General features: G+C 45.3%; 5 protein-coding genes and 1 long non-coding RNA gene across 8 annotated transcripts; 4 read left to right on the forward strand and 2 right to left on the reverse strand.

Annotated features, from left to right (window-relative positions):
• Positions 1 to 621: 621 nt before the first annotated feature.
• Positions 622 to 2,146, reverse strand: LOC120660837 (1-aminocyclopropane-1-carboxylate oxidase 1-like). Its single transcript, XM_039939482.1, has 2 exons — positions 1,910 to 2,146; positions 622 to 1,782 (listed from the first exon to the last, which is right to left on the reverse strand). Exons 1-2 carry the CDS (start codon positions 2,021 to 2,023, stop codon positions 919 to 921), a joined length of 978 nt encoding a protein of 325 aa, XP_039795416.1. The 5' UTR covers positions 2,024 to 2,146; the 3' UTR covers positions 622 to 918.
• Positions 2,147 to 20,991: 18,845 nt separating this feature from the next.
• On the forward strand, positions 20,992 to 22,635 carry LOC120660840 (1-aminocyclopropane-1-carboxylate oxidase 1-like). The gene is made up of 2 exons (XM_039939485.1): positions 20,992 to 21,297; positions 21,445 to 22,635. The coding sequence occupies exons 1-2, from the start codon at positions 21,184 to 21,186 to the stop codon at positions 22,300 to 22,302; spliced, it is 972 nt and encodes a 323-aa protein (XP_039795419.1). The 5' UTR covers positions 20,992 to 21,183; the 3' UTR covers positions 22,303 to 22,635.
• Positions 22,636 to 30,331: 7,696 nt separating this feature from the next.
• LOC120660839 (protein disulfide isomerase-like 2-3) lies at positions 30,332 to 34,783 on the forward strand. Its single transcript, XM_039939484.1, has 9 exons — positions 30,332 to 30,536; positions 30,635 to 30,793; positions 31,754 to 31,867; positions 32,470 to 32,651; positions 32,922 to 33,021; positions 33,371 to 33,547; positions 33,634 to 33,779; positions 34,161 to 34,307; positions 34,385 to 34,783. Exons 1-9 carry the CDS (start codon positions 30,417 to 30,419, stop codon positions 34,557 to 34,559), a joined length of 1,320 nt encoding a protein of 439 aa, XP_039795418.1. The 5' UTR covers positions 30,332 to 30,416; the 3' UTR covers positions 34,560 to 34,783.
• A 798-nt stretch (positions 34,784 to 35,581) lies between these two features.
• Positions 35,582 to 37,338, forward strand: LOC120660838 (STOREKEEPER protein-like). The gene has a single exon (XM_039939483.1). It carries the CDS (start codon positions 35,705 to 35,707, stop codon positions 37,049 to 37,051), a length of 1,347 nt encoding a protein of 448 aa, XP_039795417.1. The 5' UTR covers positions 35,582 to 35,704; the 3' UTR covers positions 37,052 to 37,338.
• Positions 37,339 to 38,334: 996 nt separating this feature from the next.
• Positions 38,335 to 42,159, reverse strand: LOC120660841. 3 transcript variants are annotated; one of them, XM_039939487.1, is made up of 2 exons: positions 41,943 to 42,159; positions 38,335 to 39,438 (listed from the first exon to the last, which is right to left on the reverse strand). In XM_039939487.1, the coding sequence occupies exon 2, from the start codon at positions 39,428 to 39,430 to the stop codon at positions 38,708 to 38,710; it is 723 nt and encodes a 240-aa protein (XP_039795421.1). In that variant the 5' UTR covers positions 39,431 to 39,438; positions 41,943 to 42,159; the 3' UTR covers positions 38,335 to 38,707. The 3 variants fall into 3 exon arrangements, with proteins under 3 accessions (XP_039795421.1, XP_039795422.1, XP_039795420.1); XM_039939488.1 differs by having other exon boundaries at positions 38,335 to 39,431; positions 41,943 to 42,147; XM_039939486.1 differs by having other exon boundaries at positions 38,335 to 40,057; positions 41,943 to 42,147.
• A 16,514-nt stretch (positions 42,160 to 58,673) lies between these two features.
• Positions 58,674 to 60,379, forward strand: LOC120660842. The gene is made up of 2 exons (XR_005669750.1): positions 58,674 to 59,465; positions 60,046 to 60,379. It is a non-coding gene; the product is annotated as an uncharacterized LOC120660842 (long non-coding RNA).
• Positions 60,380 to 71,408: the final 11,029 nt, after the last annotated feature.

Consider the following 71,408-nt stretch of genomic DNA (forward strand, 5'->3'; position numbering starts at 1 on the left):
ACAAATACAGAACTAATACGAGGTTCCCTGAAAGTAAACCTGCAAGAACGGGCTGGATGCACCCCATCCGTGCCGTCTTATTTCCATATTTTTCGCAAATCTAAAAGTATGCGAGATAAATGTTGAAATATAGGTGGGATGGACATATTTTTCATGTTGTATAATAAACTTAGTACAATAAGAAAACTTGGTCATTACACTATAACAATATAATATTTCCCAGCAGATACAAATGGCCAACGGTCCAATTTCTAGTGTATTTAGATAATTGTCTACCATAACAATAGGGAAAGATGGTATGAATTGCCGTGATATATGCCCATATGTTCATCATTCACCTCTAAATCCTAAATCGTAGGCATGGCACTAGTTTGCAATGGTGATTAGAAATTTAGAATCCACCAAATTAAACATCCAATGTTTTCTATGATTTTTTATTCACTTATTATTTTGTAACATGTTTCACCTTACAATTATTGTGGGACCTCTGAAAGTAGCCTCTGATTAATAATAAGATCACTGTAACATGACATGACTTTTGATGTTTCAAATTGGCGAGAGAATTCTAGGTACTGTTTTGTACAAGTAGGTTCATTTTGGCATGGGCTAGTAATTTCGGGAGGGAGAAGACAAACATGTAATGCTATACTCACTCGGTAATGATTCTTTTGGCTTAACAAGCATATTACAGCACGGACTGCACGACACATGACTAGCAGCTAGCAGGCTACTATCGAGAGAAGGGGGCAGTCGACGCCCGACACAGACGTAAATGATAGATCGTGCAGCAGTAGCAGCACGACACAAGTACAAACTAGCGACCCTACGTGAATTTATTCAGGTAAAGCTGCCCATGCATGCTTACATCTTGAACAGTGAACCGGAGCTAGGTGCAGAGCCGAGGCCGGGGCCCAACTTTTACGCGATGGCGATGCTGCGGTTGGAGCTCTCGGTCTCCACGGACCTGAAGGCCTCGAAGCGTGGCTCCTTGGCCTCGAACTTGTGCCGCATGTACAGCTTCATGTAGTCCTCGAACACGAACCTGGGGTACGCCTCCGCGGCCTCCTCGGCCTTCACCAGCGCCGGCGCCGGGAAGATGACGGCGTCGCCACCCGGGTTGTAGAAGGATGCGATGGACATCCGGTTCCCGTCGGGCTGCGCCACCACCCGGTGCATCACGCTCTTGTACCTGCCGTTGGTGATCACCTCCAGCTGGTCGCCCAGGTTCACCACGATGGAGTGGCGCATGGGCGGCACGTCCACCCACTCGCCGTCCTTGAGCAGCTGCAGCCCGGCGACGCGGTCGTCCTGGAACAGCAGGATGATGCCGCCGGCGTCCGTGTGCGCGCGCAGGCCGCTCACGAGGTCCGGGCGCGGGCACGGCGGGTAGCTGCTGACCTTGGTGCCGAAGGTGGGGACGCCGCTGGGCCCGCGGAAGGCCCGCGCGAGGTAGCCCTTCTCCAGGCCGAGGTTCTGGCACAGCAGGTCCAGCAGCCGCTCCGCCAGCGCCTCCAGCTCGCCGGCGAACCGCTTCATCACGCGGCGGTACCCGTCGTCGAGGTCGGGGAGCTCGGCGAGGTTGGACTCCGGGAGGTGGCGGACGAAGAAGGTGCTCTCCCAGTCAAGGTTCTCCGCCTTGACACCGCGCGCGTCGTCACCGCCGTCCTGGAGCGCCTTGCCGGCGAACTCGAGGAACCGCTGCTCGCGCACCCTCTTGTAGTGGTCCTTGGTCAGCTTCTCCACCTCGTCCATCAGCTCGGTCGAGATGCCGTGGTTCAAAATCTGCACCGCAAGAGAACAAAAAGGAAACAGAGAACCACATCAGCGAGAGGAAGATTTCTACCCTACAGCTTATTTACCATAAGCTTTTTTTTATGTTGAAATTACAGATGCATCATCATGTATCCACCTCGAAGAAGCCCCAGTTCTCGCATGCGTCACGCAGCAGCTCCATCGCCGCCGGCCTCTCCTCCCCACCGAGCAGACCCATGTCGATGACCGGGAACGACAATGCCGGCGCCATGTTAACCTCTCTTGCCAAGCCTCGCAGGACTACTTGACTAGCTACGAGCTCGCTCTCCGGCTACTGTTTCTTCCTTGTACGTGTCCAGTGCTCAGCTCCGGATTGCAGTGAGTGGAAGTGGCCAGGGCCGGTCGCAATTTATAGGCTCGGCGGCCAAGCCCAAAGCTTTCAAGAGGAGTGGAGGACCTTACCGGCCGCTCACTTGTAAGGCCCACGGTTAGCCGGCAGAGTTACACCGGTGGTTGTGCAGATAGACACCGGAGACTGGACGCATTGGCCGGTGGGCGCCCACTCCCCATGTGGCCGGCGCGTGCTGTCCCGTGTCATCCCAGGCCCCTCGAGCATGGATGCACGGAATGCTCTTTGCCCCCACCGTGCTTAGCACCGGCGCTCGCGGAAGCCGCGTCCGGCCGGCGCTCCAGCTCGGATGCTCCACGCGCGAGAGCGGCGGGGCAGGGCGGCCGTCGGCGGTGGCCGATGGGGACGCGACGTGCTTCCGTAGCCGAGTTGGGGATGGCAAGCCATATGGCACATGATGTCACAGTTTGTGTACGCGGCGAAGGCCCTGTTTAGTTTCCAAAAATTTTCAAGATTCTCCGTCACATCGAATTTTTGGACACATGCATGAAGTATTAAATGTAGTTTAAAAAATAACTAATTGTACAGTTTAGTTGGAAATGATGATATGAATCTTTTGAGCCTAATTAGTACATGATTGGACATTAATTATCAAACAAAAACGAAAATGCTACAGTAGCCAAACCCAAAAAAATTCACCAACTAAACACGCCCGAAGATTGGGCCGCGAGATTGCGTTGGCATTGGCACCTGGAACGCGCGGAGCACCTTCATCATTACGGAGGAGTTGAGACTAGGTAGAACCTGATCATGGGCCAAAGACCCGACGAACCTGCCAAAAAAAAACCAACCTGATCCGACCCGATTAATACATGGGTTGGGTTTGGGTCGATATTTTTGACCCGCCACAAAAGATGGTTCGGGTATAGGCCAAAATTTTTAACCCGAAATCCGAAAAATCCCTACTCTACTCAATTCGAAATTTGTACCTGAAAAATCGGGTATAACCTGACTCGAACCCGAACCCGAACCCGACCCGACCACGCGTTAGGCCAGGCTCGGACAAGAAATTCAACCTGATAGTCAGGTCGGACCAGATTCAGGATGGAGGAAAATGTACCAGGCTTTTTTTTTACCTAACCTGGCCCAATGGATGATCAGAGGCCACACAAACCAGATCGATGTCTCGGTTAGGGTCAGGTTTGGGATAGGATTATTACAGATGCATTCATGATGCACACTAATATAAACAAGCTGTTAGTGAATGACTCATATGCAAATGTTTTGATGTATATATGCCGCCATTATAAAACCTAGGCCAGAATTTTAAATACTTCAGGAAATAAAAGCACGCTTTGTCACAACTGAGTTCAGGAATATGACCTTCCTAGAGACCGAGACTAGTGTTCACTTGCTGTCCAACTTTTGGCGCTCCATACCTTCTTAATCTGCGTATATATGCACGCTCCATTTGTCATAGGCACAACTTTTGTGCTGAGCGTCACACTTGCAACAAACCATTTACCTCATATAAACTATACCACACGGAACTTTGGTAGCTAAAAAAGTTCAGTAAAATAATGTGGCTTGTAAGTTGTAACATACCAATAAACATACCATACTCACCCCGCATGCAACCATTTGTCAACCCTCCATAGAAGTCTAAATAAGTGGTTATGTTCTAGAGACCTTGCAGTGGTAAAATTAGAGTTGGAATTGGCCAACATTTTTACTCACACACGCTATATAGCTCTTGTCACTTTGTTAGGGTTAGTGATGGACAAATTAGCACAAGAGTTTGTGTTTTAGCTTAATTTCTTGGACCTTTTTATTAGGTTTCTATCGACATCCGACATTCGTCTTTTACAATAGTGGAAAAGGCTAGAAAAAAAAGGTGACAATAGAAAAGGAGAGTAGATCAGACTGAGCTTATGTGCGGTAAGCGGTGATGGAATGGTGCATTAAGGCGACAAAGGCAGCGGGATGTTGTGGAGATGTCGGCAACTTGTAACTTTTTGGTGACGATTTTGTTCGAATTTGAACAAGTAGCTCCTTGTCTTACTTGAGAAAATTGAAGATGATTGGTTTTTGCAATGTGAAAGAGAGGAATATTGGGGTAGCTATATTTAGCAAGCCAGCATCAACTTTTGTTGTACTTTGCCTTTCAAAGCTTACAGTTTTCTGTAATGGGGGTCTTTCATATTGAAAAAGGCAGCAGGACCCTTGAAACTATGGTTTACCCATTTAAGAGCAGTTAAGCTAGATACACTTTGTTCCCATATGGAATCGATTGAAATTAATCTACTTGTTTAGTAATAGCTAGGTTCAGATGTCACTTTTCCAAAAATCGATACTGTGCCATGCTTTTAACTTTTCAATCTTTTGCAGGAAAAGCAGCTGTATTCATAATCTGATATAGAAAATGTTTTTGAAATATACTTTCAAGAATCAAATTGTGTTTAGATAAGTCATGTTACTAACACAAGCGTCTCGTATTGTATCGCATCAACATCTCCGCTTGCACCCTCGATTAAAAGAAAGGCAGTACTACTCAAGCTTGCAAACACTGCAGCTTTGGGAAGCAAAAACCTTGATACAGCGCCTCGACACCAAACGGGGCCTAAAGTAGGGAAAACTTGAGGCGTCCAAGGCAAAGTTGCGGCGAGGAAGAAGTTGCTTAAGCACCAACCATCTTATCTGGAATTAAAGCATGCCTTTGGTGCTTTAGTTAAAGGAGCAAGTTGGACCCGGCCTCTAGTAGGCCAGCTTGAGGTCTACAATCCTCCCCGTAGACACATCCAGCGCTGGGACTGAACTACTGAAGCCGTTGTATTACCATCAGATTGAGGAATTTGGAAGCTTCTGGAAACCAGCACAGCCTAACTCGGCTAGGGAGTAGCCCTTCAGGTGGCTGGTGCAGCATCAGTTCCAGGTCGGGTCTGGAACCTTGCATGTCGGCCGTGAAAACATAAGCAGGGTGCTGTCCCAAGCACAACACATGACTAAAGTATGACCAGGAGGTGAGGAAAAAGAAGCTGCAGCCAGCTTGGAAATGGCAGGTTCATTGTTTTTGACACGTAACGCGGCGCAAGCTTTGCAGTAGCTTTCTAGGAGTACCTGGGTAGCATAGCCACACTGAGATCAGATGGACCATGGCCACGGAACTGTTCAGATCATTCCACTACAGAAGTCATTGTATATGGTGTGTGGATATCATTTCAGTTAAAGAGAGTTCCGGAATTCGTTCTTGAAGAGGGCAAATGGAAGTTGGTCGACGGTGTCTGAAGTTTGAACGGGAACTCCGATCCGAGCTCAGAAAGCCTGAAACTGACGCTGTGTATAAGAGATACTAGTACAGTGCATGCTAGGATCGTGGCTTCAGAGTTCAGAGTAGTACCTCTGAATGCGAAGTCTGAACAAGAGAAATTAAAGCTTTCCTGAGAGTAGCCAGGCGGCAAACTGATGGGGAACCGAGTCATGCTCCGAGGTGGAAAACATCTCCCAAACTTTGGGAATCCAAGGCCTAGATCTCGTAGGAGTGCATTGCATCTGCGACCAGTTAGCTGGCAGCCGCTAGTTACCGATGGCGAGCCGCGAGCGCAAGCGCGGGGTGGGTGCATTGCATTGCATCCCCATCCCCCACCCCGGCGAAGAAGGTGGACCATGGCACGTGAACGCGGGAATGAATGTCTGTCGCGCTCGGGCCCGATCCGCGACCGACTACGCCTGTGCGACCGCCGGTCACGACCGGCTGGCCGCGGCCGGACGAGGCGTACCGTCAGTCCGTCACCAGGTTGAGCGAGTCAAAAAGCTGCGGCATCGCGGCCACCCGCCGAATAGCCCAGGAAGCGTCAACAGCGAGCGGCGGTTGGTCGGACTGGCAATCATCATGCGGCCGCTCGCGTCGTCGTCGTCCGGCCGCGCCGTAAACCCTCCACGTCGCCGGTCTACGGGCCGGGCTCCTCCGGGCCAGCACATGGGAGAGCGTGTGTGACGGAACCGTCAAATTAAACCGGCTAATTAAGCGTAATGGTTATTATTTAAACACACTAGACGTATTAGCTTAATTAGACGTAATTTGACAGTCTGTTTCCAACCCACAGGCCGATCGAAACACACCAGAAGTCAGCATGATACAATTTCACAAAAAATAGTAAATAATATTAATACATTTACAAAACAGCTTTCAATCTAGAATTAATATAGAAAATGATAGCAGTGGAAGAGAATATAACTTGAGAGAAGGAGATTTGGTTGAGAGCCAATAACAAAACGATAACTACGAAAATACAAGGACGTCACATCGAGTCCACCGATGCGAATTTTGATTAGCTTCTATACCTGAAAGGCTGAAACAGGGTAAACAACAAACCCTGAGTATACTAATACTCAGCAATACTTACCCGACTATGGGTATACATAGCCTATTATCTAGACATGCAAGACTTTCTGGCTGGTGGTTTGTTTTGTCAAAAAGCATCTAAGAGTGGATCCTTACCTTTAATATTTTAGCTCAAAATTCTATACAACTTAACCATCAGCTAATATTTGCATATCTAGAGCAAACATGTTAGAGTATTATATAACAATTCAGACTAATCACCACCATATATCATCCATGTTCCATCTCATTACTACGATGTGACAACGAGATTAAGGCTCTCATATCCGCGAGTCACGGCGAATCGATTCAATTTAACATTGCAAGGTGGACCTAACCAACACGGCACGCATAAGCTCCGTCGGACAACACGCACCAACCATTCCCCTCCCCGCCTCGAACTACAGGACCGCTCCACCATCATATGGTCAGCCGAGCTCAACGTGAGACCACCAAAAGTAAATACATGCATCCACGTTTCTCCACGACTACTCGACTACCCCAGGAGGTGAGATGGGATCATGTACTTTCAAAGTGAGGTAGTACAAGGCTTACCGGTTTCAACTACCACCTATTCCCGGCATGCGGTTAGTACAATTCAATCCCCGATCAGCGCTGCCGACAACGACCGGTCCTTAATCGACACAGACGGGGCTAAGACAATCAGGAACCCTGTCCTGTTGCCATACCTACATATCATCACCATTTCCCCGCCCGGTCTCAAGTTTCCATCATTTCCACATTTGCATTCCATATCTCAATTACTGAAGTATATAAGGATAATTATACCTCTCGCGAGTAACCTGGCAATTACTCGACTTCTATAAAATTCTATATCTCGCGAGTGACAAGAAATCACCTGACTTCTACCGAGACCTATTAAGCATGGCATCGCTATCGTCCTATACATACTAGTATAACTCAAGGGAACCTAAGGATCATGCAACTAGGGTTCCAAATAATTCCTAAAACGTAATGCACAAATAATAAATAAACATATATATAGTGAATCATAATTTAAAATAATAGAACATGCACCGGGGCTTTGCCTGGGTAATATTAAACAAATGTTAGTGGTAACAAGGCTTTGGGCCCTTTCAACCTGGGGTCGGGTCTTCGGTTGCACTAGCTAGTCCTTCTCTCTTCAGGATAAGTCCGCCAAACACCGTCTTATGATTCAGCTCCAACATCTCGTGCTTCACGTTCATATGTTGTACATCTAGCGAATCTATATGAGATGCATATGAAATATTGATTAATGCAATGCAAATGTTAGGGCGGTGGCGCCATGATATGATGCATAAGTGCTCATGATGCAAGGCAAACTGAACAATTTAAGATCTACAAATACACACATTGCTTATGGACGTGGAATCTTTATAGTGAATTACACATACAAAGATTAGGCTACTGGATAAATTTCATGATTTATGGACTAATACAACAGGAGATATGAGAAAGATAAAAGCTACAAGCTTAAACAAGCATTCGTCATGATTTTACAACACATTATAAAAATATTAGCCAAACAGAATGTTTAATACCTTTCCTAAGTAATAAATGTCAAAACAAAGCTAACCCAACTGGTTTTACATTTACAGCACGGCCCTAACTCCAGTTATGCTTTTAACAAGCTATAAAAGTATTTTATCTAGCATAAATAAAACTGCGTAGAAAAAAGTTGCCAAACAACACATTCTATTGTTCTATCATATAGAGCATGAAGATACGAAGCTAACAAAATTAATTTTACATTTTTCTGATTTTTCTGCAAATTTCTATGTATTTTACAAGCTCTGCTGCTCAGTGCTGATCGGAAGTTCCGACCCCCATCGGAAGTAGTTTCTTCCGACAAGAGGCGCTCGGCCAAACCAAAATAAATGTGTAGGAAGTTCTGACCAAGTGTCGGAAGTTTCGATGATTGTCGGAGGTTTTGACTTTCTTCCATCAAGGGGTGCTCGGCCTACCCAAAATAAACGTGTAGGAAGTTCCGACAATGTGTCGAAAGTTCTGATAAACACGTTTTTAGCCAAAACAGAAATCCTTATTGTGGAAAAACTAATCAACAAAAATCAAAACCCCTTTAGATCCTAGTGAAGGGATGCATATAGAGACGATTGACCAAAGGAAATCACTTAAAACCTCCTAGAAAAATAGATCGGGCTGACACAAGTTTGAATACCTAGAACGAGCTTTTCTTACACGAAGAACTTGAAATACAAAGTACCCATGGAAGGAGCTCGTGGGGAGGAAGGTCCTCCACCAGATTTGAAGCTTCCTTGACCTTGTAATCAAGTTGAGATGGAGGATTTGCACTCTAGGGCATTAGAGAGAGGGAGAGCTCGTGAGGGAGAGGGAGAGCGTGAGAGAGAGAGTGAGGGAGGGAGTGAATGGGCAGAGAGGGAGAGTGAGCTGTGAGTGAGAGAGAGAGGGGGGTGGTTTTATTGGTTGTGGGGTCCAGGTGAAAATAAAACACCCGGATCAACCAGTCTGACCGCTCGCTCTGACCGGTCTAGCCCGAGGTAACAAAATTTGACAGAAAAATTTTCCTCTAGTGATTTATTCATGAAGATTTAAAGCTAATGGTTGAGGTTAGTCTTAATCACGGATGATTAACACATGGGGTGTTATAATCTTACCCCCTTAAAGAAATCTCGTCCCGAGGTTTAAAGGAAAAGAAAATGGCTGAGAATGGACTTCTTTGAACTATACATGACTAATGAGAGTTGGCCACAAAATCTTACACACTTACTCAAGCTCCATACTAAACATCCAAATGAGGTCAAGGGAACACTACGAAGAAGGAGAACTCAAGAAATTTCTGACTTGTGTTGGAAATGAAATTTAGTACTTATACATTGTGAATTTTCAAGGAGCTTCTGGAATCCCTAAAGAAAGGACACCTAGGCAAGTGTGTACTCAAGAACATTTTTGCTCAAGTTGTTTGTTAAGTAAATTGCATGATGCAAGATGCCTATGGTGTCATGCAGGTTAGTAAACTATGACCCCCCAGAAATTTAAATATAAAACAACGCATCCGCATTGTTACTCCCCGAGAGCCTACCCCCTTAAAGAGCAAAAGCAGTGAAAAATGATTCCACAGCCTGTATAAAAAGAATGGGTGATATTGTTTCATCCACACGCACTTAAGCACCCGCGCACACCCAGTGGCACAATCGCGTGGCGGCCGCACACACGAGGCCCTAGTTCCCGTCGCGGCACTATAGATCGTGGGACAAATCTCCACCACCTAATAATCAATAATAGCAGTTCAAATAACGCGAATGGATAAAAAAAAGGAGATTTAAGACATCGAAGCAACCAGAAAAACATACTCAAAAGCTCGCCTACCTATGGTCAGCCGACTGCCACCAATGTTTCCTTAACCTTGTCTGTCGGACAATGCAACGTGATGTGATGCAATAGGATGGTTGCCATGCAACAAACATGCGACCTTATTCATGCCTGATGACTATAATTATGCATGATGACTATAATGGATGTGATCAAGTTTTAATTATTTTATTTATTTGAGCAAAAATGCAAGCAGATTCATTTTAGGCATAGGAATCAAGATGACTAGAAATCAACGAATACCAACGGTGGAAGGAATAATAGGATACTTTTAGTCTTCAAGGATGGCCCGAATGAATTATCTTTGAGCATTTAAATGAATGGCCCAAAGATGTCAAACTACCATTGATCAATAGTGGAAAACATTATTGTCCGGATAAGATGAGATGGTCATGTGAGGAAACGGGTAGGCTACGCTAGCATCACTACCGCATAAACCCAAGATACTTGCGAGTAGAAGATCATAGATCGTTACCACTAGACGCGCAGCGCAGCGGAAGAAGTCGCGCGTCAATGTAGAGGAAGTAGTCGATCACGTCCCACGAACCGAGCTCCTTGTACTTGATCCCAGCAGCCGATCAGCGCAGCAGTCGCAGCAGCGCATCCACGGAGTCCACACGTACGGGGATGAAACGCCGGGCGTCGGTGTGCTAGCACCGCACGCACGGCAAGGGCGGCGGCCGAGAGAGAGGGAGGGGCGGCGGCTAGGGAGGTGGCGCGGCTCAGGTCATCGCCCCCCTAGCCCCTCCCTCATATATATAGGGCGTACTAATGGGCTTCTATTTCATAGGTCCATTAGTCACCCTAATCCCTCTTGGATTAATATCCACTTGGGCCTTTAAACCGTATTGTGATGATGGGCTCTTGGGCATATCACCAACAATCTCCCACTTGCACTAGAGACAATCATACATGCAAGCTTTTCAACATTCCAAACCCCTTAAGTGTGTGACCCATTAGGTTCATGTGTAGGTGGTCGTGATCGGAAATCATTTCCGAATCACAAGTCAATAGCGGCACCTAGCAGGGCATAGTGACTCACAAATACACATAAAGATCATATCGGCCGAACCATAGATATACTCATACACCGATCCCTTTGCCACACGATACCAGTCAATGCTCAAAGCAAGATGCGTGCCACCTTTGTGATAGCTCGACCATTCTCTCGATCTAATAGTGGATTCTATTCATAACTAACCTTTAGTCATCATGATTAACTCTTTAATCACTTTGGCATGGCCATGCACTTTCAAATCCAACTATCTCGAGGGGCCCAGAGATATCTCTCCCGTTATCTAGGAGGGGCAAATTCCATCTTGATCCGCTCACATCCCATTCCATGTTTCATGACATACCTGTAAGCTGCTTTTGTAACTACCCAGTCACGGAGTAGCGTTTAGCAGCCCCAAGATGCACCACTACACACAGTGAGAAACAATGGCGATCTCAGGTCTAAGGATTCAGTAGGTATAACACTCAAGAACAACTGATGGCACATACAAAATAACAATCCCAACATTGTCTTGGAGTGGGTCAATCCAACACCATGTTCACCAACATGTGTCCACATCATTAATCCGATATCTCCATATCCATGATCCGTGAAACATGATCATCAATTAATGCATGTGCTAGTCTCAACGTCGTTGTTGTCCCACACAACGACATAAACTAGGGATAATTTAGAATCATATCATTTTCAACAAAGAGTTTCACGAACAAGTCACATACTTGATAGTCAATGTAAAATAATCATCCATGGAACAAATAACAATTATTTATCATTACATAAACATACTCATGACACAAAATCTCCCACGCACACTAGAATCACTGATGTAAGTATCTAATACCCATAGATCTCATGTGCGCCTCATGCTTTGGTTGTGGGAGAGGCTTCGTCAACGGATCAGCAACGTTTGAATCCGTGTGCACCTTGCAAACCTTCACATCACCTCTCTCAACTAAAGTTACGGATGAGGTGATACTTCCGCAGTATATGTCTGGACTTCTTAGTTGTTCTAGGCTCCTTTGCTAGTGCAACGGCACCACTATTATCACAATAGAGGTCCACTGGACTGGACGCACTAGGAACAACACCCAAGTCAGAAACAAACTTTCTGATCCAAACAGCTTCTTTTGCAGCTTCGGAAGCTGCAATATACTCGGCCTCTGTCGTCGAATCAGCCACCGTATCTTGCTTGGAACTCTTCCATCTCACTGCCCCACCATTGAGGCAGAAAACAAAACCGGATTGCGATTTGGAGTCATCTTTGTCTGTTTGAAAACTAGCATCGGTGTAACCCTTTACAAGGAGCTCATCTTCGCCTCCAAATATTAGGAACATATCCTTAGTTCTTCTCAAGTACTTAAGGATACTCTTTACAATTGTCTAGTGAGGTTCACCGAAATCTGACTGATACCTGCTCGTAACACTTAGAGCAAAGGAAACATCTGGGCGCGTGCAAAGCATAGCATACATGATCGACCCTATGGCTGAAGCATAAGGAATCGTACTCATCCTCTTTTGCTCATCAGGTGTCGTAGCACACTGACTCTTGCTTAGAGTAATGCCATGTGACATTGGCAAGAAACCTTTCTTGGAATCTTGCATATTGAACCGATTCAATATCTTGTCAATGTACGTGTCTTGGCTCAATCCAATTAGCCTTTTTGATCTATCTCTATAGATCCTTATACCCAGAATATAAGCCGCCTCTCCTAAATCCTTCATCGAAAAACTCTTTTTCAATGAGGTTTTAACGGCTTCAAGCATTGGAATATCATTTCCGATCAGTAATATGTCATCCACATATAGGACCAGAAACACAAGTGCGCTCCCACTAGCCTTTTTGTAAACACAAGGCTTATCTTCATTCTTGATGAAGCCAAACCCTTTGACTACTTCATCAAAACGAATATTCCAACTCCGAGATGCTTGCTTCAATCCATAGATGGACCTCTGAAGCTTACATATTTTCCTAGCATTTTTAGGATCGACAAAACCTTCAGGCTGTGTCATATACACATCCTCACTTAGATGTCCATTAAGGAAAGCGGTTTTGACATCCATTTGCCATATCTCATAGTCATAATATGCGGCAATTGCTAGGAGAATCCGAACAGACTTTAGCATTGCGACGGGCGAAAAGGTTTCCTCATAGTCAACACCTTGAATTTGTCGGAAACCTTTCGCCACCAATCGTGCCTTATAGATGTGAACATTTCCATCCATGTCTAATTTTTTCTTAAAAATCCACTTACAGTCGACAGGTCTCACACTGTCAATTTGATCGACCAAGTTCCAAACTTGATTATCATGCATGGATTTTAACTCGGATTCCATGGCTTCAAGCCATTTGTCGGAGTCGGGTCCCATCATTGCTTCTTTGTAGGTCAAGGGCTCATCATTTTCCATCAATAATACATGGCGCTCCTCCGTAATAAGGAGGTTGAGCTTGTCAGTAGCGCGACGTGCCCTTATAGACCTTCGTGGGGCTGGTGCCTCAACTACGGGTTGTGCAACATCTTGCACATCCCGTGGATCTTCAGTGGGTGCTGAAACAGTTTCGGGTGTTTCCTGAATTTCTTCAAGTTGCACCTTGCTCCGACTAAATCCTTTTGAGAGAAACTCCTTTTCTAAGAAAACACCATTGCGAGCGACAAACACTTTGCCTTCCGCCTTATTGTAAAAATAATATCCTTTGGTTTCCCTAGGATACCCCACAAAGAAACATTTGTCTGACTTTGGAGTGAGCTTATCAGACATCAAACGTTTGACATAAGCCTCACATCCCCAAACTTTGAGAAAAGATAATCCGGGACGTTTCCCAGTCCATATCTCATATGGTGTCTTCTCAACAGACTTACTTGGAACCCTATTCAGTGTGAACGCAGCAGTTTCAAGAGCATAACCCCAAAATGACAATGGAAGATCAGCTTGGCTCATCATGGACCTAACCATGTCCAACAAGGTTTGGTTCCTCCGTTCGGATACCCCATTCCATTGAGGCGTTCCGGGCGGAGTTAGCTGCGGAATAATTCCACATTGCTTCAAATGATCACCAAATTCAAGGCTCAAATATTCTCCTCCACGATCAGATCGCAGAAATTTAATTGTCTTGCCTAATTGATTTTGTACTTCATTCTGAAATTCTTCGAACTTTTCAAACGATTCAGACTTGTGCCTCATTAAGTAGATATAGCCATATCTACTAAAGTCATCAGTGAAAGTAATGAAGTACTGAAAACCACCTCTGGCTATTGAGCTTATTGGTCCACATACATCGGTATGTACAAGTCCCAACAAGTCACTCGCCCTCTCACTCTGACCAGTGAAAGGCGCTTTGGTCATCTTTCCAAGCAAACAAGACTCACATGTGTCAAATGATTCAAAATCAAATGAGCTTAACAATCTATCTTTATGGAGTTGTTCAATGCGCTTCTCATTTATATGACCTAAGCGACAATGCCAAATAAAAGTGGGATTCAAATCATTTGGTCTAAGCCTCTTAGTATTAATGTTACAGACAGATTTATCCTCAAGATCAAGAACATATAATCCATTCACCAATGGACAATGAGCATAAAAAATACCATTGCAAAAGATAGAACAACGTTTGTTCTCAATTACAATCTTAAAATCACCAACTTCTTCCAAATATGAAGAAGAAATAATGTTCTTGCTCAAATCAGGAATGCAATAACAATTATTTAATTCCAAAACTAATCCGGAGGGTAGAGACAAGTGGTAAGTGCCGACCGCCAACACCGCAACCTTTGCGCCATTGCCGACCCGAACGTCCAACTCGCCTCTTGCAAATCTTCTAGTCTCACTTAGACCCTGCAACGATTTGCAAGTGTGAATCATCGATCCAGTATCAAATACCCATGATTCACTAGAAGATAATGCAATATTTATTTCTATAACATTTATACCTGAAGTGGAAGTCTCACTTCCCTTCTTCTTCTTCTTTTCTTCCAAGTACTTCTTGCAGTTCCTAGACCAATGTCCCTTTTCATGACAGTGGAAGCATTCATCTTCAGAAGTAGGGCCAGATTTGGCCTTAGGTGCTGGCTTTAGCTTAGAACCTGAGGACTCACCACCGGAACTCTTTTCCTTGCCTTTACCTTTGGGATTAGGAGCCGTCCAACGCTTCCTCTTTTTGTTCCCCTTCTGAATCATCATCACATGATTGGGATTCTTCTTAATGCTCTCCTCTACTGTTTTTAGCATCCCATGCAACTCATTCAATGTTTTATCCAAGCCATTCATCTGAAAGTTCATGATAAAAGGCTCATAGTTCGCCGGGAGCGACTGGAGAATAACATCAGTAGCCAAGTCTTGGTGAAGTTCAGAACCAAGTCTATCCAAAGTCTCAATGTAACCAATCATTTTGATCACATGAGGACTGACTGGGCTACCTTCTGCCAGCTTGCACGCAAACAAGGACTTTGAGATATTGAACCTCTCAGTCCTGGCTTGGTTCTGAAACATCCCACGCAGCCCCTCGATCATGGTATGAGCATCCGCATGCTCATACTGCTTCTGCAGATCAGGGGACATGGTGGCGAGCATCAGACAACTGACATCAAGTGAGTCATTGCAGTGCTTCTCATAAGCTCTGCGATCAGCAGCAGTTGCATTGTCAGGGAGATCATCAGGATATGGCTGCTCAAGAACATACTCCTTTTTCTCTTGCTGAGAACAATTCTCAGGTTGCGGTACCAATCAATAAAGTTTGTTCCATTTAACTTTTCTTTCTCAAGAACAGAACGCAAATTGAAAGCGGAATTGTTACTGGCAGACATGATCTACAACATTAAAGTAAAGCAAGATTTCAGCACTAAGTTTATGTAAAGACTTTCATTAACTGATTTAACAAAAGACAACCTACTATATCAAAGTCATCTTCCCTCTAATGACATATAGTGGTTCAAGATCCATAATCACTGAAATTCTAGTGAGCTTTAGCATCACGGCTAGAAAAGTAGTGATACAGGTAAGTAAGAAATTACTAATCACATCTCTATGCGACTCTTGTTTGTTGGGTGGCATCCAATGCCCCGGCCCCAACCCTATGCCTTAAAGCCCAAAACTGTTTTGATAGCTTTGCTGAGTAAACCAATACTATGCTTGTGAATGTCCGACATCCACCCTATACAAAAGTGATAGCTGAGGGTACTCTACTTTGGTAAACCTACCACACAACGATCAAAATTTATAGGTGCAGCTATTGGTAAAAGGCATCAAAAACTCAAACTTTTCTGAGGGAAGCTATTCTATCATGATTAAAGCATCCACCATATGTAAAAGTATGAAAGAATAGTATGACAGGAAAATAAACATCACAGGCATATAATCATATTATATTGTGAATAGTATGGCCTCTTGCATCACAATGGGCTCCATCGCCATGGCTCCAAGGTGACCTCCATTGCCATCCGTCCTATCTTGTGGTGATCATCATCGCCATCATGATTGAAACCTCCATGAAAAGATACTAAACTACTACATCTAATAGCTAGTGAAATAGTTACATGAGGATTCAAACATCACAAGTCGACACGCATGTCGTTATACAATAATGGTGCAACCTCAACCCGGTTGTGTTAACTTGCGACACGCAGGCCACACAAATCATCACATACATCATCACATGACATTGAGGCCATACCATTCACATCACACCCTGCAAAAACAAGTTAGGCGTACGACGTGTTCTACCAAAGTAGCGCTTGGGAAGCCGCTACAGCGAGAAAGCAACGGCGGTCCCGCGGGTCTCAGGGCAGCGCCCTGAAAACCTCACGGAATTACACAGATCGCATCTATGGAATCCCTATGAAAATCTCATCAGAGTGATCGCATCACCTCAAATCCGAGCCATTCATAATGCCTCAATTTTCACTAGGTCAATCACCTTGACCGTGCAAACTTTGCACTTGAGAAGAGTGCATCTACACATGACCTTGATCTGTTGGTTCAATCTGCTGACTATGCACACAGTTAGTCCCGATGGTGATTCCAGCCGGTAGGGACATGTCGTATGCATAACAGAGAAAGAACACAAACTAATCTTTTGTCACATGCCGCGCAATCAACTCGCTCCAGTTTTAACCCCTTATGACCAATTGATCTAATCAAACCGTGCAAAAGTAATAGATCCAATCTACTACAACAACATATCACCTATATGCAAAAGATCCAGACCAAAAACTACGCAAGATGGCTCTGGTACCACTGTGAGGAAACGGGTAGGCTACGCTAGCATCACCACCGCATAAACCCAAGATACTTGCGAGTAGAAGATCATAGATCGTTACCACTAGACGCGCAGCGCAGCGGAAGAAGTCGCGCGTCGATGTAGAGGAAGTAGTCGATCACGTCCCATGAACCGAGCTCCTCGTACTTGATCCCAGCAGCCGATCAGCGCAGCAGTCGCAGCAGTGCCTCCACGGAGTCCACACGTACGGGGATGAAACGCCGGGCGTCGGTGTGCTAGCACCGCACGCACGGCAAGGGCGGCGGCCGAGAGAGAGGGAGGGGCGGCGGCTAGGGAGGTGGCGCGGCTCAGGTCATCGCCCCCCTAGCCCCTCCCTCATATATATGAGGGCGTACTAATGGACTTCTATCTCATAGGCCCATTAGTAACCCTAATCCCTCTTGGATTAATATCCACTTGGGCCTTTAAACCGTATTGTGATGATGGGCTCTTGGGGTAGTACTAGACTTACCGGTTTCGACTACCTCCTATTCCCGACATGCGGTTAGTACAGTTCAATCCCCGATCAGCACTGCCGACAACGACCGGTCCTTAATCGACACAGACGAGGCTAAGACAACCAGGAACCCTGTCCTATTGCCATACCTACATATCATCACCATTTCCCCGCCCGGTCTCAAGTTTTCATCATTTCCACATTTGCATTCCATATCTCAATTACTGAAGTATATAAAGACAATTATACCTCTCGCGAGTAACCGGCAATTACTCGACTTCTATAAAATCATATATCTCGCGAGTGACAAGAAATCACTCGACTTCTACCGAGACCTATTAAGCATGGCATCGCTACCGAGACCTATTAAGCATGGCATCGCTATCATCCTATACATACTAGTATAACTCAAGGAAACCTAAGAATCATGCAACTAGGGTTCCAAATAATTCCTAAAATGTAATGCACAAGTAATAAATAAACATATATATAGTGAATCATAATTTGAAATAATAGGACATACACCGGGGCTTGACTGGGGTAACATTAAACCAATGTTAGTGGTAACAAGGCCTTGGGCCCTTTCAACCTTGGGCTGGGTCTTCGGTTGCACTAGCTGGTCCTTCTCTCTTCAGGATAAGTCCGCCAAACACTATCTTCTGGTTCGGCTCCAACATCACGTGCTTCATGTTCATATGTTGTACATCTAGCGCATCTACATGAGATGCATATGAAATGTTGATTAATGCAATGCAAATGTTAGGGCCGCGGCACCATGATATGATGCATAAGTGCTCATGATGCAAGGCAAACTGAACAATTTAAGATATACAAATACACACATAGCTTATGGACATGGAATCTTTATAGTGAATTACACATACAAAGATTAGGCTACTGCGTAAACTTCATGATTTGTGGACTAATACAACAGGAAATATGAGAAAGATAAAAGCTACAAGCTTAAACAAGCATTCGTCATGATTTTACAACACATTATAAAAATATTAACCAAACAGCATGTTTAGTACCTTTCCTAAGTAATACATGTCAAAACAAAGCTAACCCAACTAGTTTTACATTTACAGCATGGCCATAACTCCAGTTATGCATTTAACAAGCTATAAAAGCATTTTATCTAGCATAAATAAAACTGCATAGAAAAAGTTGTCAAACAACACATTCTATGGTTCTATCATATAGAGCATGAAGATACGAAGCTAACAAAATTAATTTTATATTTTTCTACAATTTTCTATGTATTTTACAAGCTCTGCTACTCAGTGCTGATCGGAAGTTCCGACCTAGTGTCGGAAGTTCCGACCCCCATCGGAAGTAGTTTCTTCTGACAAGAGGCGCTCGGCCAAACCAAAATAAATGTGTAGGAAGTTCCGACCAAGTGTCGGAAATTCCGATAATTGTCGGAGGTTTTGACTTTCTTCCGTCAAGGGGTACTCAGCCTGCCCAAAATAAACGTGTAGGAAGTTCCGACGACGTGTCGAAAGTTTCGATAAACACGTTTTTAGCCAAAAACATAAATCCTTATTGTGGAAAAACTAATCAACAAAAATCAAAACCCCTTTAGATCCTAGTGAAGGGATGCATATAGAGACGATTGACCAAAGAAAATCACTTAAAACCTTCTAGAAAAATAGATCGGGCTGACACAAGTTTGAATACCTAGAACGAGCTTTTCTTACACGAATATCTTGAAATCCAAAGTACCCATGGAAGGAGCTCGTGGGGAGGAAGGTCCTCCACCCGATTTGAAGCTTCCTTGACCTTGTAATCAAGTTGAGATGGAGGATTTGCACTCTAGGGAGAGCTCGTGAGGGAGAGGGAGAGCGTGAGAGAGAGAGTGAGGGAGGGAGTGAACGGGAGAGAGGTTGAGTGAGCTGTGAGTGAGAGAGAGGGAAATGATTTTATTGGTTGTGGGGTCCAGGTGAAAATAAAACACCCGGATCAAACGGTCTGACCGCTCGCTCTGACCGTTCTAGCCCGAGCTAACAAAATTTGACAGAAAAAATTTTCTCTAGTGATTTATTCATGAAGATTTAAAGCTAATGGCTGAAATTAGTCTTAATTACGGATGATTAACACATGGGGTGTTACAGCGTGCGGCCGCCGCGGCATCGCTACGCCCCGGCATGGTGGCGCAGCGGCTCGGCTGGCTGTTTTTTTGGCACGGCATGCATAGGGACCGGGCCGGGCGGGCACGGGGCGTCGGGGCCACGCGCGCGCGACGTGCTCTGCTGGCTGGCTCCCGCGGCGCGCTGCCGCGCCGATCCCCCCCTCCACGTTGCCGGTCTGCTGGTGCCTGGCGGGGACGCCGATGGGCAGGCCGAACGCGCGCGCGGGTGCAGTGCAGCAGCAACCTCGGGCTGTGCCTGTACGACGAGCGGCGGGCCTACATACACGTCGTGGCCGTGGGAGCGCCGGGCGGGGCGGCGCCGTGTTTCGCCGTGGTAAACCCGGCTCGCCGCGCCCCCGGTCGACAGCAAAAATAACAGGCGCATATGCAGGAAGAGAGCCTAGCGTGGAGCGGGCCATGGAATGGAGGCCAAGCAGGTCTCGCGTCTCCGTCCGGCGCAGCGGTGCTTGCATTGCTAGCAACCCAGACCTGTACACGGTGCATTGCCCTGCAGCGCCGGTGCGCCGGTGCCCATCGCGTGGCATGGCTTGCGGGGTGCGCATCCGATCAGTATCTACGAACGCCTATTCGCTACGAATCAGAAACCGATCGAAGTCGTTTGCGGGTGGTAGAGACCATGCACGATACTTGAGGACAAAAAGGGTGTCGGGTGTGGGTACTGCACCTGGTCAAAACTCGTACGACTAGACTGCTAGCAAGCTGACCTGGACACGTGCGTCTGATGCGCTAGATTGCTGGTAGGCAGTGGCCGGTACTACGACATGGGTGCGCTCATTTGCGCCATGGCGACGAAAAGCTTCCATGTTACGGCTACACCTACACCACGATCCTTGCCCCAGCTGCCCAGCTCTAATGATCACTTTGATCAGTGATCCTGAGGCTCTGTTCTCTCTGTAACCAGCCACGGCCCACGGCTCGCTTTGGCTGGGTGTTGCTACGGCCACCACGCCGGCACCCCCTCTATCCTTCCCCATCTCCCGAGATGGAGATTTCAGTGAGACCGCGGCGCGGATGCGGCTTCCTGGCGCAGCCGCGCAGGCGGCAGCAGGTGGCGAGAGGGACCTCCGGGGCAACGGGGTCATCTGCCGCCCTCGGATTCTCCGAGACGCGTACCGCGGCTGCGGTGGGGGCCGGCCGGGGACGAATAATTCCGAGTGCCGACGAGACCCATCCGTGATCCGGCATGTATCCCACATGGAGCGGTCGCCAACTCCCCATCGATCCTGACATCCGGCGTTAACCACTGTGGATCACCTTTGCCAGCTTCGATTCGTTCGGCTACAGTTACGGGCTCGTTACAGAGCATATTGTTGTGCTGCGGTTACGGGCTTGGAGTCTATAAAATTGCATCCTTGACGACCCCGTTTCCCTCACCGCACCTAGCATTGCAGTCTTGCGAGGAAGCAAGGAATAGCCAGAGCTAGTCGTTGTTGCTTCTTGGGGAAGATCGGAGTTTTGTTTTGAGAGCTGGGAATGGCACCGGCCACGTCTTTCCCGATCATCGACATGGGGCTGCTCGCCGGGCAGGAGAGGCCGGCGGCGATGGGCATGCTGCGCGATGCGTGTGAGAACTGGGGCTTCTTTCAGGTGCGCGGGCACAGTAAAGTACCAAAACCAGTATGCTGACAGTCAAAATCGGAACGGAGAAACTTGCCACTAGATGACGATTATTAGTCTATTGCGTCGATGCACGCTTAACGTTCACTGTTTTTCTTCTGTTATACTCCGGTGCAGATCCTGAACCACGGCATCTCGACGGAGCTGATGGACAAGGTGGAGCGGCTGACCAAGGACCACTACAAGCGGGTGCGCGAGCAGCGGTTCCTCGAGTTCGCCAGCACGGCGCTCCAGGACGGCGGCGGCGGCGCGAAGGCGGAGAACCTGGACTGGGAGAGCACCTTCTTCGTCCGCCACCTCCCGGAGTCCAACCTCGCCGACATCCCCGACCTCGACGACGGGTACCGGCGCGCGATGAGGCGGTTCGCCGGCGAGCTGGAGGCGCTGGCGGAGCGGCTGCTGGACCTGCTGTGCGAGAACCTCGGCCTGGAGAAGGGCTACCTCGCGCGCGCCTTCCGCGGGCCCAGAAAGGGCGCCCCGACCTTCGCCACCAAGGTCAGCAGCTACCCGCCGTGCCCGCGCCCGGACCTCGTGAGCGGCCTGCGCGCGCACACCGACGCCGGCGGCATCATCCTGCTGTTCCAGGACGACCGCGTCGCCGGGCTGCAGCTGCTCAAGGACGGCGCGTGGGTGGACGTGCCGCCCACGCGCCACTCCATCGTGGTGAACCTTGGTGACCAGCTGGAGGTGATCACCAACGGCAGGTACAAGAGCGTGGTGCACCGGGTGGTGGCGCAGTCCGACGGGAACCGGATGTCCATCGCGTCCTTCTACAACCCGGGCGGCGACGCCGTCATCTGCCCGGCGCCGGCGCTGGTGAAGGCCGAGGAGGCCGCGGCGGCGTACCCCAGGTTCGTGTTCGAGGACTACATGAAGCTGTACGCGCGGAACAAGTTCGAGGCCAAGGAGCCGCGGTTCGAGGCCTTCAAGTCCATGGAGACGGAGAGCTCCAACCGCCGCATCGCCATCGCGTAACGACCGGGCAGGGTATGCCGGAGTCGGGAGTCGTACGTGTCAGTAGCAGATTGGAATGTGCTGAATAAATGGGCCCGATAGGCCTATCGAGCTAGGGCACGATGTGTTCGGCATCCTCGCTGTGTCGTTGATCGCTGTTGCTCTGCTCTCGACCAGCATGTGTCGTAGTTGTGCCCGTAAAAGCCCGTTTTTGCGAGCCCCCTTGTGCGGTTCTGCCTGTGTTCTCAAGTTGCAGGACAGAAATTTACATTTTTTTTTGTATTTTCGAAGATATGAGCCGTTCTGTCGAGAACAGAGCTTGTGGCGCGTCAGTACGCACATCAACTTCTTTCATTATTTTCACTATTCCAATAACCTATCACACAATCCGTCATTAGTGCTAGGTATCGACTGGTTCATTTTACCGAGTCCGCTACTGTCAATGACATCCACAGCACAGCGATCTCTGCTACCGGCTTGGCGGCTTCATCTTACAACAGAAAAAGGTGGCCTGCTACTCGGCTAGCGTGGCCACATCGCGGTCAATTCCTGATCGTCGGATCAGCTAGGCGGAACGCTAGATCGTGTGATTTTTTATCTTTTTGCAAAAAAAACTCTCGATCTTTACCGAAATCAACCTCCAGTCTGGTCTACTCTCTTTTGGTATTTAAAAACTCATAACTTTCATTAAAACCAACCTGTAGTCCAATCTTTCTGGTTTAAGAAAATATGCAAATAAAATCTTTGAATTTCAATAAAATCAACTCAACGTTCTGGTCATCTCTCAGGAATTGTTCTAGAGAAACCCTTGGATTTTCATTAAATCAAACTATAACCAGTTCCATTTGTTATTTCTTCACGAGCAACATTATAAGTCCAATTTAAACACCAAATCACGTCAAAATAAAAAAAATTATTTAATCTAAATTTTGGTAAAAATTATAAACTACAACTTTATTGTAGAGCAAATTTTAAAGTTCAAAGTGCTTTTGCAATTAGTTTGTACAAATGCTTACATGCGATCCGTTCAACCCATAATATGGACACCAAAACATCTTCAATTTTTTTTAAAAAATATTCAATACAAAAGTTGCTTAGAATTTCAAAATGTACAGCTTCATTACATATTATGTAGTACAATTTCAAAATCAAAGCCCTTCTACATAAATGCTCAAAATATCAAAACATAAAACTTTGCTACACAACAAAATTGTAAATTCAAAGCGTTTTCATAATTCCTCTAGCATAGGATCCTACTTTGCTAAAAAAATATAATATCATAGTGTAACAGAACCGCCCAAATTAAATCAGCTTAAGTGCACTAACTATCATCTTAATGGTTAATCAAATTACCACGCACTTAAAACGGTGTAATCCGGCAGCCTGTTGGGTTAAGGATCGAAAACACTGGAAGTCGCACGAAGACGAGCACAGATGATTACAAGCAGACAGAGGTTATCAAATTTAAAATATCAAGCAGAGCTTTAAAAAATGTTTAAATTAATTATCAGAGTTCAATATGCAGCGAAATTTAAATAAAAGCTTAGTTTGAAAATAACGGTATCTACGAAGACGTGAGGACGTCACATCGAGCCCACCAATATGAATCCTAGTTAGCTCCAACCAGCAGCAACTACACCCGAAAACAGGGTAACAACAAACCCTGAGTATACTAATACTCAGCAAGACTTACCCGACTAGTGGTATATACTTAGCCGACTCCTAGACATATAAAACTATTTGGCTCTGAAATTATTTTGCTGAAAAGCTACTTATAGTGGATCCTTACTTTCAGTTAGGGCTGGAAACGAGCCGAGCCGAGCCAGGCTCGGCTCGGCTCGGCTCGCCGCGGCTCGGTCATCCAGCGAGTCGAGCCTGGCTCGGCTCGGTAATTTCACGAGCCATTGAAAGAGGCTCGGCTCGGCTCGGCTCGTTATCGGCTCGCGAGCCGGCTCGAGCCGGCTCGCGAGCCACAGCTAGTTATTGTATATTTGCATCACAGTTCACATATTCACAGATCACATACAATAGTGCAACCACATCAAGATTTTAACAGTACCACATAAACATTTTAACAGTAGCATATCAAGATTTTAACAGTACCATAGCCACAACAAGGTAAAATAAAGAGAAAACATTTTAAATTACATGATAATTGATAAGTGGTCCATAGGTGGCTCAGCTCGCGAGCCGGCTCGCGAGCCAGAGCGAGCTGGCTCGGCTCGGCTCGGTATTTTAGCGAGCCGAGAAAAGAGGCTCGGCTCGGCTCGTTCCAGGCTCGCGAGCCGCTCCGAGCCGAGCCGAGCCGCTCCGAGCCGAGCCGAGCCGCTCCGAGCCGAGCCGGCTCGTGAGCCGCGAGCTTTTTTTCCAGCCCTACTTTCAGTATTGTTGCTCAAGTTTATTATACAACTACCAACTAGGTTTGCACCAACATCTATAACAAGCATGGTGAACCACATTAAGCTTCCAACAATAACATCATCGAATTCATATCTTCATCATTCCATTCTCATTCCAATTCTTACTACGATGTAACAAAAAGATCAAGGCTCTCATATCCGCGAGTCACGGCGAATCGATCTGATTTAACCTTACAAGGTAGATCTAACTCACACGACACATGCAAGCCACACTGGACCACACATGTCAACGGTTCCCATCATTACCACGACATCTGAACCACGCCTGCCAAAACCCGGGTGAAGGACCCCTCACGGCGAACTCCCAGAGAACCCAAAGGCGACATACAATTCAACACCCGCCATCATACCACGCATAGAGTAGCAGGTCGCAATTCAAACTATCGTTGTAAATCAGGTCTACAGTTTACCGGTTTTGACTACCTCCTACTTCCGGCATGTGGTTAGTACTGTTCAATCCTCGATCAATACTACCAACAACGGTGCGGTTTTTAACCGACACAGGTGGAGTCTTACTTTTCATCCATTTTATACCTTAACCCAACTCATCTCCACCCGGTCTCTATGTTTTCTTTCCTCAATGGTTCATTCTCAAGCACCTTTTCCATAAGTAACAAGATCTATATCTCGTGAGTGACAGGAAATCACTCGACTTCTACCGCGTCCCTACTTAACAAAGCATGTCTAACAGTGCCTGTATACTAGTAGTGACTCATAGGTACCTAGGGAGAAACATACATACTAGACTTTCATACAACTCCTAGCAACGTAAATGCACAAATACTTAAATAAACATTGAATACCGAAAGTAGGGGTTATACTCCGGGGCTTGCCTGGGGTAACACTAAGTCAGTGTTAGTACTATCAAGGCCTTGGGCCCTTCCGACCTTGGGCCGGGTCTTCAGTTGCTCTAGCTGGTCCTTCTCTCTTCAGGATACGTCCACCACGCCGTCTTGGGGTTCGGTTCCGTCATCACGCGCTTCATATCCGCGCATTGTACATCTAGCGTACATAAATGATATGCAACGATGCAAATGCATGAATTTAAGGAAAACATCACACAATGCAATTAAAAGGCATACAAAGCAAGCATAAAGGTCGCAAATGCATGGCTGCTGATGTGTGAGTTCAGATTTCAAACTCATTTTAGCCTGAAGTGTCTCCCTTTAATGGAAGGCCACTAAACTCTCTTAGGTAGACTAAACTCAACCCTAGAGCAAAAAGGAGTAACTCTGCATTAAACTACTAACAAGCAAGCAAAAGCAAAATACTTCAAACAAACAACACTCTGATCCTAATAGGGTTAGCTGTTATGGCAGCGGGCTGGGCCTGAATGGGCTGAGTAGAGCCCAAAAGGGAGGCCTGCAGTGCTTTGAATTAACAGAACCGCATATATTAAGAGCTAGCTTAAACAAGCATTAACACGATTAAATCATCACATCAAAGAAGCACTAACTAAATATTAGGTTTAATATTTTTCCTAAGTACTGCAAGACAAAACAAAGCTAGCCTAACTGGTTTTATATTTTTAGCATGCTCCTAACTTCATTTACGCAATTAACAAGCTACAAACATATTTATCTTGCCTAATTAAAACTGCATAGAAAAAGTTATCAAACAACACATTTTATGATTCTACAATACAAAGCATGAAAATATGAAGCTAAAAAAATAAGTTTTGCATTTTTATATTTTTCTACTATTTACTATGAATTTATAAAATCAACACACAAAACTGAAACTCGAATTAAATTGAAAACCGGTAGCACCGGTTTCCAGCCGGTTTTGGGGGCAAAACAGGGGACGGCGGCCATTGCCATGGCATGCGGGGGCGCTCTCACCGGCGGCGAGGCAGGTCGGCGATGGGGCAGCCATGGGAGGGTTCAGCAGGGTCGGGTGGAGTGGGGGCACTCGGCGGCGCAGCGCAGAGGCGCGTGTGCGCGGCTCGCGGCGAGCAGCGGCATGCCGGCGGCGGCATGGCTCGAGAACGGGTGCGGAAACAATGGGAACGTGAAAGAACAAGGAGAGCATCAGCTTTAGGAGGTAACCTACAGTCGATTTGAGCCGTTGGGCAAAGGAAATGGTGGCCTGATGATGGAGTTCCACGGTGACGAGCGTATTTTACTGTTCACATGCGGTTTTGTGTCGTGGGAAAACTATTCCGGCGAGGGATTCGGCCGGCCAGGTGGGGGATTCTAGGGAGAAGCTTGTGGGGCTGCTGCCTGTGCGAGGAATCGAACTCTGGAGGCTTGTGTGAGGAGTTTTGGAGAAGGGGGCGAGCTCGAGCTTGAGCTCGTTCTGCTCTGTTGGAGGAAGAAGAAGGGGTCGAGGGATGATAAGGCCGTGGGGGTGGCTTCATGAGAAGGGCAAGGACGCGGCGAGGCATGTAGCGGCGCGACGCCGGAGGATGGCCGGCGCGACGCCGTCGGCGGCGCTGCTCGACTTGGGTTTCGTGCACGGATAAGAACAGCGACACGACAGACGAGGTTCGCCGCAATTGTTGACGCGTGGCGTCGCCGGTATGGGCGCCGGAGCAGGTGAAACAGGGGCGAAAACCGGTACCACCGGTTTCCAAAACCGGTACCACCGGATTTTGGGACAAAAACAGATTTGATTTTTAAAGGTCCAAAACTAATTTTTTCGCATAGCAATTTGAAATTTGGCCAAAATAAAAGTTGTAGAGGAAAAAAAGATCTATAACATTGGTATTGAACAAAAGTCGATTTGGATCATGTATTAGGGAGAAAAGTGTGATCGAAACTGGCTAAGGGTAAATGCATAACATGCATGTTTACTCATGCTGATTACAGGTTTCGGCCAGTGATTAGCAAATTAGGCACGAAATTAACAGCGGAGTGTTACACATATCACCATTTTTCCATGGTTTCTCATGCTACCTCCGCAATAATGCAGTATATTTTAATATAACCACTACTTTCTTCAAAAAAATACCATCATATCTATTAATCGTCACATGATTAAAAGTCCAAATCTCCTCATTTTGCAAATATTTAAGCTTCTGGTTAATTGTGATCCGCCCACCCTAATAAATAATTTTACCCCATCTTTCACCATAATAAATATAGCAAAAAAAGTCATGCTCATACACTCATTTTAATACCCAAAATAATATACTACTTAAATTATAGCATCACGATATTAGAAAATACAAAATGTATACCAAATGTAACAACATGTTGCAGATCAAGACTCTTATATGAGAATAATGACGAATTTGTCTTACCTATTGCTTTTAAAAAGTTATTTATCTAGATACCATAATTATTGTATACATAAGTTAAAGCCGCATCAATTACAAATATATGAAAACACGAAATACAGGCCCGCACGATAAAGCCGCGGGCCTTTCTAGTGCTCTAGGATCACACGTCTTTTTTATTTTTATATTTTTTTAAAAAAAAATTTACAGAAATATATTTTTGGTTTCAGATTTTACAGTTCTATACCCCTACCGCCCGGCAGGGGGCGGTAGGGACCTATATATAAATAAATATAATTTTTTGTGTGTAGAGGTTCTTGGCGGGAGCCTGCCGCCCCCCTGCCGGGCGGCAGGGGCGGCAGGCTCCCGCCCCAAATATAAAACTCCGCCTCTTTCCTGGCGCCCTGATTTTCTGCCCACGAGATCCAGAGAGGGGAGAGGGAGAGAGGAGGGGTGAGTGAGGTAATTCCACCGGCGAAGCCCTGCGGAATTTTGGATCCGAACCGCAGGTAACCAATATTTCTCAACTATTATAGACTTGTTTCTAAAATAATTATGAATTAGAATAGATTTAGTTTTTGGATAGTGAAATATAGAATAGTAAACTTAGAATGATAGTACCTTATTGTTATTGCAGCATAAGGCAATGGCTGCCTCCAATTCTGTTGGATTTTCATGGACCGAAGAAAAATCTAGTATATTTCTTGAGATCATGACACATCTTGTAATCAGTAAGAAGTTGGATCCATTAGCGGATGGTACGATAGAGATGGTGTTGTCCAAATTAGTTGAGTTTAAAGATTTCACATTGTTTCGAGGTATTACAATGTAAGATTTAAAGAAACACCTGCTAGAACGTCGGAAGATATACATGAGGGTATGTGAACTAGCGAATTATCCTAATGTTATTGGATTCTTACAAAGTAAATGCAAGATATGGATGCGGCCAGAGGTGTATGAGATGCACATTAAGATAACTCTTATTCAGTTCTAATCCCGTTCGTCATTTGTAATCCATATTTACGAAATAGTAAAATTATTGTGTAATTATATGCTAGGATTACCCCGAGGACACGGTGTTGATAAACAATTCGATACCAAATTTCCGTAAATTGGTATGTATATAAGTATATTCGGTGGAGTTATGCCGCAAACTAGACGAAGGAGGTGGAAAAGATCTTCGGGTGATAGTTCTTGGCCTCCGCAAGAACAGATGATCGGAGGTTCGTTAAGTCATGCTGCACCACCTCGAGCACCAAGTTGTGTTAACTGGGATGACGATATGGATGACTTCATGCCCCCCAAATCATGGCGTCCAACACCTGATGTTCCTCCCCCTGTACACGAACCTAGAACTAGAAAAGAGAGAAAGGGAAAGGCAAGATGTTCGTCATGTAATGTTGCACCACCTCAAGCATCAACTTGTGTTAACTGGGATGACGATATGGATGACTTCATGCCCCGAAAACCATGGCGTCCAACACATGATGTTTGTCCCCTGTACATGAACCTAGAACCAGAAAAGAGAGAAAAGGAAAGTCGAGAGGTTCGTCAAATAATGCTGCACCACCTACAGCACCACCATCTGTCAACTGGGATGACGACTTAGATGATTTCATGACATGATCTGTAACATATGATGGACATCGGTTTTAGATTGTGAGGTAAATTGTGACGGGACGCCTGTACCTTCAATTGCAATACTTATATGTTTGCTATGTTTGATTACAATGATTATATTTATGATACAATACCACATAAGATACAATGAACGAAATATAAATAGAACGTTAAACAAAATACCACATAACATATTACATTGAAGGTTTCATTAAGTACTCATTGACCCTTCTGCAAAAATACACTCCTGGATCATTAAGGAAGCGAGGGAAGGGGCGGAGCCGCCCCTGCCGGGCGGCAGGCCCCTGCCGCCCCACCACTGCGCAAAAAAAATTTATATTTATTTACATATAGCTCCCTACCGCCCCCTTCCAGGCGGTAGTCCCCCTGCCACCCCCTGCCAGGCGGTAGAGGTATAGAACTCTAAAATCTGATACCAAAAATATATTTTTGTATTTTTTTGAAAAATATAAAAATAAAAAAGACGCGATCACACTGCCCATTTTTCGGTGGACCGAGAGGATCACTGGGCTGGGCTGACAATGCCGATCTCTCTCGTAGGAAGTTAAATGTTAGCCCAATCCAACCCATCATTCCTGGTCGTACTCCTCCTAAACGGTGGTGGGTCCCAGCGCAAATGTGCCCGCTGTGTGCTCCAAGTCCACCAGCTCCGCACTCTCGCACCAATGCCCTCGCGCCAAGGAAGCGGAGCCACTCCGACGTGGCCAACCTGCGTACGTGGAGGCCACCTATTGGTCCGAACACGCGTCCATGTTCTCGTGAGCAAGCAGGCTTAAATCCCAGCACCACGACGGGGCCGACCGCTACGGTCTCCTCCCCCGCTCCCCCGCTTCCAGAAGCTTCGGCGCTCCGCCATGCGTCCCGCCTTCCTCGCGGCGCTCCTCCTCGTCGCCGCGGCCGCCTCCCCGGCCGCCGCGCTCTACTCGGCGGGCTCCCCAGTCCTCCAGCTCGACCCCAACAACTTCAAATCAAAGGTCTGGCTCGCCTCCCGCTGCCCCCCTCCGCCACCAGATCGGCGCCTCCATGTGGTTTTAATCATTGACCGGCGTGGTCCGTTTTGATTTGGCTGCAGGTGCTGAACTCGAACAGGGTGGTGCTGGTTGAGTTCTTCGCGCCCTGGTGCGGGCACTGCAAGCAGCTGGCTCCCGCCTGGGAGAAGGCCGCCGGCGTGCTCAAGGGCGTTGCAACGGTCGCCGCCCTCGACGCCGACGCGCACAAGGATCTCGCGCAGGTGAGCGTGCCAACTGTGTGACTTTATCGTTTCCTTATGATCCGCCCACGCTTGTGTGTGTTGATCTGCTGGCGCAGCGGAGTGATCTCGGCATCAGTTGTTGCGATTGTATTGTCGTTTTGTCTTATTAGGTGATAGTTGCTTCCTGATGCATGCAACATACCAATACCAGTTTGATTTGATATTCAAATGTTAAACCCGGGATGATTTTTGTTCATTTGCTGCGATCCTTAGCAGTGCAATGTCGCACATATTGGTGACTTAAGATTGGTAAAATTACCGGTAGCTACTTCCTCTTAGACACTGTGTAAAAGCAGATAAGCTAGAATTCATACTGATATTTTGTGCATACGGAACTGTTTTAATTGGAAACTACTCCTGTGTGGGAATGGGATATGGCAGTTCTGCACATCAATTTATTTTGAGAGCCAGAGGAAGCCCTCTGGTTCCTTTTGTATTAATCAAATAACCAGTCTTACTTTACAGTAAATTTCCTGCAATGCTTCAGAATTCTTCTGAAGAATGGTACAGTATACTTCAGAATTTTATCTTTAGAATCTTCAGTTTACATTTTGGTTTACAAAAAAACATTTATGATTTGATAGAAATTTATTGCAAATGTGTCTCTTAAAACACCCGTAAGATGAAATAGCCCAAGAATCAATTATCAGATGCAATAAGCACCCTCACTATGGGAAATCAAAGAAGCCGATACAAAATTGGGGTCAAATAATATGATTGAAATATTTTGGTAAAAGGCCCTTAGATGACACCTTATTGGCTTTATATAGGCTTATAATTCTTCTGTTTCACTTGTCCAAATAGTCATCTGGGCTACTAATGCCAAATTGACAACCGCAAATTTTGATCTGACTTGTTTATTATCTTGTATAGATCTGTGCATGGAACGCTATCAATTTAGTTAAATATTTGCTGATCTATGATGCATATTTTTTGAAGGAATATGGAATCAGGGGATTTCCAACTATAAAGGTGTTTGTCCCTGGTAAACCTCCAGTTGATTATCAAGGAGCAAGAGATGTAAAGCCAATTGTAGAATTTGCTCTGTCTCAGGTTTGTTGCATTTAACCATACTTAAATGGCCATGTTTTTCCTTCTATTTGTTTGCGGGATATATTTCAGTCGCTTTTATTGTATACTATTAGGTTACTAGGCATGAGTTATGTTTTTCTGTTCCTTTTTCCTGTGCAAAACTGCAAACTTCTTGCACTTATTTTTTGCAAACCATTTAGCTTCAGTAGTTCCAGAGGAGTCTGCTGTTTGCTAACATAAATGACTTCGGATCTCATTGTACTACAAAAACACCAGTTATCTTTCTAGTGGCTGAAAATAGTTTTGTGCAATTTTTATTGTGCTGTTTAAGTCTTTTTGTTTAAGACATGACTATCCTAACCAGTGCCTTAAAAGTATGAAGTTCTTGTCTAGTGGGCATTGAGGGATCTAGAGGTGCAAATTGGTGACCCTTAGGTGCACCTCCAACTCTCTTTAGTTCAAATATTTATGCAATTTTTCTAAAATAGGACCTCATTTTGGAGAAGCAGTACAAATATTTGAACTAAAGAGGATTGGAGGCGCACCTAAGGGTCACCAACTTACACCCCCTAGAGGGATCCAGATTCCCTGTTCAAATTCTGAGTGCGTTCTGCTATTCACAGGTCAAGGCCCTTCTTAGAGATAGATTGAATGGCAAGGCATCAGCAGGGTCAAGTGGCAAGGCATCTGGAGGTTCAAGTGAGAAAAGTGAACCAAGTGCATCAGTTGAACTAAATTCACATAATTTTGATGAACTTGTCGTCAAAAGCAAGGACCTTTGGATTGTGGAATTCTTTGCACCATGGTATGGAGCTTATTGTGCAAGTAATGTGCATCCTGTAGCTTGGGTGATTATATTTTCTTTACTACCATTTGGGATCTGATTATTTATCTAGTAGAAGAGAAGAAGAAAAAGGGTCAAACAAAGTCAGTGTACAATTTTTGTAATCTCGCAATAAGTATTCTAGGTCATTTTCCTTGATTGTATTGCATGTTAGTCATTTACCAAGTATGTTCTATAATATTCTTTATTAATTATGGGCACTTAAGAAGTTTGATGAGTACATTTTTTCAGGTGTGGGCACTGCAAGAAATTGGCACCTGAATGGAAAAAGGCTGCAAAGAAGTTGAAGGGCCAAGTGAAGCTAGGGCATGTTGATTGTGATGCTGAAAAGGTGAGTCTTTGTTTGTTCTGTCAGCTTATTGGCTTCTTTTGTTAATGATATTTTATTCTGTATGCATATCTTACCCCTAAATTTGTAGAAGTAATCTCTGCCAATAGCATAGATTGCATCATTCTTGTGTTGCTCATACTTACCAATCACATCAGAAATTTCAATGCATTCCCAAGCTAGTTACATCTAAATGCGTTTTGGCCAGAGTTGAGGCATTGTTACAGTTTGAAAAGTTGAAACTTCACCTTGGAAAGTATGGATGCATGCATGCATGGAAACCTAACCTCCTCATACACTACTTTCCCAAGTATCACTAATTCACTATTATTCAATTTCTCGTATTTTGCAGTCCTTGATGAGCAAGTACAAGGTTGAAGGCTTCCCGACTATTTTGGTATTTGGTGTTGATAAGGAGAGCCCATTCCCGTACCAGGGGGCTAGAGTTGCATCTGCCATTGAGTCCTTTGCATTGGAGCAGTTGGAAGCCAACTCTGGTCCAGCTGAAGTTTCTGAGTTGACTGGCCCCGTAAGACCAAATCTTCATGATACTGACAATTTCTGGTAACTTTTGGTCTACAGTTGATGTTTGATGTGAGTGCTTGGCTTCTGTAGGATGTCATGGAGGAGAAGTGCGCTTCTGCTGCCATTTGCTTTGTATCATTCCTCCCGGACATCCTTGATTCAAAGGCAGAAGGAAGAAACAAGTACCTTGAGCTCCTTCTTTCTGTTGCTGAGAAGTTCAAAAAGAGTCCATACAGGCAAGTGTCAGCTGAACTAATTACAGACTTTACCAAAATGTGTCTTTCGTTCATCACTTTCAAAGAAGGTGAAAAGGCCAACAGTTTAATCAATACAGTATTTTCATTAGCACCTTAGCAAAAGTGAACATTAATATTGGCATTCAACAGGTGGATACTTGAAACTCTAAAATATAGAGTTGAAACAAGATAATGAGTAACCTTGCGTGAACATTATACTGCTCAAGCTGACTCTGCAAAGATGAATGTTCGATTTTTAGCTGGCCCCGATAAAACCATTTGATACAATCCTTTATGTCTTGATGAAAACTCCTCCCCCCCCCCCCCCCCCCCACCCACTTGAGGTACACATCCTGAGCCGGGATACTTGTTGCCTTGCAGTTTTGTCTGGACAGCTGCTACCAAGCAACCTGATCTCGAGAACCAGGTTGGAGTTGGTGGCTATGGCTATCCCGCCATGGTTGCTCTCAATGTGAAGAAAAGCGCATACGCTCCACTTCGTAGTGCTTTCCAGCGTGATGAAATCATGTAAGCTCCTTGGGCTTGCAGCTTTGGTTGTTTTATGTTTATTTGGCAGACGGTTAACAGGAAGTCATCTTGTGCAGCGAGTTTGTGAAGGAAGCAGGGCGCGGTGGAAAGGGAAATCTTCCTCTTAGTGGTGTCCCGACGGTAGTACCATCCGAGCCATGGGACGGCAAGGATGGAGAGGAAATTGTAGAGGATGAATTCTCTCTTGACGAGCTCATGGGCGATAGCTCTCCAGTAAATGATGAGTTGTGATGATTCTGATGATTTTGTAACTGATCTGTCATGAGCTGCCGATTTGCCAGGCTGTAAATCTGAGGAACTCTGATTACTTGTTTCCGGTGAACGGCACAATTTTAGTGTGCTTATTTTCAGTTTTTGGATGCTAGAATGGTTTTAATTTAAAGAGAACTGATGTGGTAGGTACGCCTTTTTCTTTTCCCTTTTTGTCCCTGAAATAAAGTCAGTTGCGCTGCATATGATGCTTGCCCCGACGAACACTTTCCGCTGAGAATTACATAATTCTTTTTTTAAGGTAATATATATTCTTATTGATACTGTTAATCAATGTTACTAAAAAACATTGACTTAGGACAACCGTAGATAAGCTCATGTTTATAGCAGGAGCAACTGGTACTCACAAAGCACTTGGATAATATTGGTATCGGTATCGTAGGCGCGCTAGTGTTTCACTTGACGAGCCACGCCACTTGCAAAGGCACGTTGAAACTTGAAAGCAGCAGCCTGCACTGTTTCCTGCGGACCGAGTTCCTGTGCTGCAACTTAAGCAGTCGCCGGGGCAGAGGGGGCCATTGTTCACTAATGCGGAACACTACAGCATTACTGTTCATCGGTACTGTTTACCACTGCATCATCACTGTAGCGATCCATCTGGTCCGTTCACTGGGGGAATGGATGGCTTAGATCGCGTGCAGTCGCAGTAGCTGCGACTGCACGCGATCTCCGTCCGTTTTCTGCCTAGGAGTACTGCTTTCCCATGCCTTAGCATCACTGTAGCAATCCATCTGGTCCGATAGCTCAGATCGTGTGCAGTTGCAGTAGCGACTGCGGCGATCTCCGTCCGTTTCCTGCCTACTCTCCCACTGACCTGTGGCCCTACTGCAGAGGAAGCGTTTCCTCTGCTGGAGCACTGCATCAGATGACAAACGCAACATTATCATTGGAAGGCTCGGTAATTGCGACGTCCCAGCCAATTGCACTGTGCTCCGTAGACTCCCTGGTACAGGTAGGACCCAACCAACACAAGAGTCGCCCGGCCCCCAGCAGGGAGACTAGAGCATCGCGATTCACAACAGCGCGAGAAGAAGGGGGACAGACGAAGAGGAGCCGCCGCCGCAGCCGCCGAGCCGAGGCCCTCTCCCCCGCCCGCCGCCACCCGCATGGCACCGAAGCGCCCGGCCGCGCCCGCCGCGGCGCCGTCGGGGTCCGCGTCCGAGGCCTCCGACGCGGAGGCGGACGCGCCCCTGCACCACCCCTCCTCCCCGTCGCCGTCCAAGGCGCCGCCGCCGCCGCCCAACCCTAACCCTAATTCGTCCGCCGCCGCGCCCGCCTTGGTGGCGGAGGACTCCGCCGCGGCCGGATCCGACTCCGGAGCCGCCTACGACTCCGACGCCAACCACCGGCCCGCGCTCCGGAAGGCGGGCGCCGCGGCGTCGCCGTCGCCGTCGCGCAAGCCCAGGAGCCCCAGGCCGCGCTCGCGCTCGCGCTCCCGCTCCCCGGACGCCGCCTCCGAGTCCGACGGCGCGGCCTCCGACGCCGACCCCGCCGCCGGCGACGGCGCCGACTCCGCCGACGACGGCAACGCCTTGCCGCTCCCGCCCCCGCGCACGTCCCGCGGGGAGGCCGCCGCCATCAAGCCCCTCAGCTCGCGACCCATGGACCCGCCGCGCCGCCTCATGGTCCCCTCCTTCACGGAGCCGCGCCCCAAGCGCCCCCGCAGCGTCGCCGTCCCGTCCTCCGTGGAGCAGCTCAAGAGGCCGTCGCGGCTCTGGAGCCTCGCCGACGAGCTCGTCATCCTGCGCGGCCTGGCGACGTACCGGGCCAGGCGTGGCTTTCTACCCGGCTCCATGCATGACATTGCTAAGCTCCAAGGCCACATCCAGAGCGAGCTTAGCGTTCAGGTGACCCCCACGCAGGTCAGTGACAAGGTACGGCGTCTCAAGCAGAAGTACAACCTACTTGCATCCCGTGCCAAGAACGGGCGGGACCCAGACTTTCCCACCCCGCATGACCGTAGCGTCTATGAGCTTGGCAAGAGGGTTTGGGGGCCAACTAATAATGCTGCTGGTGATGGGTATGAGATTGTCGGTGTTGGCGGTGGTGGTGGTGAGAGTGAAGAGGAACGTGAGATTGGAGAGAGCGATGAGGATGTGGAGAGTGAAGGGGATGAACGTGCCCGCAAGAACAGGAGGTTGAAGCCAATCGCTATGGCAAATGGAAACCTGACTGGGTTTGGGCCTGTGAATGCCAATAGCAGGCGGGAATTTGATTTTGAGAAGGGGAAGGATGCTTATCCATACCTTTGGGAGACCGTTGAGGATCTGTCGAAGGAGCACCTGAATGGGGTGGCATTCAAGAAGGCCTTTGAGTTGATTGAAGGCCCCAAAGCTCGTGGGATGGAGGAAAAGCTCCGGAAGTTCAGGTTGACAGAGATCAGACACCAGCTGCGTAGGATGGAACTGATGAAGGAGACAGTGAAGATGGTGCTTGATGCACTTGAGGGTTGACTAAGGAGTCATGGGTGATCTTTTGGCGGGTGAGTAGTGCAATGTTAAAAGGAGCAATCAGTGTCTTCTTTTGTTTCTAGATAGAGTTTCTGTGGCTGAATTACTTAACTTTTGTGGTCAAGGTGCACTTGGCTCCTCAGTGAGAATCTAGGTGTAGAGCAAGGAGTACTGGTGTTCTTGTTCTTGGTGGATCATTGTATTTTGTGTCGCTTAGGTGCTAACTTACGGTTATATGGTATACAATTTCTATATTTAAAGTTTGGTACTTCAGTTTTGATGCGCCTTCATTATGAATGTTTTTTCTACCTTGCTATCTTTATTATCGTGATCTTGGACCATCATGCTTGGTGTTTAGGCTTCAGTGTCATGATTCAGGACCTATTGGATTTAGGTTGGTTTTCATATTGATTATGTTTGGATCTTGCAATCCCTTGGAGAAAGTCCAATAAACTGTTTTATTGCAATAGGGGGTTAATTTTGGATGGTTTTGTGGTGAGTCTGAAACCAGCTTGAAGCTTCAAATTTGATGAACCTGTGTTCTAGGATAGAATAGTTTTTTTTAATGAAAAAGCATGTAAATCCTGTACCAAAAACCATCCTGATTACGATAACTCAGAGTGTAGTCTGGACTTTGCATCTTGGTTTTATATATTTTTATTTCTATATATCTGTGTGCCTACGCTCCTCAGTAAATGGGACTGGATTAAACTTGAAGTCCATGGCGATTGGTTATGACTAATGTGTTCTTGTTGGCTTATTCTTCCTGCATGCTATATTTGGTTTCCTATTGCTTTCAAGCTCATATTTCCTTTCATATTCCGGTGATCATGATGTTAGTCCTTTTCATAAACTGTAGAATCACTGTAGCAAATTATTAATTAATTACTGTCATTAGATTTGTCTCAGAAAGTTACACCCATCCCTAAAAAGATTTTGCAAATAGACTTCATTTAGTATTCCATGCAAATATTAAGTTGATGTGCCCCGTCTGCCAGCGCTGGCACCGGGAGGCTCCTCTGCAGCCTTCCCTCTGAAAAAAATGTGCACATCTGCCGGTGCCACAAATAGCTCACAGATGGACGCATCGTAGTGACTGGTGAGATGTGGTTCGAACTTGAATCAGATAATTCAAGCTCCAAATTTCAACGTTTACAGGAAGCTAACCATTTAGCTTTCTGACAGTATGAAGCTACAGACCTGCCACGTTGAACACTCAATTCATACCCAACATCAGCCTGGTGAAGGTAACTACTAATATAATCAATAAAAGCAGAAAAGGCAAGAGATCCAATGGCCATCAAATCGTGCATTTCTATTTCTGAACGAGAACACACTGTATTTCAGAAGAAACAGTTTTATCATACAATGTAGACTGGAGAGGGATGCACATGAGCAATGCATCACATGACACAATAGAGGCTAAAATGAAGTATGAACAAAAGCCCCACACCATTCAACCAGCACAATGTCAGTGCGTTTGGACTAAATCAATCAAAGACTAACAATATGCTTCTTCTCAAGATGAGGACCGGACATTCCCTGAGAATAGATGAAGACCAGCATTGCTTTGTCAGGTCAGAAATTTGAATCTACAGGGCATCAAGTCAGGGATTCATGTAAGGTTCCCTGCAGTATCAACAGAGACAGGTCCAGACATCACGGATCAGTAGGCTCTGCGTTAGCACTTTGCAGTGAACTATCGCTTGTAGCACCCCGACGGTCACCACCTTCACCCCAATAAGATGCCATGAGCTCGTCTAATTGCAGCATAAGAGATAATAGCCTTCGCAGCAATGGTGAAGTCGTTGAACAGATCATATCTTGCAATGAACTTCGAAACAGAAGCCGCTTCCATCTGAAGGCATGTAAGGGGTCCACAGCCCGCGGATTTGCAGAAGGGTGCTTCTTTTTGACATGCTTGCAGAGCTCTCTGTATGTGCCCATGTATGAACAGCCATCTTGCATGCAGCTTCTCCTCTTGTGATTCAGCTTCTTCCGAGCAGGCTCAACTAATGTGTATCCCTTAACCTCACCACGGCAAAGGGGACATGCAAGCTCTATTGCCTCTGGATTCTCAGAGCTTTCTTTTCTGCATGACTCTACAAGCTGATCAAGACAATTTGAGAGCTCGAAGTTGGAGGCACAGACATATGGACGGCAGCCATTGTCATGAGACGAACAGAGTAGAAGAACAGCATTGTGTGGGAACTCCATGCATACTGGACAGGTTGCTTCTGCCCATGCACATTTCTCTGTTGTTGTAAATGTCAGATCTTGGCTGGCGACCCTCTTGAAGATGCAATGACTGCTGGATTTCTGATTATGTGATGATTTGAGCTGACGAGATGAACTTCTCTTGTTCCTCATGTACTTGGTCATCCTGAAAACTGTAAGATGTGATATCAAGTAAGATGTCATGAAGCCTATCGAAAGAAAATTCACATTGTCCATACTACAACTAAAAACCAAATGAATCTGGCTGACAGTATGATTGTAAGCACAAGGAGGAAGGACATTTTCTTTCTTAATTGATCTGACCTCTTCATAAATGGATTAGAGACCTACCCCTTGGTCGACAATAGAGAAGCATTGCTAATAATAAATCAAACAGAGACTTTTCACATTTAGCTTTTTATCCTGATTATTATTCTATATAAGTGGTGCGTGGATTCTTGGCAAGGCGTAATGCACAGGCGGCGCGAGCATGCGCATCTCCCTCAGCGGTGGCGGAACAGCAGCTGCAAAGCGATGTCTATGAGGCTGATACCGCAGTCCCTTCGCGATTTTGGGGCCGACTGATCCCCTTGTTGCAGCTACTGCCGTCTAGCAGCCCACATCGCTTCTCTATTAATTGCCCTGCACGTGATGAGGTCCCTTTTCTCATGTTGCTGGCGTGCATTACTTGCACAAATGCGGCTTGGAGCTTTTCTTCTTCTGGAGAAGAGAGGGGAAATCAAGTCCTGTGCATGGCAGGTTCGTTTCCCTGGGAGCCAGGAGGACAGGTTGCTGCATGTCGAATAAAAGGTTGTAATTTCATTAGCGTCCTAGTCCTAGTCAATAGTAAAACCAGCCGAGATGTAAAAGACTTGTTTTTAGGTGATAGGTTTGTGTTGGATCGAGAAGTTGTTGACCGGCGAGGGGTATGCTGCAGCTCGAGGACGAGCTGCTCCGAAAGGGGGGAGTAGTGTTATGGGTGGTCAACTAGCCTTATTGGGCCATATGGGCCCAAGTACTGTAGCACGCGGTGCTGTAGCTCTGCCAGTACTTTAGGGTTTGTTAGGGATAAGATTAGAAGTCTTAGGGGTCAAGTAAGTTACTCTATATAAAGAGAGGAGATGTATCAATCTAATCAATCAAGGACGAAGAATCAATCCTAAATCCCCCAATTCTCTTAAGCCTGTCCAAGCCGCCGGAGCAGTAGGGCTAGACCCTGCCCTCTAGCGTGTCTCTACCCTAATGATCCAATATCCATGACAATAAGCCTGGAATAGAAGTTGAACATTGGTACTACCTCGTTCACAAATAATATGTTTTAATTAAATTACAGAACAATTCAAACACTTACAAGTTAGAAAAAAGTCGAACAGAATGTTTTGATCACAAACTCAATGGACACTGTTACTGCCAAATTTTGAACCTCTTGATTTGGTTCAGTACAAGTTCCAGTAGGATAATATCAGATGTACTCCTATTTGACATGAGCATACCAGATATACATAATTATTTTCACCGCAGATATTGCCAAAGGTAATCTTTGATTTTCCTAATCCTAGCAAACCCAAAAAAAATGGACAACTCGGATATTTATTGTTGCTACTGAAAAAAATGACATTTTGAACAGAGTAAATTTAATGCACGGAGTTGTTCCATCACATCCTTACCACATGAGCAAATGCGCCTAATGTTGGACCTCTACTGAAATGTCCTGTCTCTTGTAGGAATGCAGAGACTAATTCAAAATGATATGAAAGTTAAAAGAACTTCAGCATGATTGCAGAAACATGGATTTTACATGAAGCCTAAATAGATATATGTATCACTCATCACTTCATCAGCAGTGACACATAAGAGAGCAATCAAGGCCCCAAAGTCCCGAACTCAAAAAAAAAAGGCCCCAAAGTCCCAGCACACAGGCATATGGGTACATGTAAGATATTGTATCAGAAATTCTAAAAATTTTCTTTACACTAACAAAGCATGGTGTACAATGTTATCAGAACAGGAAACCAAGCATGGTGTAGACATTAATACATTATAATTATCATTACAGCAAGATTGATCATTCTACTGGACGTCTACTCAAATTTAAGAATATATACATAGCAAGTTCAAAATCATACGGAAAATCCAGAGAAGCTTCTTCAGCATTATTACAGTGACATAATATCAGCACCAGCAGGCCAGCAGTAACAACGAACAAGAAAAATAAAGAACCCACCTCCCAAATCCTGTGATGTCAATATAGCCATATATGTTCTTTAAAACACAATATCTAGAATTCCTCACATTATCGATAACGATCTAAAACACTATTACTACAGGAAACATCTCGGTAGCAAATCTTGGCGTGCTATTGGAATTGGGGGGGTAAGCCCTCTTCCAAAACCCTAAGCTTGAGAAATTACAACACGCGGTCGTATCCAAGAAACGCTAAACGCAGTCGTTCTTCTAGCCGAATCGATCGGTTCGGCGTCGTCAAGAATAAGGGCCGGCCACCAGATCACCTAATTGAATCACCAAATGGAAGCAACATCGTCCACAACGACCAAAGAACCGCAAGAAAGCAAGCACCTTTTGTAGGTAAACGAAGAGCAGGCGGAGCAAGATTGCAAGAAGACGCGAGAACCCGAGTTAAAGCTGCAGAGATTCGAAAAGGGAAGCGGGCGGGTACCTTGCTGCTTGCAAGAGGCAAGCACTGGCGGCTGCCCGGCGGCGGCGACGACCGGGAGGGAGGGAAGGATGGGCGATGCGGCGGCGGCGGCGTCGCCCGCTGAGAGGGGAGGCCTCGAATCCGAGCGAGTCTGCTCGGGGGCGCGCGGCGGGGTCGCGTTTTGAGAGGAGCCGTCGCCGGCTATGGCGTCGTGTGGGTGGGTGTGTGGTGGCCGCTGCGACCTGGGTGGGCCGGTGGGCCGGGGAAAACCTAGCGCTACCCAAGGCCTAGTTCCCCGAGTGAATCGGTCCGTTCAATCCGTTTCCTACGGCTGCGATTGGCCCTGCATGGGAAGCCACACTTTTTCCGTGAAAGAAAGTGGGAGCGACCGAACCGTCCCAGCGTTGTCTTCTCAGATCGTGCCCGGCCGGCGTATGTTTGTAACACCAGGAAAACAGTGGACGGTCCGTCCAGTTAATATCCAGATATATTACCTTCTTGTGGGATCCGTCTGTCATATCTTCTTTCCTCCTCCTCATGTCGAACAGAGACGAGCTCCGCTCGTGCTCTCGCGCCGCCGTCGCCCCCTTCCGTCGATCTCTCTCCTCTGGCCACCACACCTCGATTCCTTGCGCGAGCATCGTCCCCAGCACCTCCTCACCTTCCCCAACCCCCAGCCCGGCTTCTCCCGGCCGGAATAGCCCCAACCGCCGCCGGTCAACATTGGAGCCCGTTTGAACCTTGCTCCACCGTCGATCCGCTTCTCCGGTCATCCTCCGCCCGAACCGACCGCGGGAATGGATTCGTTGTGAGTTCCTTGTGTTCCCCGGCCTTTTTCCCCTTCCGTTGTGCACCGCCGTCGTTGGTGAACGGCCGCCTCCGCCGCCGCGCTTGCTGCCGCCTGTTGTGCGGTGTCAAGGGGTATGAGTCGCGGACGGTCCGCCTAAGAGGGCCGGATAGTCCGCCGGTCAGGTTAGAAGTTGGCCAGAGACGATGTTGTCTCTGGTGGGGTTCGTAGGATTGAACTGCGGACGGTCCGCTATTGGAGAGCGGACAGTCCACCGTAGAGTCTAGAGTTTTGTCCAGAGACGTTGTCGTCTCTAGTGGTTTGACAGAGTAAAACTACGGACGGTCCGCCAAGGAGGGCCGGACAATCCGCAGTATAGATTTGAAATTTGACCAGAGAAGTAGTTGGTTCTAGTGGGATTGCAGAAGTGTGTTGCGGACAGTCCGCTACTGAGGCGACAGTCCGCCAGTCAGTCTAGAAATTTGTCCAGAGAGGTAGTTGGTTTTGGTGGGTCTGCGAAGCTGAACTGCGTACGGTCCGCCATTTGGTTGCGGACAGTCCGCAGGACCTTTCAGTTTGGGTATAGTGATTATATGCATGCGTGTAGCATCCGCAGCTGAGGGCACCGTATTTGAGGTGATTGCGGCACCGCAGGAGCAGCCGGAGCAAGCCCAGGAGGAGAGGCGTGAGAACCCGGCCCAATGCCCGTCTGACCCCAGCTCTGAGCAGCAGCCACAAGGCAAGCCCCGGTGCATATCCTATTAATTTAAATTATGACACCTATATATGTATTTATTACTTGTGCATTACGTTTAGGAGTTATTTGAAACCCTAGTTGCATGAACCCTAGGTTTCTTTGAGTTATACTAGTATGTATAGAACGATAGAAATGCTATGCTAAATAGGGTTCGGTAGAAGTCGAGTAATTTTTTGTTACTCGCGAGATATAGGATGTTTTTTTATGTTTCCATATATGAGTTACTCATCTTGGGATGGAAGTCTTGGAATGAAAGAAAAAATAGAATCTGAGACCGGACGGGAGAGGTGTAGTTCCGCCTGTGTCGGTTAAGGACCGAGCCGTTGTCGGCCCTGCTGATCATATTTGAACTGTACTAACCGCATGCCGGGAGTAGGAGGTAGTCGAAACCGGTAAGCCGAGTACTGCCTCACTTCGAAAGTACAGGACTCCTTCCCACCCCTTAGGGCGAGTCGGGTAGTCGCGGAGAATTGGGATGCATGTAATTACTTTTGGTGGTCTCTCATTGAGTTCGGCTTACTATACGCTGGTGGGGCGGTCCTGTAGTTCGAGGCGGGGAGGGGAATGGTTGGTGCGTGTGGTCCGACGAGAGTTTTGCGTGCCGTGTTGGTTAGGTCCACCTTGCAAGGTTAAATCGAATCGATTCGCCGTCAGTCGCTCTCGGATATGAGCACCTTGATCACTGCGTCGCATCGTAGTGTTATGATGGAATGATGAGTATATTCATTTATATATGTTAAGGAACACATTGAACTATTATGGATTGCACCACTATGTTTGCTATAGTTGGTTTTAAGAAAAAAAATTGGGCTATAGTTAAATTATATAGAATCTGGAGCTAAAATATGGAAATTAAGGAATTACTTTAGTCGCTGTTTTCTGCAAAATAACCATCAGCCAAAAGCCTTACATGTCTAGATAAGTGGGCTAAGTTATACCCACTGGTCGGATAAGGCTTGCTGAGTATTAGTATACTCAGGGTTTGTTGCCACAATTATTTCAGGGCATCCGGACGTTGACTTCTGCCCCTGCTGCGTTAAGTTCATCCGTCGGGACGCAGAGGGATGGGAGGTTGTGCAGCCAGACACTTAGTTAGGGGTCGCCTCGTCGTACAAGTGTGGTAGTCGTAGACTCTTACCTCGGTTCGAACCTTAGTTCAGTAATGTAAAGTTTGTAAATTAGGTATGTTTAAACTTGGTTTGTAAAACTTACTGTTGAGTTTTGCATATATTGTTGTATTTTCAAATGTATGTCGTGTTTGTAGCATCACTGTAGCCATTTAGCATCTAATTACGGCCTAATTAGGTTCATTAGATTCGTCTCGCGATTTACAGACAAACTGTGCAATGCGTTTTTATTTCATCTAGATTTAAATCTGCATGCAGGTGCCAGAAAAAAATTTGGAATTTTAAATTATGCAACTAAACAAGGACCTGATTTCTTGATCGTTGCCGGTGAACATGCAGACGGAGAAGCCCATGTAGCCGCCAGCAGCTCTGTCGATGTACACGTCGATGCGAAGAGGGACTAAAGAACCAGTGCGCGACACATGGTCGCCACCGGGAAGACTTAAAAGCTATTTAGCTACGCTATTTATTAGGATTAAATGAATCCACCATCGATCTGTCCGATACCCCTCCACCTCCAACGCCGGCGAGGGCGCTAGAGGCGAAGATGCGGACGAATCGACGAAGGAGACTGGAATGGCTGTTGAGTCGCTGCTCTAAAACTATAGCAAGGGGAAAAAAACTGTAACGTTTGAAAGTGAGCAGCTCACATAGTCACATGAAAACCACCGGTGTTGATGTCAAAAGTGGGCTAGGATGGCCCGATGACAACGAGATTGAGATTGAGACTGAGCCTCACTTCAACAAAATTAGGATCACCTTAATTGATTCACTTTATTTACTAGGAGAAATATCAGTCACATCTAGGATGAAGTTTTTCTTTTGTCACCTATAAATTGAGTCAATCAAGGACTTACTCAAATTAAGGTCGTGTTTGGTAGAGTTTTTCTCCTAGCTTCTATAGAACGGATTCTATAAAACTATGCCAAATGCTTAAAACACAACTTGATTCCGGTAGCGAGTTAAAAAAAATCACTTCTCCATTTAAACTACGAGATGAGACCTAAAAAAACCGTTCCCCTACTATCCATTCATTTTACACTAGAATCACTTCCATCTACTCCCCCACACTAGAATCACTCTATCAGAGAATTCAAGAGGTAGATCTGAAAAATCAGGTAGTGGAGCTCAATCTGTAAACTAACCCTAAACTAAAATGGCACGGCATATAATTAAGAGTAAAGTCCATTTTTGGCCATCCAACTCTTGCCTCGGTTTGGTTTTAGCCATCGAACTCCAAAACCGGGTATCCTTGGCCATCGAACTCTCAAAACCGTTCATATTTAGCCATCCCGGTGGTTTTGGATGTGGTTTTGCTGACGTGGCTGCCACATGTTGGTGGGACCCACCTGTCATTTTTTTATCTCTCATATTTCTCTCTTTCTTCCCCCTCTCTCTCCTATTTCTCTCTCCGCCGCGTGCAGGGCCCTCCCTCCTCTCCGGCGTGTGCGGCCCTCCACCCCCTCCCTCCTCTCCGGCCCCCTCCCTTGCTCCCACGGCTGGTGGCCTGCGCGGCGCGGGCGTGAAGGCCGATGCGGGAGCGGCGGCCGGCCTCGCGAGGAACGGCGGGGAGCCTCGGCGGGCCTCCGGTGGCGCTGGCCCGTGGTGGGGCTGCAGCTCGTTTGCCTGGCGGCGCTGGCCCGCGGCGGCGCTCGAGCTCGCCAAGCCGGCGGTGCAGGCCCGAGGTGGAGCTCGAGCTCGCCCGGCCGCCTCGCATGCCTAGGCGACCATCGCCTCCCTCTCTTCTCGCCTGCCTCGGCACGAACCGATCTCGGGAGCTGCCGCCTTCTCCGCGACGACGTCGGCGAGCTTCCTGTAGCGACTCCGTCTGCAGGTGGTGCCATCCCCTTGCTGCAGCACGTCGGCGAGGCCCGAGTGGCTGCGCCCCTCACGCGCCATGGCCGCCGCCCGCCGCCGACTGGACCAGCAACGGCGCTCGCTAGCTCCATCCGAGCTCGCCCGCCACGCGCTGCAACAGAGGGAGAGGGGGGAGAGGGAGGCGCCGCCGGCTGAGGTCGGAATTGGGTCGCCGGGCACGAGGAGGAGGGAGAGAGAGAGAGACCGGCGGAGCTCCGAGGACGCCGCGCCATGGCCTCCACCGGCGAGCAGGAAGGAGAGATAGGAGGAAGGAAATGAGATAGGAGAGAGAAAGAGGGAGATAGAGAGAAGAGAGAGGGGTTGTAATGCTGACAAGTGGGCCCCACTGCCACGCGGCGTCCACGTCAGCGAAACCGGCCACCAAAACAGCCGGATGGCCAAATGTGAACGGTTTTAATAGTTCAGTGGTCAAAGATACCCGGTTTTGGAGTTCGATGGCTAAAACCAAACCGAGGCAAGAGTTGGATGGCCAAAAATGGACTTTACTCTATAATTAAATGAGAAAATAAAAATAGACTAAAATGCTATCTCACATAATTAATTGGCCGGCAAGAAAAGTATCATTGTTACTCACTTGCATGTATACTCACATCTCAAATAATAAGGATGCAAATGAGAAAAAACTTCAATGATATATGCAGCCAGAGGGGAGGACCCGGTATAGCGAGGTATAGTGCTCACCGTACCTTGATTCTGTAATGCATGGGTGCCATGCTGCAGCCATCTCGTACTCTCCTGTGCTTCCGATCTGAGCTTAGAGAAAGTAAGAAAACATCATGTAATAGATTTCGCTATTCCTCAAGTCAATTTCATCCTCCGCCGCTATATGCAGCCACGTCCTTGTTTCGAAGGCACTCGTACACATATATGCATTTTCACCCATGACCATGTGAACACTGACAAACTATATACCTCTATAAACACTTACTAGCCCTTGGATAAGCTAGATCAGCAGATATTTGCTGAAGTACGTCTTGGCTTATCACCTGATGCTAAAAAAACAGAGACCCCCGCGTCGCCTTCCCTGGCGACTCGGGGGGCAACGCCGCGCGCCGCCCCGTCCCCCGCCTCTGCAGCTCCGGCGGCCACCGTCGCTGCCGGCCGGCGGCGGCGGCATCTAGCGATGGCGCTGAAGCCAGCCCCCGCGTCGCATCCCCCCTCCCTCTCCTTCCTGCTCGCTCCACGTGCTCGCTCCACGCCACTAGCTCCCTCCCTGTCCCAGGTCGCCGGCTCGTCGGCGGCCGGAAACCGGCTGCTGCTCGCCGATTCTGTCCACCCTGGCCCCGGATCTGCGCTCCCCTAGCCGGGGGAGCCCTCTCGTCGATGGTGGAGGCGCCAGTCGGGGTGGGGCTCCTCATCGTCGTCCCAGCTTCTGCGCTCCAGATCCGGCGGGCTCTGGTCCGGATCTGCGCTCCTCCCGGCCTGGTGGTTTTTGGGGTGGTGGTCACCGGCCGGTGGTGGTCCTGGCCTCTGCGAGCTCGGCCGCCACAACCGTCGTGGCTCTCGTGCCTCGGCCATCCCCTGTGGGCACCGGTGGAGGTGCTGAGCGCCTGAGCCACCTCCTACGTCGGGGCGGCTGCTCGCGGTGCTCATTCTCCATCGTGGGCACTGGCGGGGCGCTGCGCCACTCCCCCTCGCTTCGTGCCTGGCCTGCGGTGCTCGGTCGCCGCCATGGCCATTCTTGGCGGGTGCCACGCCTGGGCGTGGGGCCAAATGTCCTCGCTTCTCTCGGTGGCCGTTGGCCGTGTCTGCCACTGCCGGCCTCTTGTTCTAGCCTAGGGTTTGTGGCTGCGCCGTCGGCTACTTGGTCTGTCGGCCGTCAGCTCTGGGGTGGAAAGAGGCGGTGGCGAAAGCCTTGGATCCACTTGCGGATCGATGACGACAAACTGTGACAGACCCGCTGAGTTAAAACGCTTAATTAAGCATAACCGCCATCCTTTAGCGCATTAGCTTAATTAAGTGTAACTTGACAGGCTGTTTCCAACCCACAGGCCGATCGAAACACACCAGAAGCCTCGCACGAAGGCGAGCGCAGAAGGTACCAGCACGATATAAACTTACAAAAATAGTAAATTATATTAAGACTTTTACAAAACAACTTTAAATTTAAAATTTACAAACGAAAAGATAGCAGCGTAAAAGAACCTAACTTACAGAGCATTTTTACTAGAGAATAAATAAAACAAACTAAATAAATCGAGAACTACCGAGGCGTGAAGACAGGACGTCACATCGAGCCCACCGATGCGAATCTTGGTTAACTCCTATACCTGAAAATAGGGTAAACAACAAACCCTGAGTATACTAATACTCAGCAAGACTTACCCGACTGTTGGGTATAATTAGCCCACATATCTAGACATGCAAAGCTTTTTGCCTGGTGGTTTATTTTGCGGAAAAGCAACTAAAAGTGAATCCTTATTTTTAATTATTTAGCTCAAGATTTTTATTTAGCCTAACCTTTAGCTAATATTTGCATAACAACTAAAGCAAACATGGTGGAGCATTAAATAACAATTCAAAGTAATCATCATCATATATGAGTAATATTCCATTCCATCTCATTACTACGATGCGACTCGGTGATCAAGGTGCTCATATCCGAGAGCGACTGACGGCGAATCGATCCGATTTAACCTCGCAAGGTAGACCTAACCAACACGGCATGCATAAGCCCTGTTGGACCACACGCACCAACCATTCCTCTCTCCGTCTCGAACTACAGAACCGCCCCACCTACATATAGTCAGCCGAGCCCTACGAGAGACCGCCAAAAGTAAATATATGCATCCCAATTCTCCGCGGCCACTCGACTACCCTAAGAGGTGATGATGAAGTTCTGTACTTTCGAAACGAGGCAGTACTAGGCTTATCGATTTCGACTACCTCCTACTCCCGGCATGCGGTTAGTATAGTTCAAACATGATCAGCAGGGCCAACAACGGTACGGTCCTCAATCGACACAGACGGGGCTAGGACAACCAGAAACTCTGTCCTGATGCCATACCTACATCTCATCATCACTCCCCGTCTGGTCTCAATTTTCCTTCATTCCATTATTATTCCAATAGCTCATATGCCAAAATATAAAGATATCATATATCTCGCGAGTAACAGGAGATTACTCGACTTCTACCCTATAGCTCGCGAGTGACAAGGAATCACTCGACTTCTACCGAAATCTATTAAGCATAGCAGTGCTATCGACCTACACATACTAGTATAAGACCAAGGGAACCTAGGAATTATGCAACTAAGGTTCCAGACAATTTCTAAAAACGTAATGCACAAGTAATACACATATAATAATTTATAATTTAAAATAGTAGGTTATGCACCGGGACTTGCCTGGGGTAATAATAAGTCAGTGTTAATGCTATTAAGGCCTTGGGCCCTTCCGACCTTGGGCCGGGTCTTTGGTTGCTTCAGCGGGTCCTTCCATCTTCTGGCGATATCCGTCGAACACCGTCTTGTGGGTCGACTCCAACACCGCGTGCTCCACGTCCACACGTGTACATCTAGCGTACCTAAATGAGGTGCAATAAAGCATATGCATGAATATATATGAAATGCCAATTAATGCACATGCATATGACACAAATTAGTGCAGCTAAAATTTCCTACTTACAAAGGAACCATATTCAAAATGAACTAGCTGGCGGACTGTCCGCTATGCGGCAGCGGACTGTCTGCAGCTCAACCGTGTCGACCTACCAGAACTACCAATGTTTCTGGGTAAACTTAAAAATATACTGCGGACTGTCCGCGATCCAATATCGGAATGTCCGCAGTTCACCTTTGCCAACCCACCAGAACCCACGACGTCTCTGGACGAATTTCAAAACTCTCTGGCGGACTGTCCACTCCCTATTAGCGGACCGTCCGCAGTTCACTCTACGAACCCACCTGAGCCAGCGACGTCTCTGGACAAATTTCTAAACTTACCGGCGGACTATCCGGCCCTCCTCGGCAGACCGTCCACGATTCATCTACGTGAGACCACCAGAGACACAACGCCTCTGGACAAACTCTAACCTAACTTGCGGACTGTCCGGCCCCCCTGAGCGGACCGTCCGCGGTTCGTCTTTTTAACATCGCACAACGGAAGGGGAAAAAGGCCGGGGAGCACAAGTAACTCACCACGAGTCCATTCTTGCGGTCGGTTCGGGCGGAGGATGACCGGAGAAGTGGATCGACAGTGGAGCAAAGCTTCAAGCGGGCTCCAATGGTGACCGGCGGTGGCGGGGGCGATTCCAGCCGGGAAGGAGCTGGCTGGGAGTTGGGGAAGGTGGAGGAGGTGCTGGGGAAGGTGCTCGCGCAAGGAATCGAAATATGGTGGCCGGAGGAAGGAGATCGAAGGGAGGGGGCGACGGTGGAGCGAGCGGACGAGCTCCGCTCGTCTCTGATCGATGGGATGTGGAGGAATGAGGAGATGACAACCGGGGCCCACAATCAGATAAATATCTGGGTGTTACCTAGGCGGACTGTGGAGGAATGAGGAGATGACAACCGGGGCCCACAATCAGATAAATATCTGGGTGTTACCTAGGCGGACTGTCCGCCGCTCCAGAGCGGACCGTCCGAAGTTTCCTGGGTGTTACAACAACGCCTTCGGGTGCCGTTTACCTTGTTGAAGGCGTCATCCTTTCGCCCTTTTCCTCCCTCTCCAGCTAGCCTTCCGGGTGAAAACCTAGACTTTGTTGGTCGGACGATGACGGCGCCTATTGCGTCGTTTCCTTCCTGGAGGCATCGTCTTGGAAGCTTCGCTTGTAGCGGTCATCTTCTCTCCTCGGAGAGCTTCTACTTCCGCGCCTGCCTTCGCTTCATTTCATCTATATCGTCCGGGTCGCGTTTGGTCGTCGGTTTCTCTTCGCTGGTGGATGCTTTGCCGCCGTTGTCGCAATGGTTGAAGGTGCTTCGGGCGGATAGTTTGGCTTTGCCACCTTTGTTAGGTCGTCGATCTCTGCATCCTGGGCGTTGTTGTTTCTGCTAGCAGGTTTAGTTGTAGGGTTCTGGCTAGTGGTGTGGGTTGTGCCCTTTGTCCTCTCCGTGTTGCTTTGCTGCTTTTCGTGTTGTCGTTGTGTTTCATTGTTTGTAGGTGTATTTTTTCAGTGTTTGTCTATTTTTAGTCCTTTGTGCTCTTGTATTGGTTCAATCTCTGCTTGGCCGCATCAAGTTAGTGTTTGTAACTGTTTTCTTCTTAATGAAAAATGTGCTCAGTCACGGTCACGGAAAAAAAAGACGTCTTGGCTTCGCTATTGACGAGACCTTTGCACATCGCCCTACCACCAAAAGAATAATTAGTCTGAAATCTAGAGAGCTGCACAGACAACATGGTTTGCAATCACAACTATTGAGTAATTTATCTAATTCTTTTTTTAATAAAAAACTCGCTTATTTTTGGGCATACAGACATTGAGGTTCGCGGGTGCTAGAGTGATATGGAAACATCACTTTCCCAAAAATATATGAAGTGCCATTGAATTGTGCTTACTTGGGGTTCCGATAACTCAGCTTTTCCTGCTACTCGTCTCTCTGACTCTCTCCTTCACCAGTCACTCAATCACAGTGGCATCATGACCCCATAATTGCTCCCAACCTTGGCTAGGGCGCTTCCACATCCCTGGCAACTGGGCCCATTCGACCGGCCACAGGATGCGAGTTTACACCCCGCCCAAGTTGACCTGCTCCCTCACCGCTATTGTTGTTTCATGGTAGAAGTTAATTTTTGTGTTGAACTGTTGATGCTCGCCATTTTACAAGCTGTCTTTCAGATGAGTCCAGGTTAATTTTGCCAGACAGCAAGAGGCTTGGGCTGTTTTTCTGGCTGCGGCGACCTGCGGGAAAGTCTGATTTCGCAGCAGTCAGGCTAGGTGAAGAGTAAAGAACACTGTAGTAGTACACATTTGATTTCACAGCAGCCAGGCTAGTTTAGTTCCCAAACGTTTGAAGTACTGTAGCACGTGATTTCGCAGCAGTCAGACTAGTTTAGTTCTCAAAAAAATTTGGGCAAAAAATTTGGAGCTCCTTTACAACATTAATTAGAAGTATTAAACATAGAATTATTATAAAACTAATTACATGGATGGACGGGAAATCACGAGACGAATCTATTAAGCCTAATTAATCTATCATTAGTGATTGTTTACTATAGCATGACATTATCTAATCATTACATAATTAGATTCATTAGATTAGTGTCGCGATTTCACCCGGAGTTATGGAATGGGTTTTGTCAGTTATCTGTATTTAATACTCAGTGGTTAAACGTTCGAAGTTACTGTAGCATTCGAATTTTTTTTGAAACTAACCATGGCCTTTGTTTTTCAAGCAAGGACACTATTTTCTCCATATCCACCATTATGTTGTCATAGTTGATCAAGCTAAGCCTTTAGCGTGAGGCTCATCGCTCGGTTGTTTCCTGCTATATCCTACCCTAGTTGAATTATTCGTACATGTTACTTACCTAAATTATTTATATGTTACAAATATAAACATTTTGTACACATAGAGTTTCAAACCGAGTATGCTACCCTGTACATCTTCTCTCTAGCAGCACTAGGCCCTGTTTAGTTCTAGCACAAACTTTTTTGCATTGGAATCTTACTAATTTGAAGTACTAAATGAAGTCTGTTTACAAAACTTTTTGCACAGATGGGTTGTAAATCGCGAGACAAATCTAATGATGCTAATTAATCCATGATTAATCAATAATTAGCGGATGGTTACTGTAGCAATGATGTTTATGGTGTGGGAACTAAACAGACCCTAAATCTGAATGGTGCTGCTTGTGTATTACTACGGCTGAAAACTTTCACATGGAAGAGGTTCCTGCAATCACGCGTACACTCTAGCACGGTCTCTTCTCAGTTGTCACTTGTCAGTTGTCGCCCGGCGCAGGCTGCAGCCAAGCGCGCAATAAAGCCTGCCTGCATGCATCGTCCATAACTGCGGCTCCTGCCCAGTGGCAAGCGCCTCCCAATAAATGGCAATTCAGTGCCCATCCAACCCAGGACACCGCCCTTCAAGAACCCCTGCCCTAGCTCGGTAGCTTCCTGCATGCTTCCCCTTCTTCTTCCCCTTCAAGAACCCCAGCCCTTGCGCCTATCTCTTGCAGTTTCATTATTCCTCCCTTCTCTCGCCGTCCCTCCTCCATTAGACAGCTCCACATCCATGGCGATCGAGTTCATCAGCTATAGTATTGTGTACGTGCTCCTGGAACGCAGCGTACCCAGGTTGAAGATTAGGTTAAGGGGGTTGTTGTCTGGTTCAAGGTCACCACAAGCAGGCAAACCCATTTTGCATTGCTTAACATGCAGTACGCATGGGTCATGCATGGGTGTATCGATCTATTGGTGATCTCGGACCAGGCTTCAATCCCTTTAACTAGCATTATCTGCATACACTTGGCTTTCAATCTGATCATCAGTTTGTTCAAGCAATCTGCCTCTGGTGGAGTACGGGCTGGTAAGCCATCTGTTTTATTAGCTTTTCTTTCCACCTTACAGCTAGAGAAACAGCAAGAGCTTAGATTTGCACAAATTTTCCACTCTCATATGTAGCATATAATGTAACTTACCCCAATATCCAGGGACACAACCATCCATTCCTTGAAAAGCATGCATGTATGAACATAAGAAAGACATATCACTATAGGCCGGCTTCGAATGAAAATGCATGACAACATTTATATATGCACACATCAGCTACCTGACGCTCTAGAATGAGGAGAGATCTGAAGAGCGGAATGATGCATTTAATATAAGCACATCTGCTCAGACAGAGAAATCGCCAGCCTCATTGTTCTCATTACTTCGATCACGTGGTCGTCGTGAAATTAAAGGTCCATGGCAAATCGCCGATGCGACCGTGCATCTGTCTGAAGCCATATATGACTGACCCCAATTTTTTTCAAATTTGCATCTCATACTGATGCATCGATCGATCCGTGCATGTTGAGCAAGTTTTGATCTGCACGTTGTTGCATGCCATGCTGTTGGTAAACTCGATTTTACCTGTACGTTGGCTCGGAGCAAGTACTGACATAGGACATTTCATGACACTGGCGACCACATGACGGGCTTTGACATCGGTGTTCTATATGTGTACTGCTGATTTATTGAACGGACAGTGGAGTGATGTATGTGTCGGTCCTTCCTGGATGATGAAAATTACTGCAAGAGATAGGTACATGTATATGGTGTAAGGCCTTGTTTAGTTTTTTACATGTAAAGTTTTTGAAGCATTCTGACACAAATTTGAAGTATTAAATATAGACTAATAACAAAACAAATTACAGATTCCGCCTGTAAACTGCGAGACGAATTTATTAAGCCTAATTAATCCATCATTACCAAATGTTTACTGTAGCACCACATTGTCAAATCATGGCGCAATTAGGCTCAAAAGATTCATCTCGCAATTTACACGCGAACTGTGCAATTGGTTTGTTTTTATTTTGTCCATGTTTAATACTCCATGCATGAGTTCAAACATTCGATGTGACGTTTTTGGCCAAAAATTTTTGGGATCTAGACAAGGCCTAAGAGCATCTTCAGTAGATTAATTACTCATCTCTCTCCTCAATGCTGAAAATTTATCCTTTTGGTAATATAAGGTGCTCCAGGAGATTATCAATTCCAATGTCAATACCAAAATATTTTTTTGTGATCATCAAAACACACCTTCCTAATGCTCAAATTTAGGGGATTCCTCCCTCCACCATCTTATCTTACTATTAATAATTGGAGGCTCCTTTGGAGCCTCCACATGAAGCCACCTAGGATCATAGGTGGACACTCTAAAAAATAGAGAAATCCTATAAATTTTCACAGAAATCAGAAATATTCAACCATCAATCCAACAACTCTAATTATAATAACCATCGAATCTGTTATCTTTTCTAATAATTACTCACCTCTGCCATTATGAAAATATACTACAATAACTCCTAAACATGTATCTAAATTACCCACCTTTATCATTATTAAAAAAAAATCTAAAGTAACCCCCCTAATCTTTGTGTAAATTACCCACAGGTGCCATTAAAAAAATAATACAAATATCCCTCTAAATTTGCATATAAATTATCCAATTGTGTTATTATTATTTCAAGTTAAATTACTCCTAAATCTGAATCTAAATTATATCATTATAATAAAATATTAAAGTGCACCAATATAAAATTCTAAATTACTATTTCTATTATTATTAATATAATATTTATATTATTGTTTATATAAAATATTACCCACGATATATGTCACCGTATATTCATGTATGATGAAAGAGATAAGAATACCAATTCACAAATAAATAGTTCAACTAAATATATATGGAGGTGTGACGCAAAATAAAATCTATAGTAACTAGATAATAATAAATAATATTTTAGAGTATGTGTTAGAATATTTAATAGATGAAAAACGACATGAGATAGATAATTATAACTATCAACTATATTTTTATATTAATTCTAATTAGCCCGTGCGGAGCACGGGTTGATAGATTAGTATCCATTGAGTAATCTGCTACATCACTGGCTACCAAAAATTTAAAAAATATTATTAAAGACAGAGAGAGAAAATATATAGGATATGGGAGATAAGTAATCTGCTGGTAAATCCCTAAAATTTAGTAGCCTCTTAGTATGGTGTAATGCTAGTAGCCTCTTGATCGATAGGATTCTTAAGGATGGAGTTGTAGATGTTAAAAGGCGAGGCGACCGGATTATCCTGGTCCGGATAGTAGTTGGAGATTCGGCTGTGAATGTGATCAGTGCCTATGCCCCTCAGGTAGGCCTTAGTGAGAGCACCAAGAAGCAGTTCTGGGAAGATCTGGATAGTATGGTCAGTACCGTGCCTGTCAGCGAGAAACTCCTCATAGGAGGAGAACTCAACGGCCATGTGGGTGCGACTAATGTAAGGTTCGAGCGGGTGCATGGGGGTTTTGGGTATGGTAGCAGGAGTCAAGAAGGGGAGGATGTTTTGAACTTCGCGTTGGCATACGACTTGTTGATAGCGAATACCCTTTTTAGGAAGAGAGAATCCCATCTTGTGACCTTCCGGAGTGGACAACACTTGAGTCAGATCGACTTTATCCTTGCTATGAGGGAGGATAGACGAGATTGCTTAGATAGTAGGGTGATACCTGGGGAGTGTGTTGTCCCTCAACACAAGCTTGTGGTGGCGGACTTTCGTTTTCAGGTACGTGTCCACCGGGACAAACGTGACAAGATTATGAGGACGAAGTGGTGGAAGCTTAGAGGGGAAGCGGCACAAACGTTTAAGGAGAGGATGCTAGGTGAGGAGCCTTGGGAAGAAGGAAAAGATGTTGACGACATGTGGCTAAAGATGACGACATGTGTTCGGAAGGTGGCCTCAGAGGTGCTTGGCGTGAGTAGGGGAGGCAAACAGGAAGGGAAAGACACCTGGTGGTGGAATGACGAGGTGCAAAAGTCTATTAAGGAGAAGAAGGAATGTTTCAAGCGCCTCTACCTTGACAAGAGTGCAGCCAACATCGAGGGCATAAATTAGCGAAGAGGGCTGCAAAGCGAGCTATGAGTGTAGCAAAGGGTAAGGTGTACAATGACCTGTATCAGCGACTAGGCACGAAGGAAGGGGAGAAGAACATTTATAGGATGGCTAGGATCCGCGAGCGGAAGACACGGGACATCAACCAAATCAAATGCATCAAGGATGGGACGGATCGACTTCTAGTGAAGGATAACAAGATCAAGGGCAGATGACGAGAGTACTTCGACAAGCTGTTTAATGGGGAGAATGAGAGCACTACCTTTGAGCTAGATGACTCTTTTGACGATACCAACAGACGTTTTGTGAGGAGATTTCAGGAGGCAGAGATCGGGGAGGCTTTGAAGAGGATGAAGGGCGGTAAAGCGATGGGCCCTGATGGTATCCCCATTGAGGTGTGGAGATGCCTAGGTGACAGAGCGATAGTATGGTTAACTAAGCTTTTTAACATTATTTTTCGGTCAAACAAGATGCCTAAAGAATGGAGAAGAAGTATATTAGTACCGATCTTCAAAAACAAGGGAGATGTTCAAAGTTGTACTAACTATCATGGGATTAAGCTGATGAGCCTTACGATGAAGCTCTGGGAGAGGGTTATCGAGCACTGTCTAAGAAGAGTGACAAGTGTGACCCAAAACCAGTTTGAGTTCATGCCTGGAAGGTCAACCATGGAGGCGATTTTCCTAATACGACAATTGATGGAGAGATATAGTGAGCAGAAGGACTTGCACATGGTCTTTATTGACCTCGAGAAGGCGTATGACAAAGTACCGAGAAATGTTATGTGGTGGGTCTTGGAGAAGCACAAAGTCCTAACTAAGTACATTACCCTCATCAAGGATATGTACAAGAATGCGATGATGTTTGTCCAGACATGTGGTGGCGACACCACTGACTTTCCTATTAACATAGGCCTTCATCAAGGATCGGCATTAATCCCTTATTTATTTGCTTTGGTGATGGATGAGGTCACAAGGGACATACAAGGTGATATCCCTTGGTGTATGCTCTTTGCTGATAATGTGGTGCTAGTGGACGAGAGTAGAGCAGGGGTAAATAGGAAATTAGAGCTGTGAAGACGCACATTATAGTCAAAAGGGTTCAGACTTAGTAGGACCAAGACCGAGTACATGATGTGCGATTTCAGCGCATCTAGGCATGAGGGTGGTGACGTTAGTCTCGATGGGCAAGCGGTGACCCATAAGGATACTTTTCGGTATTTAGGTTCGATGCTACAAAAGGATGGCGACATTGATGGAGATGTTAGGCATAGAATCTCAGCTGGTTGGTTGAAATGGCATCAAGCTTCTGGTTTCCTCTGTGACAGAAGGGTGCCACAAAAGCTAAAAGGTAAGTTCTATAGGACAGCGATTCGCCCGGCGATGTTACACGGTGCTGAATGTTGGCCTACAAAAAGGCGACATGTCCAGCAACTGAGTGTAGCAGAGATACGGATGTTACGGTGGTTTTGCGGGCACACAAGGAGGGATAGAGTCCGGAACGAAGCTATTCGGGAAAGGGTAGGAGTGGCACCAATTGAGGAGAAACTTACCCGACATCGGTTGAGATGGTTTGGACATGTCCAACGAAGGCCTCCGGAGGCCCCGGTGCGTAGTGGGGTGCTAAAGCGTGTTGATAAGGTAAAGAGGGGTAGGGGTAGACCTAAACTGACTTGGGACGAGTCGGTTAAGAGAGACCTTAAAGATTGGGATATCTCTGAGGAGCTAGTTTTGGATAGGAGCGCTTGGAGACTAGCTATTAATGTGTCTGAACCATGACTTTTATGTCTTTTGAGTTTCATCTCTAGCCTACCCCAACTTACTTGGGACAAAAAGCTTTGTTGTTGTTGTTGTTGGTATATGTGTATGACAGCCTGACCACTGGAGATATCAATCAGTATCACAAAATTCTCTCCTTTGATTTGGAACCTGGCATTTTAAGGTGTCTTCTATTTAATGCTTCTTTCCATGTGTTCCCACGAGTATAAATGAAACCTCAATCTTGATTTTACAATCGCCAGCACGCAAGGAAACTCGCGGTCGATGACCAATGCGTGCGGGGCCCACGGGATATCTCTCCCCACCTCCTCCTCTTTCCCTTTCACACTGCTTCTCTTTTCTCCTTCTCTGTATCTCCCCAGGCGAGCGAATCTGGTCTCTGGATCCCCCGAGGTGAACGGCGGAGAGGCCCAGCTGGCTGGTGGCGGAGCGGCCGTCCGGCGACGGGAACCTCCATCCATCTCTCCCTCCCTCTCTCTCCAGCGATGGAAGGCGCCGATGGGGCCCGACCTCCCAGGCTGGTGGCGCGGTGGTCTTCAGCGGCGACGGCGGGTTGCCCAGCCTCCCCGGCCCTCTGACCTCCCCGGAGCGCCGCCCCCTGATCTCCGCGGTGGCTGAGCTGCCCACGCCGAGGAGGATCCCATGGCGCGCGGCGGGGAGGCGGTGCGGGCGGCTCGCCGACCAGGTAAGTGATTTTTCTTTTTTTTTGCAAAATTTTTTCCACAAAATTTTTTTCATCTATTTTTTTTATTTTGACCGCAAAAAATTTTACCCAAGCCTTTCTTTTTGTTTTGGATGAAAAAAATTTTATCCAACCTCTTTTTTAATGTGAAAATTTTCTCATCATTTTTCTTTAGATTTGTTTCTTAAAAATTTTTCTTCCAAATTTTTCTCGTCAAACCTTTTTCTCGCCTCTTTGATTTTTTTCCTTAAATTTTTTTTCGGAAAAACGATAAAAAAATTACTAAAAAGGAAAAAAAGAATAGTCGGAAAATTGACCGCACGACTCCCAGCTTACGGTCGCCCGTAAACTAGAATGATCCTAAATGAAACGCCTTTGTAGAGGGCTATATGCCGATATATATGGCATACCAGCTATTCTATAACTGTCCCCCAATTTTAATTATTCAAAAAAAAAAACTGCACCAAATTTGCAAAATCTGGTTGACCTTATATATATTAGCATGCATTTAAACTCTTGCCTTTGAGTACAATTTGCAATTCACTCAAATTAATGTCCTTTGCATGTACCTTCCAAATCAAAGGGATCGAGTAGCTATTTGGAAATAATCATTCTATGAGCTGGAGTATTTGGTTGTCAGATAACAATCAGATTTTTCAGGGGAATTCAGTCAACCATCTCTCGCTGCAAAGATATTTTCAAGAAGGAGTTGGTTGTTGATATATGCATAAAGCAGAGAAAATACTTCCCTGCAAATGAGTTATATGGCTAATCTAGTATCTACTTTAACTTTTTATTTCTTTCTTTGTTTCTTGAGTTTTGTAGCCATTTATGTACTTGTTCCTACTTATTTTTGAACATATTCAGTAGGGCGAACGCCCCTCCGATCCTGATTCCTCAAAATAAAATTGTACTTAGCCATCTCCCTAACAATAATGAGGTTGATCGATGTTGCAAACGATCAACAGCCCTCACGGTGGTGTTGCCATTCGTTGCATAAGAGCCAGTATAGGCTGTAAGCAAACTGAATTATGAGATGAAGAAGAGAGGAGAGGAGAGAGAGCAAGTTCACAGCCGGTTTCGACACCAGAACCAAAAAAAAATTTGTGAGAGATATGTGGACCGTATATTAATGATGAACAAACTAACCACTATACGAGTGGACTGAGAGGTAGGCTATAAGTATCCTTACTGCCAGCAGCCGGCTAAATTATTATGCTTTCTCTAATAGCTGCTCGATCCCTGTGATTTGGAATGTCTATGCAAAGGAGATTAATGATTCATCTAAACTTGAGGTCCTGATTAGTTCCCAAAAATTTTCCTACAATACTCATCGCATCGAATCTTCGGACATATGCATTGAGCACTAAATGCAGTTAAAAAATAACTAATTATATAATTTAATTGTAAATGACGAGATGAATCTTTGAAGTCTAATTATTCCATAATGATATTTTAATTACCAAATGATAATGAAAGTGCTGCGGTGCCAAAATTTAAAAAAAAAATCACGAACTAAACAGAGCCATTACAAGAGCCAGACTGGACCGCTGTGTCGGTCATGATTGATTCCAATTTCCGATTGCGGAGGGGCTTGCTGTCGTCGTGCAGATGTTGGCCCGTTACAAGAGCCAGACTGGGCTGCTGTGCCGGTTCCCCCTCGGAGCGCCCATATAATTTACGGCTCGCCGTCACTCGTCTGTGGGCCGTGGACCGCACGCAGTGCAGGTTTAAATGGCCGGTACTTTCCAGTTTCAACCCACCGACTTCGCAACATCTCTAATCTCTAAAGTTGGTGACATTATCGATCCTTTATTGGGCCACGTCTCTAATCTCTAAAGTTGGTGACATTATCGATCCTTTATTGGGCCACGTCGCCCATCTATTTCCTCTATTGGATCTCGAGCAATGAGAATCCCAGCCGTCCATAGCGCGAGTGACAGAGTTTCGCGATCCTTCGCCAAGCTCAGCGATTTTCTCGTCGTTTCGCGTCGCCGTAAACATATGTGTATCTAGCGTGCGGAAGCTATTGTCGCAAGTCACGCCACGGCCACGGCCGCCGTCGAGGTCGGAGTTGCCGATGCTCCACCCATGGCTACAAATGAATTGGCCATGTCTGCCTGTCGCAGGTCGCAACAGCGTGCTGCTCAAGACAGTCACGACTCACGAAGGAGCTCTCTGGGACATCGACGTATGGCTCCATGAGCTCTCCACCAGTGCTGCCACTACCGTCCGTCCATTCATGGCTGCTTCGCCCAGCCCTGTGCACTGTGCAGTGCACCAATACGACGCCGGTGATATGAGCTCCAGCATGGAGGCTGCAGGCCGTCTCATCCATGCCGCGCTTAGCTGTTCGCCCGATGCCCAAGCCCCAGTCTTCTGCCCCTCAAGGCCATTATCGTCGGCTACCTCATCCAACAGGTGGCGAGCTCGAGCCACAGTCGAGGAGACGACAAATGAGTGGGGGCACGACCACGACCTACCAGGCTATTAGAGATTTGGTGACTCACGATTATACAACTGTGATTTGTGCGTTTAAAGGTAAGTTGGAACTGAAAAGTTAGTTTAATTGAGTCTTCACGGGTTATTGATTTGTTTAGAGATGTGCAGATACAGATACTAACATCCATGGAACAAATTGTAGCTTAGGTGGCCTGTGGCCAAAGAGCATGAACAAATTACAGTAGATCGAGCTCCGGTTGTTTTAAAATGATGGCTGCTTGTACTGTATGTGCCAATGCCTGCGCCTGCGCTTACCACCTGCTCGATGGAACACCAACCCAGAACGTGATGATGAGTGACCCCTTGGTCATATATGTTGTGCTCAAGGAACACAATAAGAGTTCTTTTTCTCCAAAATCAATGCCAGATACCTTCATCAAATTGACTACTTTTCTTGAATTGATTTGAAGAATCAAGTATCTTTTCATGAAAACGCAGGAGAGCTGTGTTCCTCTGCATTAAGAAGATGAAAAAGGAATGTTTTTACAATGACGCGGAGGACTAATGACACGTGGTTGTGATTATACAGCAAGCTTAAACAACCTAGAGACAGGGGGGACATGACTACTGATCAACCATTCCTAAGAGGTGAGGTGCTTTGCGCCTGCGTGTAGCCAGGCTGACGCCTCCTGCAAGATCCGTCAGCTGCATAATGATCAGCGCTTCCCTTCTAAACAACCTGCCGTGTCTCTCTTTCCAAAGGTGCCAGATGATGAGCATGAAAATGGAGTTGAGTCCTTTCCTCCTTTGCTTTGGTTGCAAACTCCGCAGGTGCTGCCACCAGTTCATCAAGTATCTCATATGATTTATATGGAGCCAGAAACTAAATTCTGCTTTCATATTACGGGAAAATGAGTAAGCTTGTTGCTTTGCTTGAACCCATCTGATACTGACTCTCGGTATGTTGAAAGGATTACTTATTTGTTCTCTATAGTTACCTTTCAACAAGATTTGGGTCATTTAGGTGATCTCTTTTTTTCCCCTTCTTGTACCAGCGGCAGACTGTAAATAGCTTCTTTCCTTAAGCCAATATAGAAGGTTAAACATATCATATGATTTCTATATGAATAAGAGATATATGATTTCACCTAACTACGTAAAGCAAATTTCCTATTTTAATAAGGTTCCATTGTGCAAGCGTATATGCTACCTTTCTATTTCATTGTCGATATTGGTCATGTGAACTAGAATAAGCTAAGGCTATGTTTGGTTTTTTAAGTTTCAGTCATAAGTTCTGTCACATCGCATGTTTAAACACCAATTAGAAGCACTAAGTATATATTTATTATAAATTTGATTTCATAAGTCGTAACTTAATGAATATATTAAGCCTAATTAGTCCATAATTTAACCACTAATTGCTACAGCACAAATCGTGCATTGATTATACTTAATAGATTCGTCTAGAGTCCTAATTACAACTTATGTAATTATTTTAATATTTAGTTGACATATGAACAATTGAATTGACATCCAAACATTACAGCTAATTAAAAAACCAAATGAGGCCTAAGTATATATCATGGGATCCGCTTTGTTTTGGTTTCATTTACTATAACTCCAAAGGTTCAAATTTCTCAAAAGCACATAAAAAATTATAATGTTCTAAACAGGTAACAGTGGCCACTGCTATAAAAGCGCGCGGCAAAGCCGCTCCAGAGTTTCTAGTGGATCCTCTAAAAAAGGACTTCGCACCTGGATTTTCACATTTCGAACAGCTTCCATGATTTTTTAGAGAAATCCCGTGTCGCTATGACAGTATGTGTAGTGGCGCCGCTGCCTGTGTGACTTCTGCTGCTCAAGATCTCCTGTAACCCTTTTCGTTCCATAATCAATGTGTAAAATGTGGTACAAGAAAGTAAGATGCCATGCAAACTCGATCCACAGCACCTGAATTTCAAACAGATAGGCCGAGCCCCACTAAGCCTGTTATGAAACGTGTCCCTGTAGGACGCGAATGGACTTCTACTGAAACTTGGGCTCCAAATAGGACCCTGACCCCGCAAGTCTATATATATATATGAGAGGAGAGGGAAGAGCTTTGTATAGATCTATTATCCAGAAAATAATGAGAAGAGAGCTCCACCCTATATCTATGTATTATCTACTTTTGTGTTCGTGGGATTGTTTTTCCTTGTCGGCGACGCGACGCTACTCGGAATCATTAGTTTTACAACACGTTATCAGCACGCATAGCTCTTGCTGATTCCAGGTGAGTCGTTCAATATTTGTTGCTTTTAGTAGATTGATTTGTGCTTGCAGTCACTAATCATGCGATTAATCTACTACTGCGAGGAACGACGATCAACGAGCAAGCATAGACACCATGCGTGGATGAAAAGCTCATTTGGCCGCGTGGATGAAAAGACTGTCGCTGAACAACGTCGATCAGGCAGGTTTTCGACCATGCCTATCGCCCTACGCGGCTTGCATCTACTAGATACTACCCTACGCAAATTGAAGGTATGCATTCGAAGAAAAATTGAAGGTACGCAAATCAAGCAGATCGAAATACAGTAGATTTTGTTCATGTAATTCACAGTACAATAGAATGGTTGGGCTTGAAGCCACCACAAATCGTACAAATAGATCGGATCAGAAATCCGATTTCGACGACAAACAAGTAGAAACAGAAAAATAGTCCCTAACCCTAACGATTTGAAATCGCTTACGGATCCTGTGAGATCCGTCTCACCTCTTCTCCACATCCGGCCACAGCATGGTCGAGAACCACCTTTGCTCCACACACGATCCCCGCCGGAACCATGCACCACCATGCAGGGGCCGCTGAATGGACGCCCGCACATCTCCCTTGCTCGGCGCACCTCGGAAGCAGGTGCACAAGGACCATCGAAGGGACGCCGGCTTGCTGCCGAGCGCACCTTGTCCTCTGATCCGGCCTAGGAGGCATGGACGGGCTCGGTGTTAGAGCCATCGAGACGACGGCCAGTGGCAGCTACCTCGATCTCGTCAACCCGCTCGCCCGTGGAGCTACCTGAAGGGCTCGCGCACCTCACGCGCTCGGCATGAGGGGCCAACGACTGGCAGTTGTTCGGTCCTCGTCATTCACACCGGCCATGGAGGCGCGGATGGCCGGCGCTACGCGGTGTTAGTTGGGCGACGGCAGGGAGCCATGCAACGGCATGGAGGCACGACGCCAGGAGCAGCTGCGGCGTGGGAGAGATGGCAGTAAGCTGCCAGAAGAAATCACAGTGGGTGGCAGTGGGGAGTGGGTTGAGGGTGGCTAGGGTTTCACGCAAGTAGACGGGTCGGGCTGAGGGTGTGGGGAAATTGGGCCGGCAAAGCCCAATAGCGGCCGAAGTAGGCCCATAAATGCAAAATCAATTCTGAAAATTGATAAAATCCGAATTTCTTGAATTTTAGCCCCTGTAAATTTTATATTTACGTTCCAGTATGTTATTCTTGCAGAATAATACTCTATATTTTCCAGTAATCAGCCCGCAGTTGATATATTTTGTGAATTGGTCTATGATAATTCAGAAAATTACATTTTGACCCTGAATTTCGCAAAATAATTTCTGTAATTTCTGAAAAATTACAGAATACCCTCTATTTTTCTGGAAATTTACTGGAACATGCTATTCTGAAAATAGACCCTCAGATTTAATTGGATTCATGGCAGAATCTTGTGTGCCCACAAAATCTAGCATATTACTCCCTGATATTTCTAGTTATGAACATGCAGTTCATATATTTTGCAACTTGGTCTCTAACAATTTTGAAAATTGCATTCTGACCTAGAATTTTGCAAAATGAAGTCTGTAATTTTTGAAAATTTATAGAATTCTCCTATAATTATCTGGATATTCACACGCAGTGAATAATTTTGCAAATTTGTCCCTAGTAGTTCTGCAAACTACAATAGGACTCAAAAACTTTTGCAAATGAACCAGAACCTTACTCGAAAAAGTGTGAACCATGTTATTTGGCAAATAACACCTGGGAAGTAGGGAAATTATGCTTGAAGCATAAATACTTGTTATTTACTGAATAAATCCTTAGTTTGTGCGTAATTACTGTGATTTATGATCTGAAATCATTTTTGCATGAATAATGAACTTCAAACTATAGAAATCTGAACCTTTAATCATAGTAGAACTATGATTTTAGGACCTTTTTACCACTACTTGTACACTCCACTACTAGTTTACATATAGTAAACTTATTTGAACAATTATTTGAATAGTATAAAATGTCCATGTTTCTAGAAGAAATAATATCTTGAAATAATCCTGGAAGAATTAAGAACCTTGTATGGTCATTAAATACCAAATTATCGATGTTAAATCCATGAAGGATTAATCACCGACTGTTTCTGAAGAAAAGTTAGTGGAAGAATAATATATTTGGTATATAATCTTGAAGATTCAATGTATTGAAGTGTAGTAAAACTCATTGAATGAGTGATTCTTGAAGAATCTAACTATTGAATACGGAAGTTCAATATGTTTTCAAACTTGAAGTTTGAGAACTAATACACTTTAAGCATTTTGATAATGCTCAATATTGTTGTTAGCATGAAGCTACGTAGTCTCTATCACTGAAGTGATAGGACATATAGAGAGTATCACGAGTCCGAAGATCGTGATAAAAGAATACATTCATTTTGGGATCAAGAAGAAACCAAAATAGAATTATTGAGCATCATCAGTACGTGATCTAGGATAACACCAATAATTGAGTGCAGAACACTTGAATTTTGGTTACATATTTATCAAGCTCACAACAGACTTGTGAATGTATATCAGTAATATACTAATAAGCATGCAACTTTTATATTAGGATAATTGGACATTGATCTTGAAGGTCATGAAATTGTATCATTTTTTTAGTTTTTCATGAAGAAAAATAAATATGATCATAGAAGATCGATATGATACATATGTGCATAGTAGTGGTGGTGTACTAAGTTTTTAATTCCTGCAACGAATTAAGTGGTTCTTGTAATCTCTAGAAGATACATCTTTTGAATATAGTTTGAAGGTTCATTTTGGAGCATCTTATTTTATTAAGATGCAATTGTTTTTATTCCCGCAGTATATTATGCTTGGAATATATGAATTAAATGCTGAACATTGTTAGTAACTGCCTATATCTATTAGTGTAAATAATCTGTAACGATATTTATCCACCATGAGCAATAATTATTCTTTTAGAATAATTATATATCCTTTGTGCACTATGACCAAGAAGGTACATGGAAACTAAATTTCTTTGAAGCACATGGACAAATCGAGTGCACTGGCCTTGTAATTGACTTTGATAGATCAATTTGGCCTTGAAAAGTGCGATCTTTTACTAAGTACTGATTCCTTGCTCTATGGAAACTTGAAGTTTATATCATATCCACCCTATTTTACATATTTTGTACATAGTAGTACATATATTAATTTTCACGATAAACCTATGCTAGTGGCATAAGTTGTGAATGCATCTGAAATGTTTTCACAGTTACATTATGCTCGTCACATAATTGCGATATCCATCTGAAATGGATCAATGTAATGCATGAAGCATATAATAACTTGAAGTTACAAGATGGCGTGAACAGGAGGAGGATATTGATTGTTGAATGGATGAATGTAGATAATATAAAGAAACTAATAGATATAACCATGGCAATTGAGCCTGGAGCTCTATGCGAAGTATTTATACCATAGCATTGCATAAATTTTCTTGAAGAAGTTAATAACCTGAAGTTTATTATTCTGCACTATTAATCCTATTATGAAAATGACTTGCATGTCATACTCATGTGCTACTCTGAAAGTAGCTACTTTGCTCCTTTGTACTCTCGTCCAGTTAGACGAAATAGTACTGAATGACTCGTATGTCACTTCAAATTGTGCATAGAATGCACATAAATGATTTAGCATAGAAACTATCATTTTTCGCTTGAGCCATGAAGGTTCAAATCAGGGGGAGAAAATTAGAAATTAATATGGGGTTTAATATGCTTAACTGAACTTGAGCATGTGGCATGGACCTGGTAGTCCATTGTGCAGTGCTTATTGCTTGGTGTTAAATATTTGCATTGGTTTATGATGAAATGGCAGTTGCACATTCTAGAAGAAATTCCTAGCATTTAGAAACTTGTAGTTTCTTTATCTCAGTATTGATTTCAATTATATGCTTTATGTAATTGAATTATATTTGTTGCGAAAGAATAAAAGAAACTAGACATTTATTGTTCTACTGAAATTAGAATATGTCTAGTCAACTGCATAGATTGAAACTGAATAAGTGCGTCAATATTTTCCCAAAATTTCACCATGATAGCATACATGAGAGGGCACCCATCTAAAATGGGGACATAGAAATCTGAATTTTGTCATGAATGCCCATCACTGAGGATATAGTTGTGAAGTATGCTATCACAATGATCTAATGACGGCATTAGGGGGAGAGAAAGCCTCATATAATGCCTTACATTCAAGAAGAATGGTCATGATCATGAGAGTATATTCCTTGAAAGCTTGCAACAGGAATAATGTCACGCACTAATTAAAAGCATGAAGCTTGAATGAATGCCAGATAAATTTTGCATTGAAGCAAAGAGGAGTAAACTTGAAGTTTCAGACCAGAAGTTACATTTTACTTGCAGTAAAATAAATATTGAATTGATATATTGCGGGGACGCCTGCATGTATATCATCATAGTAGAATGACGTAGATGTCATTTATCTAGATCCTATATAGACAGACAATTATAGATTTTAGACTTGATCACTCTAAGATCTATATTGGTGTTTGTGGATTCTAGAACTACTGACATTCATGAATGAATTAATAAAACTCCTCAATTCTCACGAAGAGAATATCTCATGAAGAGAACATCCTAAAGATGAACCCATCACTATAGGCGCACGCATATCTAGTGTGGGAAAACAGAACAACCATATTATTGGGAAATATTATGGTTACTTGAATCATCTTTGATGAATATGTGGGAGAGAATAGAATAATTGTTAACAATATTTTCCTCAAGAAATTGCTATTGTTTCTCTTATGAGAACCCGGATCCGGAAATAAAGTCCATGGCATAAATGCATGAAGCATTTACATTGGGTCAATGAAGAAAGCAATTGAGGATGAATCATAAAATTGGTGAAGTATTATGATTCATGGTCCTCGAAGGACTTATTCTCCTACTCGTAAAACATTCTGTTGCATTTCTGGCAAATGATATAATATGAATAAATGTAGTTAATCAAATGAATTCAAAAAAATCCCTAAAAAATGAATTCAGAAAATTCATATGATTCAATCCTTGAAGGATTTAATATTCTTGAAGAATAGTAATCGCAACATATAATTATTAAAGTCTCGTGAAGAGCGTCTATCCTAGAAGGAATAAAGTCTCATGAAGAGCATCTCATAGAAGAGATATACCCTCGAAGGAATAAGTCAATGAATGACTTCCCGGTCGAATTTTGAATAAACACCATTAATCCTCGCAATGGATTTTATACCCGATTGAATATGAAACTACATTAGTATTCAGAAGGTACTAGCTAGCAATTGAATAATAATTTTATATTGTACCACGAAGGTACAAGGTGTAATCCCCATATAGAAAAGACTGGTATATGATCTTAAAGATCAGACTAATGGATGTTGCATTAAATATCTTACTATGAAGTTTGATATATTATATCTCGAAGATATATTTAATTTGCAACTACGATACCCCTAAATCCTATGAAAGGATTTTATTCTCCATAGAGAATATATTTTGATTGTATTGCACAATAAATCAATTAAGTGATAATTTGATTGCATCAAATTCAAATATGCCTGAAGCATATTGCTCCATAACTCTCGATATATTCATAGAAGAATTGTGAGAAAAGTTATGAAGACTTAACATTGTGGTATTTACTTACCATTGCTTATATGCATTTATGCAAAATGCGATTACGACATATTGGACAATGAAGTTCAACGGATGTCACTATGAGGGGGAGCATATTCATTATCTGAAATAATGATTGAATTATCTATCACTTGGTTGCTTAAGATCTGATCAAGTAGATCTTATTTGCTAGTGAAGTTCATACGCATAATATTCCTGAAGAATAATTTATCTTGAAGATAATAAACCATGAAGGTTGTGTATTATACTCTTTTTTCCTTAGTGAGTTTTTATTTGAAGTTTTCTCACATAAGGTTTTTAATGAGGCAATACGTGCAAATACATCTTGCGTATGCAATGTACTCTTTTGTCCATAGAACCGTTTTCTCCCACTGGGTTTTTCAGATGGAGTTTTTAATGAGACATGCATTCCGCGCTATTCGCCTGAGGGGGAGTGTTATGAAACGTGTCCCTGTAGGACGCGAACGGGCTTCTACCGAAACTTGGGCTCCAAGTAGGACCCTGACCCCGCAAGTCCATATATATATGGGAGGAGAGGGAAGAGCTTTGTATAGATCTATTATCCAGAAAATAATGAGAAGAGAGCTCCACCCTATATCTGTGTATTGTCTATTTTTGTGTTCGTGTGATTGTTTTTCCTTGTCGGCGACGCGACGCTACTCAGAATCATTAGTTTTACAACAAGGCCCACCAACACGCAGATCTGGATCGTTTGCGCTTTCTATAACGAAGGGCAACCGAAAATCACTGTCACATGTGTGAAAAAGAAAAACAGTTTCACCGATTGCTAGCCTCTAGCTCGTGTAAAAAACAATTTGAACAAATAACAGGCAGGACTAGAAATAATAAAACAACCAGCAATACAAACAAATCATAGCCAAGTAACTTCAAACAGAGCATCAGTGGATAGGTTACATTTTAGAAAAACTTTTGGTACTAATTTTATTTTATAAAATAAATTATTTATACTATCTAAATAAGATTTATCTTTTTAGCAAAAGTTACCTTTAAAACTACAGAAAGGACCAAAATAATCCAGTTCCAAGAATTGGAGGACCCACAACCCTGTGTGTATGATTTTGTTATTCTAGATTAAAAACCGAAATATCCTATTAGTTGGATAGTATGAATTTGTTTCTCTTTTAACAGGTACAATTCTCTCATCATTTCAGGGAATATATCATACAAATTATATGTCAGATGGTGTAGCACCCCTAAACTAATTAGTAGAGGAATCATGTCATCATGTGCATATCATCAATTAATTTCAAGGCTAGTAGGAATTCCAGAATGTCCGGATTTCAATCCGGAACCTCCGGGTAGGGCTGACCTGGAGTATCCGAGTTGAAACCCAGAGTATCCGGGATTACTGTAGCAGACGCATGTCAAACTCACATCACTTAGATGCCACATCACCCTCATGGGACCCACGTGTCAGCCCAAGCCTCACAAACACCAGCACCCTCCCCTGCCCACTCTCTCTCACTCCCTCACTCACTCCAACCCCCCCTCTCTCTCTAACCAAGCCATGGAGGAGCTCCCTCTCC

The sequence above is a fragment of the Panicum virgatum genome, chromosome 2N, assembly GCF_016808335.1.
Source record: "Panicum virgatum strain AP13 chromosome 2N, P.virgatum_v5, whole genome shotgun sequence".
In the NCBI taxonomy this organism is placed as follows: Eukaryota; Viridiplantae; Streptophyta; class Magnoliopsida; order Poales; family Poaceae; genus Panicum; species Panicum virgatum.

Bases quoted from the DNA above. Each gene is read 5' to 3' on its own strand.
- LOC120660837 (XM_039939482.1), bottom strand. From the start codon at position 2,023: ATGGCGCCGGCATTGTCGTTCCCGGTCATCGACATGGGTCTGCTCGGT. The intron at 1,783-1,909 runs GTGGATACATGA...CTTGCGGTGCAG, and splicing joins AGAACTGGGGCTTCTTCGAG to ATTTTGAACCACGGCATCTC.
- LOC120660840 (XM_039939485.1), top strand. From the start codon at position 21,184: ATGGCACCGGCCACGTCTTTCCCGATCATCGACATGGGGCTGCTCGCC. The intron at 21,298-21,444 runs GTGCGCGGGCAC...ACTCCGGTGCAG, and splicing joins AGAACTGGGGCTTCTTTCAG to ATCCTGAACCACGGCATCTC.
- LOC120660839 (XM_039939484.1), top strand. From the start codon at position 30,417: ATGCGTCCCGCCTTCCTCGCGGCGCTCCTCCTCGTCGCCGCGGCCGCC. The intron at 30,794-31,753 runs GTGAGCGTGCCA...TATTTTTTGAAG, and splicing joins CGCACAAGGATCTCGCGCAG to GAATATGGAATCAGGGGATT. The intron at 34,308-34,384 runs GTAAGCTCCTTG...CATCTTGTGCAG, and splicing joins TTCCAGCGTGATGAAATCAT to CGAGTTTGTGAAGGAAGCAG.
- LOC120660838 (XM_039939483.1), top strand. From the start codon at position 35,705: ATGGCACCGAAGCGCCCGGCCGCGCCCGCCGCGGCGCCGTCGGGGTCC.
- LOC120660841 (XM_039939486.1), bottom strand. From the start codon at position 39,502: ATGGACAATGTGAATTTTCTTTCGATAGGCTTCATGACATCTTACTTG.